Below are 72,089 nucleotides of genomic sequence, written 5' to 3'. Positions count from 1 at the left end.
CTTAGAATGATTACAATATTTATTAGGGTTCATCACACTCAATGCCTTATACATTAGGCTAAATAGGATAATACTACTTATTTATCTCCTTCCCTCAAGTGCTCCAGATAAGCAGCTCCAAGTTCCCGCCTTTTTTTTCCTTATCAAGCATCATATGGTATGCTCTGGCCTTTGGATTTGGTGGTACTTTTGGCTTTGCATGTCCTTCCTTCTTTGGACGGTCTTGCTTGAAGTGTCCTTCTTTACCACACTTAAAGCAAACTTCTTTCTTGGCTGCCCATTCGTTAGCATAGTGACCAGTCTTCCCACATTTGAAACAACTCACTTCTTCAGTGCATTTCCCAGAGTGCTTCCTCCCGCACTTGTCACACCACCGTGTCTCGCTGCCCCTAGTCTTCTGATCCTTTGAATTCAAGATTTTATTCATCTTATCAGATTTTGAGAATCCTTCACTTTTCCTTTTCTCTGGTACTTCAATCTTTTCATCGTTTCTTGCCTTGATCATGCTTTCCATAAACCTTGCAGCCTAGGCGACTGCTTCGAAAGTAAGAGACTACTTAACTGGCTTAGTGTACTCTGATGGTAGTCCCTTAGGGCACCTATCTACTTTTGTAGGCTCATCTGGTACAATACACAAAGAAAACTCCACCTTGTCTGTGAAGGCGTTGGTATATTCCTCAACCGACATGTTTCCCTTCTTTAATGTTAGAAGCTGGTTCTCCACCTCTAGCATGTTTTGGGATGATCAATATTTGCGCTTGAAGTAAACCAATAACTTTTCCCATGTCAGTTGTTGTGGCTCGTTAGGGCTTAAAATCTTTCCTACCCTATTCTACCAATGAACAACCCCTCCTTTGAATTGACGTACACGGTAAGTGGTCTGTAACTTTCCCTTGCATCCACAAGCTATGAAAGCTAACTCCATCTCCGAAATCCAATCCATAATTTCGAACGATGCTTGCTTTCCATTAAAGGTTGTTGGTTTGCAAGTCGTAAAGTCCATGTACTTGCATCTATCTCCTTCAATTTCCACTTCCGGGTTACTCCCCCTACCCACTTGGGGTTCCATACGACTCACTGTTCTACTGTAATTTCCTCCTCTGACGGTTCCTCTTCTAGCTCACATTGCACGAAGAGTACAATATGTTCATCCCTAATTCCTTGTAGTAAATGCCTTGTCTCTTGCATCTGGCGATCTAACATTTCTTGTATCATTGCCATCATGATTGGTTCGGGTGCAGGCATTACCTCTGGTACATACTTGACTACACGAGGCTCAGGCTGCTGGCTTCTGTTACCGTTTCCTAGTCCACTCTGAGTTCTCACCATGATGATCTATACACCAAAACGGGCATTCAGTGTGTACCGAGAAAAGAATATCGATAATGAAGGTTTAGACGCGTAATTCTCCTTATCACTCTGAAAAGTTATATGCCAGTTCTAATACCGTACATAAACATTTAGAAACCTGAATAGATAAAATTTCCCAATTGTAGGTCGGCAACAGACCTTAAACCTAATAATATTAATTTAGATAAGCAACCATAGGCATGCTATAATACAAACCATTTAGCATATAAAATCAAATTAGGCATCTTGTCCTAAAGTAAGCTAGTGCTTGTGTCAGTTTAGGTGTATTACCTAAAATATAATGGACACACGTCTCACGATCATTGCTTAGCATTCTAAGTTTAAGTATATAAATTTTCTAAATTCCTAGTTCAATTAAACTAATACTCTGATACCAACTGTGACATCCCCATTTTTCTTGGCCAGAGTAGACCGTTTTATTTATGCTTATTTTAAAACATAGTTTATTTTAAATGCGAAATTTGTCCCATAAAAAGTATTTTTGAAGAATGGTTTTTCATTGATTTTTATAAACTTTGGGATGTCATAATCGATACAAGTAACATAAGCATAAACATAATTATTACATGCCTTACAATAACTCATTGCACTAATGGCCTATACTACTTGAATCTCTCAGTGGATTGTACTTTCGTACCACCACCTATGATACAAAGAAACTGAGTGAGTCAGAATCGGGATCCTGGTGAACACATAGGGATTTCAGCCCACAATATTATGATTATATTGTTTTAAGTTTATATAAGACACCACACAGATTAATCCTGATTACCCAACCCCGTTATTCTTACTCTTTGATCCTAAATGATAATCTCAAGGGTCCTATCCTAGAGGACCTCTTTAATAACGAGTATACAATATTGCCTCAGGGATTCCTCTACAATACCTGTTATTAAGGCAACCATGAGGGGGATAGAGTACTCGAATGAACATACAATCCATACTACCAGAAAATATGATTCATTATAACCTATAGATTGCGAGTCTGCTAGCGTTCCACTGGACTGTCTAGAAGAGTCTGTGGTTGTCATCAATACTTTACTTGATGATTGCTCTTAGTTGGGCGTGGTCTTTCACCATTATCTCTGGTTTGGTCTCTCACCACTATTCTATCTCTAGCATGGTCTCTCACCATTATACTATCTCTTCTCTCTCTCTCTCTCTCTCTCTCTCTCTCTCTTTCTCTTTCTCTCTCTCTCTCTCTCTCTACACCTTTTACCCGATCCGTTATAAATTTGATAAAATACATATATAATTTACTACGAGTAAAATTCATTTTTTCATTTGGCACAATTATCAGGAACACAGATAAACTCATAGGGCATCTAAGAAAATTAAATACTTGATATCTATGTGTAAGCTGACAGTAACTATGCACTCACTTGATAAAAGTTGATGCCTCGGGATTTGGGCAGAACTTCGTCTTGGTACTTTATCATTTCCTCTGACGTGACCTAGTATAATAATTACTAAATCTTAGTCTAATACTCATGGTGGCTAATGATAGTATAGATTCCTCACTAGTCCCAATGTCTACATCAAGATCTATCAAGTAAGGAATAACCAGGTAGGATCATATCGGTGGTAGGGTCCGTTTTGTATACAAAGTATACTATTTGGAAATCTCACTGTAAACACCTCACTAAATCCAGCCTAGACATCATCCCCGTAAGTAGATCAATCAATATAATGACTTGAAATTACTGATAAATCTTATTTATAGGTTCATAATAACGACTTATGACTATAAATATAAGTTGCACTGAAAGCGAAAGAGTGTAGCTTAACTTACAAAGGTTTTAGCGAATACCAGAAAAATGCACGGACATAATCTTGACCTGAATATTCCTTCTCGTCGGACTCCTAGATATACTAGAGCCCCGCTAAGATACTCAGAAACCCGGGAACTATTGGACTCAAATGGATAGAGAGGTTAAAGAGAGTTGAAGTGAATTATGTCACACCTAGCATTTTTTAGCTAGGAAATTCTATTCTCATGTAAACATCATCTATTGTAAGACATGTACTCTAAGTGAAACTATGATTAATCAAAATCATCCATTTGAATCGAACCTCACTCAAGAAGCCCATAACCTAATACAATACATTTCATATAGTCAACTATGGGTTGAAAACCCTAGAAATCCCGATTCAAGTTAATATGGACTAGGATCCTCTTATTGGGCCTAATGGACCAATAAACTTTCAATTTGACTATTTTGGGCCAAGGAACCCTAATTGGGCTCTAATTGAACCCACATTCATGAAACTAAAACATTTTGGGTCATGTGGGCCTAGAATAGTTCATTTTATCCCTAATGGGCCATGTTGGGCCATAAATGATTTCATTAGCCCTAATGGGCCGTAAACTACTTCATTGGGTTTCATTGGGCCGTGAACCTCCATAAAGGCCCAATAGGCCGAAAAATAATTACTTTGGGCCTCATAAACTCGAAATAAGACAAGAGAGGGCCCAAATCTTCTCATTTCCTTTCTCCTTACCCTAATCTCGGCCCAACAATAATACAAAAAAGGGGGGAAATGGAAGAAGGTTTAAGCTTGACAACACATAATTATCTATCATGTATCAAGATAATCACATACATCTAGGAACCTATTACCCACCATGCAAACTTTTCTAATCTCTCTCCTCTCTTCCTCTCTATTTACGGCCGAACACACCCCTCACCACCTTCACTTTTCTTTCAAACTCTCTCAAATATCCTCTCAAGAACTCCCCTTTCCTCCTCAAAATTTCGTGAGTTTGTGTGGGTGTTTCAAGAGAAATTCATCAAGAACTCATCCATTTTGGTAAGCTACTCTTACTCAAGAAGTTTAACTTCATGATTTTGTTAAAACTTGTTACCCATTTGTTCTTCAAACCATGATCTATGCACCATGAAGCTCTTAGAACTCGAAGAACTCATCAAGGGTGTAGACTAGGCCGAAAACAACACCATTTCCTCTTATCTCTTCATCAAAACCGAATCCAAACCCCAATGTGAGTTCATACCCCTTGTTTTTCGGTTTTACTATGTTTTGGGGGAGGATACAAGTTGCTTATGTGATAGATCTATGTAGTTGTGCATGTTTATGTGTGTTTTCTAAGTTATATGTTGTGATTATGTGAAGAAACTTCATAGATCTCGAAAACTCTATCAAGTCTTGACAATATTTGTAAACTAAAACACTTTATACAACTTACCATAAGGATGAAAGTGTTAAACATGTTAAGGATGTTGAAAAACTAAACAAAATCTTGTAAAGGGACCATTTTTGACAAATAAACAAAAAGGATGAAGCTTTTATGATACTTACGGTTTTTCAAGGACCAAAGAGTCATTTTTGTATAAAAATGGGTTTTTATGACATCATGGTTTTAAAAAGGGCCAAAAGAGTAAATTTTTCACAAAATGGGCTTAAATTGGGCCTTCACGGTTTTATGGGCCAAAAATTTGAAAAATTATGACATTTGTGGATTAAATTGTCATTTTAGACAAATTTGAGCCAAAAATGTAAATCACGGTTTTATGGGCTGAAAATGTCACTTTATTTGGATTTGGGCCTAAAATGTTATTTTCACAAAAAAGTTGGGCCGAAAATGTCATTTTTATCAAAAATGGGCTGAAAATGTAAATTATACATATAAATAGGCCAAAAATGTAAATTTTATAATTATGGGCCGAAAACATCAATCTATATATATAAATGGGCCGAAGATGTCAATTGTTATGATAATGGGCCAAAAATGTTATTTTTAACCAAAGTGGGCTAAAAATGTCATTTTATTTGAAATGAGCCCACAAAGGTAAATTTTTGGTCTTGAAGGACCTAAAGTGTCAATTTCATCAAAAATATGCCTAACTTGTAAATATTCGGCTTAATGGGCCAAAACTGTCATCATTACACAAAGTGGGCTTTTTATGCAATTTTAGAAAACAATCAAGCTAAAACAAACAATGCAATAACAAACGAACTCAATTCATCGATTACATGTTTATTGGGCCTAATACTTACATTACATGTTTATTGGGCCTTAGTGGTCCATTTACATGCTTATTGGGCCTGAATTATACATTACATGTTTATTGGGCCTTAGTGGTCCATTTACATGCTTACTGGGCCCGGATTATACATTACATGTTTATTGGGCCTTAGTGGTCCATTTACATGCTTATTGGGCCTGGACTATACATTACATGATTATTGGGCCTTAGTGGTCCTCCTACATGTCTGTTGGGCCTCGTACATTCACATACATCCTCGTTGGACTTTTCAAACATAAAACGTACACAGAAAACATTATACATAACATAATACAATATTCGCGTAAACTCAGTTAAGGATGCTAGTGAGACATGTCGGTTGACACCTCTCGAGTGTACAATCGTAGCCTGTAGTTATAACCACAGTCTCCTGGAGGGAGAGCGAGAGTTTGTGTACAGGTCTATACGGGGTGACTCCCCACACCTGAGCTGTTCGCTAGAGTTAGACTAGGTCAGTCTAGGGTGACAAACCTTACCTTAAACAAGCCGGCGCCTGAAAACGCCACGACAGGCGAATTCGTCATAATCAAGTATGGTTAAAACGACTCACATAGAGATTTCTCCATCATAATTTTACGGAATACATATAAAATCTTGTTGATACGAAAACTGACATACACTGATATTCGGTCTTAAGGTTGAGACCACGACACTTTTATAAACAGAAAATATCGGATTTTATGGGGAAATATGCAGTTAAACAATACCTTCTACTTACAACAGAAAATACATGATTTTATCCGGATTACATTTTTATATACATTCCAAAAACAGAAAACACACATGCATTAATACTTGATATTGATACATCACTTTCAAATCATTTTACAGAATATATTGGATATTCTGGTGTTTTACGAACAATACAAAACTTTTCATTCAAACATGCTTATGAACTCACCAACATTATATATGTTGACATTTTCAAAATAACTTGTATTCTCAGGGAATCGTTAAGCGGAAAGGTCTACGAGAACATGTGGAATTTGTCATATTTTGTTATCATCATACATTGAATATTTTGGCATGTAATTTATGATACTATACTTGATGTAAACAATGTTGGTTGTATTTTGATATGTATGATGATGGTGTTGTCTTGTTTCAATTATATACATTGTGATGATATTACAAGATGAAGTCACGCACAAGCCCCGGACGTTTCCGCCGTCTGGTTCGGGGTGTGACAGATTGGTATCAGAGCATTGTTTATAGTGAACTGGCATATCTAATCATACTTGATATGCAACTATAAATACAATGGGACTAAAACACTCTGAATAAAATGATACCTAAGTATACATTAAAACTATAATACTAAAAGTCTCTGGAGGAAATTGAACACTTGATTAAACCCGGACAGTTATGTAGTCATATTGGGGATAAATATAGCATGATCAACTATATTATTCAAAATATGACCAACATGTGTTTGGGAGTAGTCATGGCGGGAAATGGATCTGGAAACTTACCTCGTATCCAAAACTTCTAAGAAACTCAAACTTAAATAATTAAAATACGATAGGAGTATTTTGGAAAACTTATTTGCACATACCCCCTTTACACACTTCTCACTCCCAGTTTCTCGCGTAGTCGCCATAGACGAGGCACATCAGGGCGTCCTTTTCTTTCAGGCCCTAGTGGCCCACGGAATGATCGAGGAGGACACCGTGATGGGTCAGGAGGCAGCCCCCGGTGTTGGGCCTGAGGAGTACATGGAGACGGACTACGAGTTTGGAGAATCCGATGAGATCATGGGGGAGGATGGGGACGCTAATGAAGTCCCCAGTGAGCCTCCCACTTCAGAGATAGTACAGGATCACTCCGCAGCACCACGGGATCCCATCGATAGAACTCGCTCCTTAGAGGAGGAGGTTGCCACCCTTCGGCAACAACTATTAGCAACAGAGGCCCGAGCTTTACAGGCAGAGCACGAGAGGGACGAAGTCATCAGGGAGATGACCGAGATGGTTGATCTTGTAGCACGACATTTCGGCATTTGATTTCGCCGTCAGACCCATCTCGTCGCAGCTAGTATCCATTCACTTACTATCACCATGATTTTACTTATGCATTACCTTATGTACTATCGACTACATGATTAAGTGACCACACTACTCATGGAGTCGTTACTCTGTCGAATTTTATTTCACTGCATGTATTGTATGCCTTATATAGGCAAATTTTCATGTACTCAAAAGATTATCATTAATGAAAACGACTATATATTTTATCATGATGCTGTTATCTGCTATGTGTTCTATTACTTTTACTACATGTTGATTGTATGCATTCACTCACTTATACACAACCGAGTCACTGACATTGTGATATAACCAAGAAATCGTGAAACTAAATACATTAGATACTCCACATCTTTCCGTTCCATGACAGAAAGATGCCTCAAAGACCAAACCGCGGAAACAACACGACACTGACGCCATCAGAAATAAACTCAGTCGCATTCCAAGCGGCAGTGTCAGCTGCGGTCACTGCAGCACTGGCACAGATTCGCGACGGAAACAATGGTGGAGGTGACGGGCAGGGAACCGGAAGCACAAATCAAGGAACAAATCACGGACCCACAAGAATCTGCACCTACAAGGACTTCACAAACGCCAAGCCTTGAACCTTCAATGGGATGGGAGGCGTAATAACCGTGAAAAGATGGATAGAAAAGGTGGAATCAGTGTTTGAGATCTGCGGATGTCCGGAGGGGTGCAAGGTCAAGTTTGCGGCCTGCACATTCGTCGATCAAGCTCTCTCTTGGTGGAATGGCCACGTGGAGGCTATGACACTCCCGGTAGCGAACGCTATGCCATGGGTGGAGCTTAAGGAAATGTGGTTGGCCGAATACTGTCCAAGGGGAGAAATCCAGAAAATGGAGCAAGAGCTGTGGAACCTCACGGTTCAAAACTCTGACATCGATGCTTACATATCAAGGTTTAGTGAGCTGTCTCTCTTGTGTCCAGGAATGATCACATCTGAAGGGAAGAAGATTGAAAGATTTATTTGGGGATTGACCGCGCCAATCCAAGGGAATGTGATAGTAGCAAACCCGACCAAGTATGACAGTGCAAAAAGACTAGCCAATAAATTATACGACCATGGCAACAAAAAGGGTGCCAAAGCAGGGGAAGAAGAAGTTAAAAAGGAAGGTGATAACAAGAAGGGTAAGAGCAACAAGCGGAAGGGACGACAAAACTCAGATTCATCAAAGAAGTAAAAAACTGTAGCTGTCCATGCTGCTACTCAAGCTACCACAACACCACATGCTCCAGCCTCATCCACACCAAATGCTCCCAAACAATACTTAGGGACCCTACCCAAGTGCAGCAAATGCAATTTCCACCATCACGGAGAATGCAGGGAGATGCATTGCACAAGCTGCAACCGAAAGGGTCACACTGCAAGATACTGTAGAACTCAGCCTCAACAGAACCAACAGTCGAACCACAACAACAACAACAACAATCGCAACAACAGTAACAACAACAATAATGATGGGGCTAGTTACACCTGCTATGGGTGTGGAGGAACCGGTCACTTCAAGCGCGACTTGTGACATCCCCATTTTCACGGCCAGAAAAGACCGATATTGTTTATGCTTTATAAAAATCAGAGTACCCTTTTTAATAAAAATGTTGCGAAAATTGTTCCCAGAAAAACATGATAAATACGTTATCAAAGCATTTCCGAAGAAATGTATTTTATTCATTTTAAAACATTGGGATGTCATCGTCAATACAGAAACATAAGCATAAACAAAACTTACATTCATTATCACTAGGGATTTATATATCCTTAATCTCTCAGAGTAATGTAACTTCATATCAACACCTGTGATTCAAATAAACTGAGTGGGTCAGGTTGGGAAACCTGGTGAGTACATAGGGTTTTCAACCCACAATAATATAATTATTATGTTTAAACATCAAACAATCAACCCAATTACCCATCCCCATTATCTTCTTTACTCTTAAGGATCTACCCTAAGAATCAACTATTCCTCGTTCATTCATTCCTAAGGATCATCCTAAGGAATCGACACGAAGTCCATCGTCACCGGGCTTTAGGCACTAAGTCTGCATAGTCTCCAGGATTTATACAACAAGCACTAAGTCCGCATAGTCGCCAGGGTTTAGGCACTAAGTCTGCATAGTCGCCAGGGTTTATACAACATGCGCTAAGTCCGCATAGTCGCCAGGGTTTAGGCACTAAGTCTGCATAGTCGCCACGGTTTAGGCACCAAGTCTGCATGATCGCCAAGGTTTAGGCACCAAGTCTGCATGATCGCCAAGTTTTAGGCACTAAGTCTGCATGATCGCCAGGGTTTAGAGTACACCGGGTGAACACATTGTTCACAACACCTACAGGTTGCGAGCCTGCTAGTGTTCCACTGGACTGTCTAGAATAGTATGTGGTTGTCATCCATACTCTGCTAGATGACAGGGCCACGCTTGGGTAAAAGGTTTCTCTCATTGTTCACCTCTCACCCTTATCTCATGGTCTATATCACCTCTTATCTCAACATTCAATTCATATTTCATCTACCCATGTTTTACCCAACATATTTTGTAGATATAAAATACATATACAATTTAAATCATTTAAAACATGTATAAAATCTTTCATTCAGCATAGACAACAAGTATTCAGACGATATGCACATATATCACGTAATTTCTATAAAATACTTCATATCTATGTCTAAGATGAAAGTAACTATGCACTCACCTGATAAGGTGGTGACTCGGTACTCGGACAACACTTCGTTACTCTTAAAACAATTCCTTCGACAGAACCTAGTATCATTACCACTAAGGCTTAGTCTAATATTCACTGAGACTAATTAATAGTCTAGCTATTATTACTATTATATAAGCGTTAAGCAACACTCTTATATAACTCATAATAATAGCCCAAATAATTATTTTATGGTCCTAATAATGTTACTATAATTAATTAGAAGCTATATTAAAAATAGCGTAGGAGTAGCTCACTTACAGCGGGTTTTCTCGAAACCGGGCTTCGCTTGGAGCAGCGTTTCCGAACTGAAAGACCCCTTTTTCTCGGGACTCCGGGAGCCTCGGGGCTTCCTTCGGGTGCTAGGGGAGTTCTGTAGGGTTTAGGGGGCTTCTAGGGCTAGAGAGAGAACTTAGAGAGAGAAAGATAAGGTTGAAATGGTATGGAAATGAAGGCTGCCTCGACCTCCTATTATAGCCGTGATGCCTCGGAGTACGTTGGGCGTACTTCGGACCTACGCTGGGCGTAAGGGCTCGGCCGTACACACGTGTCGCAAAGCTGCTGGGGCGATGTGGCTACTTTCGGAACCGCACAAGGGTCGGAACGCTGGGCGTAACTCCTTCCGACGCGGGGCGTACTTTGCATGGCAAGGCCTCTGATGCGACCTTGGTTCGACCCTTAGTTCGTGCCTCCCTGTTGGACTCCGAGTAGACTCTGCAAGATCACAAGAAAGAGAGGCCGTCAGCCATTTCCCTGGAGGAGGCTCCCGGAAAGATGCTCCGACGGTCAAGTTAGATGGTATTTTAGGGTTTTCGTGGATATAGCTGGGGAAAATGGCTTACCTTGTGAGTTCTAGAGAGTACCCTTTTATACCTAGCGATCCTGCCCTATGCGTACGCGACAGGATCGCTTTAAGGAGACAGGGCCAGAGGCGTTGATTGGAGGGTCGTGCGCCTCTATCCGTTAGAGCGCCATTATTGGCTCTGACGGTAATGGTCTGATCCTGCCTCTTGTCTCCTGACCATATCTTTTGTCTTGATACTGGGAGCGTCCCTGACGGGCGCGAGCTTTTTGTCGGGACGTTGAGAGCGCCTCTGGCGGGCGCGAGCCTTTTACTGGCACGCCCTGCTCTTAGGGGCGCCGACGGGTGCTGAGCCCGCTGAGCTTGGTTCGGCTGGCGCGCCAGGTTTCTTGGCCAGGCGCGGTTCTGTCGTGCTAGCATAGGCACGTCATCAAGTCCCCCAGTCCAGTAGCCGTAGCGTTGCAACGCTAGTTGCGGCGTTCTGGACTTGATTGCTCTACGCGTGTCAATTTCTTATTTGCCTGCCGCTCCGGTTTTAATGCCGACGTGACCGCTCATGATGGCTGGCGGTTATGCCATTCTGTCAGATATTTTGAATGTCCCGCCGTTTCCGTTTCGTTATAAGAATGCTCATAGGGTTTTCTTTGGACCCATCATCTTCTTATCGTCCTAGTCCTTCTTTACACTGTTTCCTTTCTTAACCTTTTTATGGCGAATCTTCCCGATATTCTTCCTTCTGCGGCTGAGTATCAGCAGCTTGAAACCGCTTATGGCCTTTCCTCCTTGGAGGGTGTAGAATTTCCCTCACCTGGTTCTTCTATTTCATCCCCCCCCCCCCCCCCCCGGGAAAACTGGGATCTATCAAAAAACTCTAGATGCTGGTGTTCGTCTTCCATTGACAGATTTCCAGGAAGAGGTCCTTCATAGGGACGGTTGTAGCCTGCAGATGTTGACTCCCAACGCTGTTAACAAACTGGTGGCGTTTGAGATGATCTGCCACGCTAACGGTTATCTCCCAGACTACTTTGTGTTTAAGTACTTCTTCAGGTTCTGTCTTACTGGCGACAAGTGCACATTCTCTGTCCGACGGGGAGGGCATGCTTTGGTTCCTGACAGATGAACGCCCAAAAATTGGCAGGACAAATGGTTATGCGTGAACTAGGGCTTGGTTGGTAGCGGACGATATCGTGCGAATACCTTTGCTGACACCATTCCTAAACTTTTTCCCCACAATCAGAGAGTTGCTGATTTCTTGAAGGATGTCCAAGTGTCTCCTGAACACTACTCTGAAGCCCTACTATCTGGCGTAGGGATGAGTCCTTCCTGGAGGCGTCGTGGCAAGATGGCGGTTTTCTTTTGCGTCGTTGACGGTGAGTGCCTGCTTCTTCCTCTTTTCCTTTTCCTCTTGCTTTCTTCTCTTTTTTTGTGTATACTTAGTTGAGGCTAATATTTTATGTTCTCGTGCTTTCAGGAGTCGAATCTCCTCTGTCCATGGATGAAGTCCTTCGAAAACGCTATCGAGGGAAGTTGGAGCATCGGGAGGTAGACCTGGTCGAAAGCCTCCCACCGCCTCGCCGGATAGACCAGCTTGCCTTGACCGCCACTTCACCTACTTCTCCAACGACTGGGGGTGGCTTGTCGTCTGAGGCGAATCCTCTGAGTGCCCGCCCTATCTCAGCCATCATGCTATTAGGTGGTGTTCGCCCTTCTTCCGCGGATAGCAGCGAAGACAGTAAGGAGGGTATCATCTTTGACGCCCGACGCATGCAGGCTAAAAGGAATTCCGTCATGGCTATGGGCGAGCCAGCCACCGGCGTGCCGAACGTTGCCAAGCGGATTCAGACCAGGCGCAGTTTCTCTCGTCTTCTGAACTCCATACGGATTCAGACCAGACGCAGTTTCTCTCGTCTTCTGAACTCCATTGCTTCGGCTCCGACGGGTGTTGTTGTGATCCGTGATGACGACAGTCAACATTCCGAAGGGATTGCTGGGGCGTATAATCAGCCCATTGTTTCTTCTACACCTGTTCAGACCGCATCTCCTGCTCCTGCTAAGGTTTCACCTGCAAGAGACCTGGACGAGCTAGACCAGACTCCTGATTTTTCGGGTGGCACTGTTGGTGGGGACTCTTCTAGGCCCCCTAGTTTTGTTCCCTTCTGGAACCTTCACAACGAGTTGTGCCTTTTTGTTCGTGCTAATGCCATCGAGTTCGCCCGACACGCCTTTCCCCCGGCTGCCGTTACGGACATGGATGCTATGGGTAGTCCTGCCCTTTCTCATAACATGTTCTATGCTGCCGCACAGGCGATGTTCTATCTTGTTGCCGGTGCGCGACGTATCCAGTCCCTATGAGAAATGGAAGCTACGCATGCCAGATGTGGTGCCCGTACTTCTGAATTGGAGCATCGTGTTCTCAAGCTTGGGGACGATCTTCAACGATCTGAAGAGAAGTGTCAGCTTCTTGCTTTGGAGAAAACTGTCGCGGAGGATGCCAGATCTGCCTTGGAAGTGAAAGTTGACTCTCTCACCCAGGTTAACGAGGGTTTGATGATCCAAGTTGAAAGCCTCGAACGCGATGCTGCTGGTCATGACCGAGTAGCCACTGCTCTGCAAGCGCGTGCCGATGCTGCGCCCCGTGACCTGGACTGGTTGGTGCGAGTGGGTCTTGTGCGAATTGTTGACAAGTTGATTGAACATCCGGGCTTCACGAATGTCGTGAGTCTCATTCGACACTCTGCCTTTGTTGCTGGGACGGAATCTGTTCGTAATGCCTCACCGAGTGTTGGGCTTGGAGATATGGCTATTGGTGCCTCTTCCTCTGGTCCTACTGTGAGTATGAATGAAGCTCTCCTATCGTTTGCCAGTATGGATCATGCGACACTCTTGGGGTTAGGAGATTTAGACATCCAAGGAATTCGTGAATTGTGCATCTTTTCTGGTTCTGAGGGTACTCCTGAAGTTGTGGCAGGTAATGAAGAGGAGGTTGTGCAGTTAGGTGAAGATACTGTTGGAGCGGACAAGCGTGGGGCTGAAGGTGCTGGCGGTGGTATTGGTAACGTTGATGCGGGCAGCGAGGATCTGGAAGGTGATGTGATTGTTTCTGTGGGTGATGGTGGCGATGAAGATGGTGATGGCGGTGGAGATGGTGATGGTGAAGATGCAAATGTTCTTGCATCGTGTGCTACCCCTCTTGGGGCGTGAAGACTTTCTTTTTCTGTTTGACATGTTTGTGTTTGTTGCTTCGCTACAGCCTTGGATGTATACTTGTTTTTTTTGTGTTGGCGATGTAAGACTTGGGCTTTTGTTTAATCGTTACTTAGTATGTGGATTTAATGTTAACCCTGATTGTGTATTTTGGGCGTGGCGGCTAATACACTAAGTACTAGGGCCAGATGCATTAAGCATTTGATTTAAACTTGATACGCATATCGTTTTGATGCACTAAGCATCTAGATTTGTCAATGTGACATTTGATACACTAAGTATTATGATTGAATGCCCTAAGCATCTGATTGCATCGTTGAGTTTGGCACTTTGAATAGTTCGATGCACTAAGCAGTCGATTGCATTATTATGAAGTTTAATACTCTAAGTATTAGAATTCGATGCATTAAATATTCAATTACATATGTCAATTACAAGCTCTAATACACTGAGTATTAGGATTGCGATGCGCTAAGCATGGAGTCCTGTACGCTAAGTACCGGGACTTGGTATGCTAAGTACAATATCCCATTGGTGCTAAGCAGCTGGGTCTGCCCCTTTTTGCAATACATTGTGCTCCTCCTAAAAGAAAAACTTTTTTAGGTTCCTGGCATTTCAGGTTCTTGGTATTTGCCTTCCTTCCATTGTCTCCAAGATATACGCCCCATTTTGGTTTGCTTCCACAATCTTGTATGGGCCTTCCCATGTTGGTCCTAGCTTGCCATGAGGTTGGGCTCGACTCGCCTCATTTCTTCTCAACACGTACTCTCCCACTTTAAATGCTTTCTCTTTGACCCTCTGGTTGTAATATCTCTCTGTTACGCGCTTATAAGCAGCCTGGCGCATCTCTGCCCTTTCTCACCGTTCTTCTAGGATATCTAGATTCAACCTTAGGTCTTGAGAGTTGACCACCTCGTTAGTATCGATTGTTCTCAACGTGCCTATCGTTATCTCCAAGGGGAGCATCGCCTCTGCTCCATATGTTAGACTAAACGGGGTTTCCTGTGTGCTTGTTCGCGGAGTGGTTCTATATGACCATAGTACCATTGGAATTTCCTCAGCCCAATTCCCTTTAGCTTTTCCTAACCGCTTTTTGATCCAATTGACAATGGTACGGTTAGATACCTCCGTCTGCCCATTCGCCTGTGGATGCGCCACTGATGTGAATCGTTGGCTGATTCCTTTGCTAGCGCACCATTCCCTGAATGGGTTCTCAGCAAATTGCAGGGCGTTATCGCTGACCAATATTTTGGGCGTACCGAATCTAGTCATGATGTTTTTCCATACAAACTTTATCATCTGTCTTCCGGATATGCATGCTAAAGCTTCCGCTTCGATCCACTTTGTGAAATAGTCCACCGCGACCACCATGTACTTCAGCTTTCCGGATGCCTCCGGGAACGGCCCCACTATATCTATTCCCCATTGAAAAAACGGCCAGGGGCTAGATATGTTAGACAATGGTACTGGAGGATTTTCTTGAATCGGCGCGAATGCTTGACACTCTCCAAATTTCCTGGTTAGTTCTGCAGCATCCTGATATGCGGTGGGCCAGTAAATTCCCATTCGGAGCACCTTCCCTGTCAAGGCGCGCACGCCCTCATGCGCGCCCGCTTGGCCCGCGTGTGCCTCCTGAAGCGCGTCCTTTCCTTTGGAATTATCTACGCACTTCAGCCATGGCGCCGTGAACCCTTTTCGATATAGCTCCCCGTTTATTAGCGCATATGAGGGTGCTTTTATGCGTATCTTCCTGGCCTCGTTGTGATCATCCGACAAAACGCCCCGTTGCAAGTATTCGACAAATAGGGTCATCCACGTGGGTCCGTCGGTTGAGAGGGTGCTCACCTGTCGTTCATCTATGCTCCTTTCTTTGAGTACCTCTACCAGGACCTTCTTTGACAAGTGATCAAAACATGTCGACGATAATTTGCTTTGCGCATCCGCCCTTTTATTCTCACTTCGCGATATTTTTTTAATCACGAACCCCTTGAAAGATTGGACAAGTTGCTTCACTATCTTTACATATCACTCCATCCTTGGGTCCCGTGTTTCGAACCTCCCATTGATCTGGTTCGCGGCCAACCTCGAGTCTGTTAAGGCCGTTACAACTTCTGCTCCCATTTGTTTTGCGAGACGCAACCCTACAAGCAAAGCTTCGTATTCTGCCTCGTTGTTCGAGGTGTGGAAGTCGAAACAAAGGGCGTATGCGATCTCTTCTCCGTCTGGGCTAATCAAGATTAGGCCCGCGCCCGAGCCCTCTCTACTGGATGCTCCGTCAGTGTACAATGTCCATCCTCGGCTACTATCTGGCACTTCCCTTACCACCCAGATTCCTTCTTCAAACGCGCCTCCCTCGCCCGGGATCTCGAGCAAGAAATTTGCTAACGCCTGTCCCTTAATGCTCGTCCTCGGGCGATAGCTGATGTCATGTTCTCCCAACTCGATCGTCCATTTCGCTAACCGGCCCGACGTTTCCGGTTTGAGTAATATTTGCTTAATAGGACAATTCGTGAGGACTTCAATCTGGTGTGCTTGGAAATAGCGCCTCAGACGACGCGCATCATAGACAAGCGCCAGTACTAGCTTCTCCAACGCAGGGTAATTGAGTTCGGGGCCTTGCAGCGCCCGGCTGACAAAATACACTGGTTTTTGCTCCCCCTCCCTTTCTACCACCAACACGGAGGATATTGCCTCATTAGAGGTAGAAAGGTACACCTGCAGTGTTTCGCTTGGGACGGGGCTAGCCAATGTGGGTAATCTGTGCAGGGCTTCCTTGATCTTCTGGAGTGCTGACTCCACCGCCGCAGTCCACTGGAAATTGCTTTTCTCGATGCAGCCTTTTAGCGTGTGGAATAGCGGCATGGCTTTGTCAGCTGACTTCGAGATGAACCTACCGAGGGCTGTAAGTTTCCCATTCAAGCGTTGTGCTTCCCTGAGGGTGCTTGGAGGTGGTGTTTCCATGAACTCGTCTACCTTAGTTGGGTTGGGCTGGATGCCTTGTCTGGTGACATAGTACCCCAAGAATTGTCCTTCTTCTACTCCAAACGTACATTTGGCCGGGTTCAGCTTTATCTTGACCTTTTCTAGCGTGCTGAAGGTTTCTTCAACATCCCACAACATTCTTTCCTCGTCTGGGCTCTTAATTACAATATCATCGACATATACATCGATGTTTCTCCCAATCTGGTTGGAGAATATCGAGTCAACTAGCCGCTGGTACGTGGCCCCCGTATTTTTTAATCCAAATGGCATTTTGGTATAACAAAAGGTCTCGTGGTATGTATAGAAGGCTGTCTTTTCCTCATCTTCCTTGCTCATCAGAATTTGATGGTACCCTTTATACGCGTCTAAGAAGCACTTGAGCTTGAACCCTTGTAACGAGTCCACTTTTTGGTCAATTTCTAGGAGGGGATAACAGTCTTTGGGGCATGCCTTGTTTAGGTCAGAAAAGTCAATGCACATGTGACATGATCCGTCATGCTTTCGTACCATGACAGGGTTAGCGATCCAGGTTGGGAAAACCGCTTCTCTCACAATTCCGGCTTCCGTCAGCATGGCTACCTCTGCATTGATCGCCCTGTTATGGTCCCCTCCTTGGACCCTCTTTTTGTGTTTGACCTCCTTCGCGCCCGGCCTGGTCATGAGCTTATGCTTGATTACTTTCCTATATACCCCTATCATGTCTGTAGGGGTCCATGCGAACACATGTTTGTACCACCTGAGCAAGTCAATCAGCGCTTGCCTGGTACGATCTGGGAGACCGTGACCGATACTGATTGGCTGATCAGGATATTCTTCATTGATCACCTCCTTTTCTTTCATGGCTTCAGCCCACGCTTTCTTGGTTTCCCTCGCGATTTCTGCTGGTTGCATGACCGTAAAATATTGCAATTCTTTTGGCGGTGTAGCAAGAATCATGGCCGGGGTGTCCGCGGTGCTAGACTTCACGATCCCATGCATTGTTGACGGGACCGCCCCTAGTTTAAGCATGGTCGTCCTTCCCAAAATGATATTATGCTCTGCTGAGTGTCGGATTACCACAAAGTCAATCAAGACCGTTTTCTTTCGCTGCTTGTCATGGCTGGTTAGCGTGAGAGGTAGGTGCATTGTGCCGAGAGGCCATAAACTTTGTCCAGTGAATGCCACTAACCTCCCCGCTGTGGGTCTCAGGTTTTCCTTCTAACTGTCCGGAAGGAGACGAAACCAGTGCTCGTAAATTATATCTGCCGAGCTCCCCGTGTCGATTTACACTCTATGTATGACCACATTCTTAATGGAGGCTTGAATGATGAGTGGATTATCGCCCCTCCATCCTTCCAGACTAGGATCCTGTGCTGAGAACGTAAGCGACCGTGTTGGAATTGCAGGGCCTCCCTGGTCGGCCGGGCGTGCCTCTCTACCTCTTTTGCCTTGTATCATGAATATCTCTTTGGGCTGGGTGCCTTCTCGTGGTGTGCTCTTGGTGTTCTCAGCGTCGAACTTAGCTCGTAAACTTCATGCTATTTCTATTAGATCTCCCTTGAGATGTTTCTCCTCAATTTCTTTCTTGAGAATGGAGCAGTTGGCAGTACCATGCGTTTTGCTCTTGTGATGTTCGCAATACCGACTCCTGGGCGCTTTCGCTTGTTGTTGCTTCTCTCTGACCACACATACGTCTGGCCTGCGACTCCGCCTATCATCCCTGACGAACGGCCTGAAACGCCCTTGGGATCTTCTCCCTCGCCCAAAATGCCTATGTCCCACTTGAGTCTCCGTGTGGGTTGGGCTATGACGTTTTGTCATCATGACATTCAGGTATGCTTGTTTCGTCGCTTCGCCTTCCTCCTGCCTCAAGTATCGTTCCACCTTTTCTTTTAGTTCAGCTCGTGTCTGAGGTTTCTTGCCCATCAGCTTCTGGGACAGGGGACCTGGTAAGAGTCCCCACGTGAAGGCTCCGGCTATGAGGCCTTCGGACTACGCGAGGCGTTCTCGGATTACGCTGGGCGTAGTCCTCGCACCAGCTTCGCATTTTAGACACTCGACGTCTAAATTTCGTAACATTTGCATACGAGCTATGTTTTCTACGTTCTTTATATCCACGCGTATACGGGAACGTACTCTACAACTTTCGTTTAGAGTCCGTCGGCTAATTTTGATTTTATTTTAAAAGTTATATTTTTTAACAGGCCGGGACAGGATTGGCCCGTTAAAATTCATAACTTATTCATCCGACATCCGTTTTCGTCTGTCTTTTTATCGTCACGCTACTATTAACAAGATCTTCGATTCTCGTTTAGGTTGTGTCGGCTAAATATCGCTTGATCTAATATTCGAACTTCGGGCTGTATACTGCTAAGCCGAAACTTCGAAAAATCATAACTTCCTCATACGAAGTCGGATTTGGGCGTTCTTTTCATGCACACTCTCGGTTTAATGTATTCTACGACTTTCGTTTAGATCGCTAAGGCTAAAAGTCGCTCTATCGTAAATTCACAATTTACGTCTCCCGGTGTCGTGCAGGTTCTGTCGCGAAACTTCGACATGCCATAACTCCTTCGTTATAACTCGGATTTCGGCGTTCTTTATATGTACGGAACCCTTGTGACATATTATACAACTTGGTTAAGATTACTCCTTCTAAATAATCTTCCATGAAAACTCATTTTTTGATGCTCATTGTCTCTAAATTGACTAGCCCGAATCTGCGGCGTTACACGACTGCCCCAAAGCAAACAACCAGGGGTCAGGAACATCAGGAAGGGTACTCGCATTGGGTCAAGGTGAAGCAGTTTAGGACCCAACAGTTGTTACTGGTACGTTCCTACTTAACAACACATACGCATGTATCTTACTCGATAGTGGGGCGGAGCGAAGCTTCGTTAGTAATAAATTCAAATACTTACTAAATCAACAACCCCAGAAGCTCAACGAAGCCTTCACGGTTGAAATGGCTAATGGGAAAACTGAAACAACCAAAGATGTCTATGTAGGGTGGACATTAACACTAAACAATTACTCTTTTCAAATAGATTTGATGCCAGTAAATATTAGGAGTTTTGATGTGATAATCGGCATGGATTGGTTAAGCCCCCACCATGCTGATATTATGTGTTGCGAGAAGGCCGTTCGCCTTCATCTCCCCAATCACGAAACCCTAATAATCTATGGTGATAAAACTGGCGCTAATCTTCGCCTTATCTCGTGCATCAAGGCACAAAAGTTCCTACACAAGAAGAACTACGTATTTCTCGCTCATGTTGTGGACAAGACCAAAGAAGAAGTAAACATTCAAGACATTCCATTGGCATGTGACTTCCCGGTTGTATTTCCAGAAGATCTTCCGGGAATACCCCTAGAAAGACAGGTCGAATCCGAATCGACCTAATACCAGGAGCCACATCAATTGCCAAATCACCCTACAGATTAGCTCCCGCCGAAATGCAAGAGTTATCTAGCCAACTAAGCGAGCTGATGAGCAAGGGATTCATCCGACCAAGCTTCTCACCTTGGGGAGCTCCGGTCTTGTTTGTCAAGAAAAAGGACGAATCCTTCAGAATGTGCATCGACTATAGGGAATTAAACAAGCTCACTGTCAAAAACCGATACCCACTTCCTCGAATTGACAATCTATTTGACCAACTTCAAGGAGCTAGTTATTTTTCAAAATAGATCTGAGACCCGATTATCATCAACTCCGAGTGCGGGAAGAGGACATTCCAAAAACTTCCTTTCGAACTCGATACGGTCATTACAAATTTCTCGTGATGCCCTTCGGTCTAACAAATGCCCCCACTACATTTATGGACCTCATGAATCGAGTCTTCCGCCCATTCCTTGATAAATTCGTTATTATCTTCATCGACGATATTCTTATCTGCTCTCGAAGCAAAGAAGACCATGATCAACATCTCCGTCAAATCGTGGAAACCCTAAGAGCTGAAAGATTATATGCGAAGCTCTCCAAATGCGAGTTTTGGATCCGCAGTGTAAAATTTTTGGGTCATGTAGTCAGCAAGGAGGGGATTCACGTAGATCCTTCCAAGATAAAGGCCATTGAAGGTTGGGCGATCCCGAGAACCCCAACGAAATCTGACAATTCCTGGGTCTCGCAGGCTACTACCGAAGGTTTATCCAGAATTTTTCTAAGATAGCCAAACCCCTTACCACATTGACACAAAAGGGTGTGCCTTTCAACTGGATGGAAAAGAAAGAAGCCGCCTTCCAAACGTTGAAGCAAGCCTTTTGTAGTGCACCAGTGCTATCCTTACCGGAGGGAACCGAAGATTTCGTAGTCTACTACGATGCTTCGAATCAAGGATTAGGCTGTGTCCTCATGCAGCGTGGAAAGGTGATAGCTTAAGCATCTAGGCAACTAAAGACGCATGAAGTAAATTACACCACACATGATCTCGAGCTAGGAGCTGTGGTCTTCGCCCTAAAGATTTGGAGGCATTACCTCTATGGTACAAAGTGCACCATCTTCACCGATCACAAAAGCCTCCAGCACATTCTAAACCAAAAGGAGTTAAACATGAGGCAGCGAAGATGGGTTGAGCTGCTAAATGATTATGAGTGCGAGATCAAGTACCACCCAGGCAAGGCTAACGTGGTAGCTGATGCCCTGAGCAGAAAAGAATACTCAGGTCGCCGAGTGAAAACCCTATCAATAACCATCCAATCCCACCTAAACTCACAAATCAAGGAAGCCCAAACAGATGCATTGAAACCGGAGAACGTCGCGAATGAGACACTGCGTGGGATGGATAAAAATTTTGAAGCCAAAGAGCACGGAGCTTATTATTTCATGAACAGAATCTGGGTCCCTAAATTTGGGGGATTCAGAGAAAAGATTATGAACGAAGCCCACAAGACGCGATATTCCATCCATCCGGGTTCGGATAAGGTGTACCTGGACAGGAAGCAACATTATTGGTGGCCACATATGAAGGCAGAGATCGCCACTTACGTGGGAAAGTGTCTCACTTGCGCCAAGGTGAAAGTGGAATACCAAAAGCCCTCAGGATTATTACAACAGCCAATAATACCCGAGTGGAAATGGGAAAGGATTACTATGGACTTCATGACCAAATTACCTAAGACGACAGACGGAGTGGATGCTATCTGGGTAATCGTCGATAGGTTAACTAAATCCGCTCATTTCCTGCCAATAAAAGAATCTTACAAGATGGAAAGGCTGACACAAATCTACATCAAAGAGATCGTAAGACTTCATGGGGTGTCAGTGTCTATTATCTCGGATCGAGATAGTAGATTTACCTCACGATTTTGGCAGTCACTTCAGAAGGCAATGGGAACGCAACTAGACATGAGCACTGCTTACCACCCTTAGACCGATGGCCAAAGCGAACGAACCATCCAAACACTCGAAGACATGCTCCGAGCCTGTGTGATTGATTTTGGCAAGTCATGGGATACCCACTTGCCTTTGGTTGAATTCTCATACAACAACAGTTATCACACGAGCATCAAGGTTGCTCCTTTTGAGGCTTTAAATGGTCGCAAATGCAGATCGCCTCTATGCTGGGCTGAGGTGGGTGACACCCAACTAGCAAAAGGACAATCACCAGACAACACTCTCACAGGGCCAAAAATCATTCGGAAAACGACCGAAAAGATCATCCAAATCAAAGCCCGACTTCAAGCATCACGAGACCGACAAAAGAGCTATGCTGACCAACGACGAAAGCCTCTGGAATTCCAAGTCGGAGATCGGGTGCTATTGAAAGTCTCTCCTTGGAAAGGAATGATCTGTTTTGGGAAACGGGGAAAACTGAACCCACGATACATCAGACCGTTCGAGATCCTTGCCCGAATTGGTCTGGTAGCTTATAAGTTGCAGCTACCTTCATAGCTCAGCAACGTACACCCCGTGTTCCACGTCTCGAATTTGAAAAATTGCTTATCAGATGAAACTCTTGTCATTCCTTTAGAGGAGATCGAAATAAACGAGAATCTCCTGTTCGTCGAAGAACCAGTCGAAATAATGGATAAGGAAGTAAAGCGTACGAAGCAGAGTCGCATTCCGATTGTGAAGGTGCGATGGAATGCCAAGCGTGGACCGGAATTCACATGGGAACGCGAAGACCAGATGAAGCAGAAGTACCCTCACTTATTCTCTCATTCATGATCCTACCTTTCGAAAGAATTTCGGGACGAAATTCCCTCTAACGGGGGGATGATGTCACAACTAGCATTTTTTAGCTAGGAAATTCTATTCTCATGTAAACATCATCTATTGTAAGGCATGTACTCTAAGTGAAAATCATACTCTATGCTTAATCAAAATCATCCGTTTGAATCGAACCTCACTCAAGAAGCCCATAACCTAATACAATACATTTCATATAGTCAACTATGGGTTGAAAACCCTAGAAATCCCGGTTCAAGTTAATATGGACTAGGATCCTTCTATTGGGCCTAATGGACCAATAAACTTTCAATTTGACTATTTTGGGCCAAGGAACCCTAATTGGGCTCTAATTGAACCCACATTCATGAAACTAAAACATTTTGGGTCATGTGGGCCTAGAATAGTTCATTTTATCCCTAATGGCCCATGTTGGGCCATCAATGATTTCATTAGCCATAATGGGCCGTAAACTACTTCCTTGGGTTTCATTGGGCCGTGAACCTCCATAAAGGCCCAATGGAGGAAATGGAAGAAGGTTTAAGCTTGACAACACATAATTATCTATCATGTATCAAGATAATCACATACATCTAGGAACCTATTACCCACCATGCAAACTTTTCTAATCTCTCTCCTCTCTTCCTCTCTATTTACGGCCGAACACACCCCCTCACCACCTTCACTTTTCTTTCAAACTCTCTCAAATATCCTCTCAAGAACTCCCCTTTCCTCCTCAAAATTTCGTGAGTTTGTGTGGGTGTTTCAAGAGAACTTCATCAAGAACTCATCCATTTTGGTAAGCTACTCTTACTCAAGAAGTTTAACTTCATGATTTTGTTAAAACTTGTTACACATTTGCTCTTCAAACCATGATTTATGCACCATGAAGCTCTTAGAACTCGAAGAAATCATCAAGGGGGTAGACTAGGCCAAAAACAACATCATTTCCTCTCATCTTTTCATCAAAACCGAATCCAAACCCCAATTTGAGTTCATACCCCTTTTTTTTTCGGTTTTACTATGTTTTGGGGGAGGATACAATGTAACATCCCAAATTTTCAAGCCAAAAAGTTTATTTTTAATTAAGTAACTTATAAAATCATTTATCAAAACGTAGTCGAGAATATAATAATCCATAACACCATAGTATTCGTGTCTCAGAAATCATATCATCAAGTAGTAATAAAATCAGAGTACAATCCCATGAATCACAAAATATGGAAAACTGATTTGTGTGTGATGTACGGCTACCGCGCCGGCTCCTTCCCCTTTGCTGAGGAGGTACCTGAAACAAAACTAAAACTGTAAGCACAAAGGTTAGTGAGTTCCCCCATCATACCACATACCATACAACCACATAGCATACATACTGTCAGGCAATTCTGGGGTGCCCGACCTACCCGGTCTGGCCATTCTGGGGTGCCGACCTACCCGTGTCAAGCCATTCTGGGGTGCTGACCTACCCGTGTCTAGCCATTCTGGGGTGCTGACCTACCCGTCGGTCCTAACAACTGAACTCCAAGGACTATTTCACCCCTACTACTACTACTACCACACATATCATAACATAATCATATTGCCAAGCATATCTGGGGTGCCCGACCTACCCTTCGGTCCTAACAACCGAACTTGGGGACTATTCCCCTCCTACCACTATCACATGTAACATATAATGCTAACACATAAACATTCCAGGTAGTAGCAAACCAGACAATTATCACAAAGACAATTATCTCAACTATAATCAACTACTAGTGGGCTTGCCTTGGTGCCTTAGACCCATTTCTACTGGAAGGTAACTCACCTTGATGTCGTGTAGTATCTGCACAGTCCTCGGCACGGAAATCAATTCATCTCTACCCCTCAATCCCTACACAACTACCTTTCTTGATTACTATTAGACACTCATAACCCTTACAAGGGTCAACCCAAATCCAAGTCAAAGTGAAGGTCAAACCCTGGTCAAAGTCCACTTCTGATTGACTCGAATCGCCGAGTTCGTCCACTAAATCGCCGAGTCCCAATGTCCACCTACGGCCATATTCCCGTCCTTACTCGTCGAGTCTATAAAGAGTTCGACGAGTTCTCTTTCAACAACACATATGACTATCTTCAACCCACTCGTCGAGTTCGTTCTTGAACTCGTCGAGTTCATCTTCATCCGGGTGAATGAGTCTCGTCCATGACTCGCCGAGTTCTCCTTGAACTCGTCGAGTCCGTCTTCATGAGGTTGGGACATTGCCTTGAACTCGCCGAGTCTGTTCATCCACTCACCGAGTCCCATGATCTCCAGGTCCAAAACAAACCCCTAACAGGCAGAGTGTTCCTTCCACTCAACCACAACCATTTCCAGAAGACGTTTGGGGAAAAATGCGTCCCGACTCGCCGATTCACCCAAGCGACTCGCCGAGTCCCTCCTTACCCAAAACTATACAGTTGATTATAATGGGTCTTAATGCATCAAAACCATATATTTGAACTCATAGGGTCCGTTTCATACGTAAAGCTACAAACTTGATGTCCATGCATGAGGTTTTTGGCTCCAAAATCCATAAAAAAGGGGTTTATAAGATGCATGGGCTTCCCATGGCACATAAAGTTGGCACCTTTATGCCATGGGAACCCTCAATGGTTCAAGATCTGAAGTGTAACTCCATGATACACACTTAAACCGAAAATGTCCTTAGAAATGCCCCAAAATGATAAGATCTAAGCCCTAGACAAGATCTATCAAATGAGAAGTCAAGGTTGAAGCTTTTTACCTTGAATGAGATGGAAATAACTCAGAACCTCTGGATCTACTAGTCCTATCTTGATCTTCCAAGCTTCCTTCTCTTCTTCAAACTTCAAATCACCACAAAACACACAAAAATGGCTCAAGATCACTCAAACAAGATTAGGGTTTCAATCTAGGGCTTCTTTGAGTTGGGAGGGGTGATGGAGGCTGGTTTGGGACGAGATAAAATGTTTAAATAGGGTGCAAACCCTACATATTAGGGTTTTGCCCAGACAGCTCCTACTCGTCGAGTCGGTCCCCCGACTCATCGAGTAGATCACTAAAACCCCCGCATAATGTCGAGTCTACTCGACGAGTTGGGCCCCCCAACTCGCTGAGTCCCAGAGTATAATACCAAAATACTTGAATTTAAATACGTACCAGGAACCAGGTGTTACATACAAGTTGCTTATGTGATAGATCTATGTATTTGTGCATGTTTATGTGTGTTTTCTAAGTTATATGTTGTGATTATGTGAAGAAACTTCATAGTTCTCCAAAACTCTATCAAGTTTTGACAATATTTGTAAACTAAAACACTTTATACAACTTACCATAAGGATGAAAGTGTTAAACATGTTAAGGATCTTGAAAAATTAAACAAAATCTTGTAAAGGGACCATTTTTGACAAATAAACAAAAAGGATGAAGCTTTTATGATACTTACGGGTTTTCAAGGACCAAAGAGTCATTTTTGTATAAAAATGGGTTTTTATGACATTATGCTTTTAAAAAGGTCCAAAAGAGTAAATTTTTCACAAAATGGGCTTAAATTGGGCCTTCATGGTTTTATGGGCCAAAAATTTGAAAAATTATGACTTGTGTGGATTAAATTGTCATTTTAGACAAATTTGAGCCAAAAATGTAAATTTACGGTTTTATGGGCTGAAAATGTCACTTTATTTGGATTTGGGCCTAAAATGTTATTTTCACAAAAAAATTGGGCTGAAAATGTCATTTTTAACAAAAATGTGCTGAAAATGTAAATTATACATATAAATAGGCCAAACATGTAAATTTTTATAATGATGGGCCGAAAACATCAATTTATATATATAAATGGGCCGAAGATGTCAATTGTTATGATAATGGGCCAAAAATGTTATTTTTAACCAAACTGGGCTAAAAATGTCATTTTATTTGAAATGAGCCCATAAAGGTAAATTTTTGGTCTTGAAGGACCTAAAGTGTCAATTTCATCAAAAATATGCCTAACTTGTAAATTTTCGGCTTAATGGGCTAAAACTATCAACATTACACAAAGTGGGCTTTTTATGCCGTTTTAGAAAACAATCAAGCTAAAACAAACAATGAAATAACAAACAAACTAAATTAATCAATTACATGTTTATTGGGCCTAATACTTACATTACATGTTTATTGGGCCTTAGTGGTCCATTTACATGCTTATTGGGCCTGGATTATACATTACATGTTTATTGGGCCTTAGTAGTCCATTTACATGCTTATTGGGCTTGCATTATACATTACATGTTTATTGGGCCTTAGTGGTCCTCCTACATGTCTATTGGGCCTCGTACATTCACATACATATTCGTTGGACTTTTCAAACATAAAACGTACACGGAAAACATTATACATAACATAATACAATATTCGCGTAAACTCAGTTAAAGATGCTAGTGAGACATGTCGGTTGACACCTCTCGAGTGTACAATCGTATCCTGTAGTTATAACTAGAGTCTCCTGGAGGGAGAGCGAGAGTTTGTGTATAGATCTATACGGGGTGACTCCCCACACATGAGCTGTTCGCTACAGTTAGATTAGGCAAGTGTAGGGTGACAAACCTTACCTTGAACAAGCCGGCGCCTGAAAACGCCACGACAGACGAATTCGTCATAATCAAGTATGGTTAAAACGGCTCACATAGAGATTCTCTCCATCATAATTTTATGGAATACATATAAAATCTTGTTGATACGAAAACATACATACACTGATATTCAGTCTTAGGGTTGAGACCACGACACTTTTATAAACAGAAAATATCGGATTTTCTGGGGAAATATACAGTTAAACAATACCTTCTACTTACAACAGAAAATATAGGATTTTATACCGGATTACATTTTTATATACATTCCAAAAACAGAAAACACACATGCATTAATACTTGATTTTGATACATCACTTTCAAACCATTTTACAGAAAATATTGGATTTTCTGGTGTTTTACGAACAATACAAAACTTTTCATTCAAACATGCTTATGAACTCACCAACATTATATATGTTGACATTTTCAAAAAAACTTGTATTCTCAGGGAATCGTTAAGCGGAAAGGTCTACAAGAACATGTGGAATTTGTCATATTTTGTTATCATCATACATTGAATATTTTTGCATGTAATTTATGATACTATACTTGATGTAAAAAATTATGGTTGTATTTTGATATGTATGATGATGGTGTTGTCTTGTTTCAATTATATACATTGTGATGATATTACAAGATGAAGTCACACACAAGCCCCCAGACGTTTCCGCCGTCTGGTTCGGGGGTGTGACAAATTATGAGGAAAATGAGCAAGAATTGAAGGGTATTTATAAGACCAGGGGCGATCATTTCGCAGGGGCAAGAGGCGCGTTGTGCTCTTTTGCCTTGTTGGCCCCTCTGGTCTTTTGCCACGTGTCGACGCCAGATCTGCCCACCTCATCGATTCTAGAACCTCGCCACGTGTCACAATATTAGTGAGCCATGTGTAACATCCGGACTTCCAGGTATATTGTTATTTATTTATTTTTGTGGGCTATTGAGCAACTCGACGAGTTGGTGCTACAAATCGTCAAGTGGAGTCACGATACGCCACGTGGGATTAATGATCTACTCGACGAGTCAGAGAGTCGACTCGCCGAATAGACGCTGTGAGGTGAAACCCTAAATCCCCGGGTTTGGGGCCTATTTAAAGCCACTTATAGCCTCATTTGCGGCTCATCACCTGCTTACCTTCACTAAGAGAAACCCTAATCGCCCTTTGAGCTAATAGAGAGAGTGTGAGCTAATATTGAGTATCTTGGTGCATCTTTGGAAGAGAATAGAAGGATTTCAAGCAAGGAACAAGAGGAGGCTGTTAGATCTGTTTCTATTCATCCAAGAGCTTTTGTAAAAGGTATCAAGTTTATACCTTTCTCATTTTGTTGGGTAGATCTCATATTATTGGAGTTTAGGGCTTTTTCCATCTTATTTTGGGACTTTGAGTGTGTTGAGTTCATATAGAGATTTGGACATCAGATCTGGACCTTGAGAGGTCCCTAGAGTCAAAAGGTCCTTGCTTTATTCAGCTAAATAGAGCTTTTGAGTGAAAAACCCATGATAAAGCATGTTCTTAGCATTTCAAGCCCTAAGTGCCATGCATGGACGTAAAGCTTGTGACTTTACGTGATAATCGAACCTTGAGAGTGTAGATCTAGAGTTTGGGAAGGTTTTCTGCCTTGAAATCGTCTGAATGAGAAGTGAGTCTGAATGGACTCGCCGAGTCGATGAGCCGACTCGACGAGTCGGCTAGGGTTGTCCCGATAAGCTTGATCATACAATAGCTTGGCGAGTTGGGGGTTAACTCGACGAGCTGAGTTGGACCTTCACGAGACTTCTGAGGAAACGAGTGGAATCGAGTTTGACTTCTGAGTGCACTCGGCGAGTCAGGTCAAACATGGACTGTTGACTCGAGTTTGACTTCTGTTTACTTTAGGGTTTGGTCAACATGAGTAATGGAGACCATAGAGGGGTAAAATGGTCTTTTACCCATTCCAAGAGTTAGAGAAAAAGAGAGAGTGAAAGAGAGCAACCTTTGGTATATTTTGAGTTTGAGTAGAGTATTAATTAGAGGTAATTGTTCTATGTGTTAGGCGGAGGCTAGTTCGAGATTCCGTGTACGTGGTTGTTACTTGATAGCTTACGAGGTGAGTCTTCTCACTATACATACCTTGAGTGGTAATCTATGTGTGACTGGAGGGTCTTATGTGCATATATGTGTATTGAGATATCCTGCTTATTGTTTATGTGATATATATGTTGTGTATTATATTGAGTTACTGAGTTAGGACCAGAGGGTCCACCCGAGTTGTGGGACTGGAGGGTCCCACTGAGACACATTGACCGGAGGGTCTTATCTGAGGATAGCCATGAGAGGCTAATGAGATATGAGTGGTATTTTGGGGAACTCACTAAGCTTTGTGCTTACCGTGTTATGTGTTATGTGTTTCAGGTACATCTCAGGATCACGGGAAGGCGCCGGCTTGATTGTACACACATCAGAGATTTGAGTTATGTTTTGAGAGGATCCTCGAGTTGTTATATATACAGTTTTTGGATATGTGTTTGATGATTTGATATTATGACACTTTTGAGATGTTCGGATTGAGAAAAATGTGTTTTAAATTGAAAATTTTGGTTTGAAAATTTACGTTGTTACACCATGTGTCAGCTTTTCGTGGTGCCACGTCACCATGTCATGAAGGGTTCGGCCGCCGAGAATTCCACGTGGCGCTCTCTCGTGGTGCCACGTCATCTCGTGCGCCGCGCACTACGAGCGTGCGAGTTTCCAGATTTTCAAAAGTTTATAACTTCTTCCTACGAGCTCTGTTTTTAACGTTCTTTATATCCATGTAATCCTCTCGACGAGATCTACAAATTTGATTAAGGTACCAACATCTAATTATTTCTCTAACTAAAATTCATTTTTAGGCCGGTTTAGACTGTTAAAGTCCGTGTTAAATTCATATCTCCTTCATATGAACTCCTTGTTCAAGTGTATTTATGTTGACAAGTTCATATTCACGAGATCTTCAATTCTCATTTAGATTGTTTCGGCTAACAATGAACCGATTAGAATTTCGATTTCTATGCCCACACTACTGTGCTGAAACTTCGAAAAATCATAACTTCCTCTCTTGAAGTCAGATTTGGACGTTATCTATATGCACGCTCTCATTTTAATGATTACTATGACTTTCATTTAGATCACATAGGCTAAAAAACAATTTATCAAAATTTCACGTTTTACGATATGAAGAGTCGTGTCGGTTTAATCGCGAAACTTCGAAGGAACATATCTTCTTCATACGAAGTCATATTTCAGTGTTCCTTATATGTACGAAATCCTTTTCACACATACTATAACTTTGTTTAAGATTATTTATCCAAAATAATATTATATCAAAAAGTCATTTTTGAACGCTTATTATATCTTAATTGACTAGCCTGAATCTGTGGGTGTTACACACGTTATGAATTTTCTCAGATTTACATTGTGAATATGTTCAGATTCATAGTGTGTATAATAGTAAGTCAGAGTCTACATTTTACCTTTGTTTGCTTATTATGGTTATGATATGAATTTGGTAACACCCGTAATATTTTGTTGGGAATACTTTTAAAAGCTTTTGAAGCTCTGGTTTTTTGTATCGAATTATGTAAACTCTGATATTATTCCTAATATTCGAAATGGTAAATGTTTATGAAAAGTACGGGTTGTTACATGCTGTCGTATGTATCAAGTCTCATGATCTGCTGATTCACTAAGCACAACCATGTCGCTCACCCTGATAGCATTGTCTATAGGCTGAGAGATACCCGTCTGGTCCTTAATGACAAAGGGTTCATTGTTTCCTTGAGCCTGTCTCTTATAACCATATACAGGATATGACACACCCTGCACTTGATGTAACGTCTCAAAAATAATGACAAAAAATTTTCGTTTTTAGATTAATAAATCGTTAATACCTAACATTTCCATAAAACCAAGGTAATTAAGATTTAGCAAAACATCATCGAATCAGAGTAAATCACAGAATGCGGAAACATGTGGTGTGTGCTCTGCAATCATCCCGAACTCTTCCATTTGAAAGTCAAAGTACCTGAAACATAAACTGAAAACCATAAGCATAAATCGTAGTGAGTTCCCAAATATACCGCATACCATACATATATAAATTACATACTTGGCCCCCGCCCTCCATCGGGCCTCGCCCGGTCTCGAGTCCCACTCGACGTCGGGCCCCTCCCGACATCGAGCCCCGCTCGGATTACGGATCTTTCAATCACCAAGCCCCGCCTGACATTGGGCCCCGCTCGATACACACATAATCATATAACTATATAATCATATAAACATATAACCTTACTAACACATTCAATAATCACAGAGACTATAGCATACCATACAGTCATCAGCCCCGCCCGGCATCGGGCCTCGCCCGGTAAGCATAAAAACAGGTACTCATAACCAGCATACACCATAATCATCAGGCCCCGCCTAGCATCGAGCCTTGCCCGGTAAGCATACCATCCCATAACGCACGCAAGAGTTATGCATACATCTATCATTCTAAAATAAAAACCATGGGCCGACATTGGTGCCTTCGCCCCGCTAAACCCAGTGAGGAGACACACCTCACACTGCCGATTCACACAGACGATTCCTAGCTGCTGGCTGACAGATTCCCCAAACTATCAAAATCAAAACAACACCCAATTAACATTTGGGTTCCGAACATTAACCATAAATCCATACTCGGGGTAAAAAGATCGTTCTACCCCTACCCCATCTTGGTCCAAGACTAAGGCCCAAAATCACAACCTGAAATGCCCAAAAGACAAATAACCAATCAAGGCCCAAATATGGCCTAATTTTCCAAATTAGGACCAAACCCCTTACATGGGCCTTACCCTAAAGCCCAACCAATTTCCTAGTCCAAAACACTTATACTCAGATGGACCATTAAGAACTCAAACACCCAAGACCAAAAAGGAAGCCCAACATGAAGCCCAAAAGCAAAAACCCTCTTGACTGAGTACGTGGGATGTACTCAGCTGTATGCTAAACGTACATGCAATTTGGCTTGTATGTTAAGTGTACAAATTTGTAAGTCCAGCTTACTCATCCATTAAGACAATTTCAACATTAAGCTCTTAATGCTAAAGTCCAGAAGTCCAAAACACGTATCTGATTCCACACAAGTGTCTAGAACCATTAAGTCACTGACTTGGTGACTTTGCATGCCCCAAAAGATCCCAACATCAAAATAAAGCATTATACTTTCACCAAATGGACACCATCTCATGCATGGGGAATTCCAAACCCTAAAGGAGGAAACTTTATGAATTTAGAACCTTAGAAACACAAAGAGTGGCAACTCATAGCTCCTGGAGTTGTACCAAACCACTAGATCTCAATATTGGGGCCAAAAAGGGACCAAAACTATTATTACATAGATCTAAGCCAACAATGAATAAGATCAAAGCTTTTTATCTCAAACAAGCTGGAAATGAAGCACATAATCAGGATCCACAATATCGTCCTTGACCTACAACCTTGCACCAAACTCCATCTTTTTGGAAATGACCCAAAAACACCAAAATGCACACCATGAGCTCAAAATCACAACCATGGAGGCTTAGAGACGATTTCTAGGATTTTGGGGACTTGGAGGCTAGTAAAGAGGCCAACCAAAAAGACTTAATGTGTTTAAATAGGGTATCACTTCCAAATTAGGGTTTTTCCTTTAACCCTCGTACGCCTCGCGTACTCCTCGTACGCCCAGCATACGAGGTCTCACATCCCCATTTCCACCATTGCAGTACGCTAAGCGTACATGATATGTGCATAATTACTCATATATTTTGTGTTAAATCTTAATACTTTTTGGTTAATTTATTGCAATTTATGGAAAAAAGGTACTTAAATATGTTTAAAATGTATTTGTAGCCTAAAAGAAGAGATCGGAAGCAAAAAGAAGCAGAAAAAGCGATAAGAAGCTCGGGAATTGAAGAAAGAAAGAAAAGAAAGAAAAACCCTGAAGAACTCGGTGAGTTGGGTGCCTACTGAGTTTTTTCAACAAGTTTGCATCAAGTATCAAATAAACAAGCCTAGGCTCTGATACCACAGAAGGGTTTTGAGCATTCTAACACTCCTATGATGTACATGCAACCCTAGAAACCTTGGATCTATGTTTTACTATGATACATGCAAAATTGTTTTTCCAAGGTTCATAACCTATCTAGCATACATGGGGAACTTTTAAACATAAAAGTAAGTAAGAAAACATACCTTGTAGTAGTTTGGATTCCTTGAGAACCTTGTGAGCCTAGCACCTCAAGTGTGATGCCTCAAATGTCTCACACAACACCAAATGCACTTGGAATAACTTAGAGAGAAATGAAGAACACTTAGAAATAGGCTAGCCCTCACAACTCTTACTTAGTGGCCGATTTTGGTGAGCAAAGTGATGCTTATATAGTGTGTTACAATTAGGGTTACACCATGTAAACCCTAATTGTCATGGCTTTTCATTTCTTGGATCCATGGGTTCAAAAACACCATGGAGCATCCTATAGGTTTTAGCCCAACTTGATAATCCATGGAGCATTAGCCCACTATACAAGTATGGATGATTTACACAATCAACCCATATATTTAATTAGTCTCCTTTTGATCACTTAATTAATTCCAAATTAATTCTTGATCAATACTAATTAAATAATATTATTAATATATTAGAACTTATAATATATTAATAAACCATAAGTGTTATTTCTCTCATTTTAGTATATCCAAATGCATGATGCCATGCAACCCAAATGGACCATGCCAAACCGGTTCAAGTAAATACCAGAAATAGTTATGGACTTAGACACCTTATCCAACAGTCTCCCACTTGGATAAGTCTAATAACTATAACTGCAAGTATTACTTCAGGAACCGATCAGCAATCGTAGCTCTTTCAAGGTCTCTCGGAACTGAGATGATGATGATACACCATTTAATATAAGTGATCATATAATCCTCTGTTCTAGATATCAGCCGGACAAATACATGGAACAATGTCTTACTTATTGTCCAACAGTTTTTTTCCCGATTTCCGATTTGTTTGACATAGAACTTAATTGAACACATCAACTTAGTTCTGACCGGGCCTGGTACATAGGTCAACACAAAATCATCGAGGGGCCCAGATATCGCTTCTAATCCAAGAAGGAATAGATAAACTTCGACTCATATGCTTGTTCTACTACTTGTTGAATTATACACAAAGGCACGTTTTATAACATCGAGTTACCAATGCGTTTTCGTACAATCAATGTATAACCAACTCATAGGCAACAATTCATATCTCTAGGTTTGAAGACTTATATGATATTACCGTCTCGCGATCACTCGAGATAAATTCCATGAAGTGATACCAGCGAGCGTGGGTTGAATCCAATACTAAGAACTTATGAGCACTCATGAGTATTGTAGCAACACTTTTCTATGTCCAACATCTTAGACATCTACAAGCCAACTCATGACAGTCTTGATTCATATCTACTTCCAACATATGACTGACTGTGGAGAATTTGAATAATATGATATACCATAACATAATTATTCTGGAAGTCAAAACATGCAAAATGAAACGATAGTAAACGTTTGACAAAAGATAGCAACACTTTACTCATAAATAAACACAACTTTTATTCATCATCAAATGTCAATTACACTTTACACATTTCAAAGCTATCTAACTACTAAAACTAATATCATCCTTCAGTCCTATGCTCCTCGCATTTTGGAGATGCTTAACCCTGTTCAGTCCCTTCGTGAGGGGATCTGCTAGGTTCTCATCCGATGATACCCTCTTTGCCACGAGGAGTCCTTCTTCTATTCGATGTCTGATGAAATGGTATTTTCTGTCGATGTGTCTGGATCTCCCGTGATCCTTTGGTTCCTTGGCTAAGGCAACTGCACTTTCACTATCACAGAAAATCTGTATAGGCTCCTTTATAGCTGGTACAACTCCAAGGTCTCCAATGAAGTTCTTTAGCCATATAGCCTCATTTGCTGCCTCACTTGCCGCTATATACTCTGATTCGCAAGTTGAATCAGCCACTGTCTCCTGCTTGGAACTTTTCCCTATCCGTTTAAGGTAAAGACCCAACTTGACTGAGAGCGGAAATTATCCCTATCAGTCTGAAAGCTAGCATCACTATACCCTAATACTCTTAAGTCATCACTCCCACCGAGGGTAAGGACCCAGTCCTTAGTCCTCCGCAGATACTTGAGAATGTTCTTTATCGCAGTCCAGTGAGCCTTTCCAGGGTTCCCCTGATATCTGCTAACCTTGCTCAATGCAAAGGCCACATCAGGACGAGTACAAGTCATAGCATACATGATCGAGCCTACAGTGGAAGCATAAGGTACTCGACTCATTTCTGCTATCTCAGCCTCTGTACTCGGGCTCTGAGTCTTACTCAGTCTGGCGTTACTCTGGATCGGTAACTCTCCTTTCTTGGAATTCTGCATGTTGAACCTATTCAGCACCTTATTCAAGTAGGTACTCTGACTAAGTCCAATTAGTCTTTTACTCCTGTCTCTCAAAATCTTTATCCCTAGGATATAGGCAGCTTCTCCAAGGTCCTTCATAGCAAAACACTTCCCAAGCCAGGACTTCACTTCCTACAGAGTTGGGATGTCATTTCCTATGAGTAGTATGTCATCCACATACAATACCAAAAAGCTGACTATACTCCCACTAGCCTTGACATATACACATGACTCATCTTCACTCCTCGAAAAGCCAAACTCTTTGACTTTCTCATCGAAACAAAGATTCCATCTGCGAGGGGCTTGTTTCAATCCATAGATGGATTTCTCAAGCTTACACACTCTATTAGGGTACTCTGCACTGACTAAACCCTCTGGCTGACTCATGTAAACATCCTCAGCTAGCTTTCCATTAAGGAAAGCGGTTTTGACATCCATTTGCCATATTTCATAGTCATGAAATGCAGCAATGGCTAGCATAACCCTAATAGACTTAATCTTTGCTACTGGTGAAAAGGTCTCATCATAATCAACTCCCAGAGTTTGAGAAAAGCCCTTTGCAACCAGTCACGCCTTATAAGTGTGTACATTACCATCCATGTCGGTCTTCTTCTTGAAGATCCATTTGCACCCGATTGTCTTACGACCTGGTACATTGTCAACCAAGTTCCAAACTTGATTGTCATATATGGATTGTATCTCGCTGTCCAAAGCTTCTTTCCATTTAGCAGCCTCAGGGCCTGCCATGGCTTCCGTGTAGCTGTTAGGTTCATCCAGACATACCAGTGTGCTATCACTGATAAGTGTATCACCTGCCGCAGTAATATGGAAACCATAGTAATGCTCAGGTGCATTCCTAACTCTCGTGGAACGCCTCAGAGGTACAGAATCTTTTGTCAGATCAACAGGAGTTTCCTCCTCAGGTTGATTGCTAGGGTTTGAGGTTCCTTCACCACTTGACTCTTGAATTTTTTCAAGGTCAATTTGCCTCCCACTGTTTCCTTGGCTTATGAACTCTCTCTCTCTCGAAAGACTCCTCTCCTTGCTACAAAGACCACATTATCACTAGGTCTGTAGAAGAGGTAACCAAAGGATCTCTGTGGGCAGCCGATGAAAATACACCTCTCACTTTGAGGTTCGAGCTTATCGTGAGACTCAAGCCTCACAAAAGCCTCGCAACCCCAAATCTTGATGTGGTCCATATTGGGAACTTTTCCGGTCCACATCTCGTGAGGTGTTTTGGCAACCTTTTTGGTAGGGACTAGATTAAGGATATGGGGGGCAGTCTCTAAGGCATACCCCCCGAATGAGATTGGTAGCGAAGCTCGAATCATCATGGAACGAACCATATCCAACAAGGTTCGATTGCGCCTCTCAGCCACACCATTAAGCTGTGGTATCCTGGGAGGTGTCAATTGTGAGACAATCCCACATTCTTTAATATAGTCAAGGAACTCTATACTAAGATACTCACCACCTCGATCGGATCGAAGCATCTTAATGTTCCTGCCCAACTGATTCTCCACTTCCTTTTTAAACTCTTTGAATTTTTCAAAGGTCTCTGACTTATTCTTGATTAAGTAGACATATCCATATCTACTAAAATCATCAGTAAAAGTCACATAGAAGCGGTTAGCATCCCTTGTGGCGGTTCTGAAGGGTCCACACACATCAGTGTGTACAAGATCCAACAAACCTTCACCCCTAGCACAAGTACCAGTGAAGGGTGACTTTGTCATTTTCCCAAGCAAACAAGATTCACAACTATCATCTCACTTTAGATCAAATGACTCCAAGACTCCATCCTTTTGGAGTTGGCCTATGCGTTTCTTGCTTACATGTCCAAGACGACAATGCCATAATGATGCTTTATCCAAACTAGAGGAAGAATCAATACAAAATACATTATTTCCTAGGTTATCTACAACCGACATAGTTTCATACACACCATCACAAGGTAATGCTTTAAATAAAAAACATTATTAAAGAAAGCATTAATACCACCACTATCATTATCAAATGAAAAGGTAAAACACTGTTTGTACAAACCATGAAAGGAAATAATATTTCTTGCCATTTCAAGCGAATAACAACATTTATTCAAATCTAATGTTAACCCACTACTTAGCAATAAAGAATAAACTCCAATCTTGGTGACAGGTGTAACTTTCCTATTTCCCATGATCAAGTTTATCTTCCCATGCTCCATATTATCACTTCTTATTAGTCCCTGCAAATCACAACATATGTGAATACCACAACCTGTATCAAGGACCCAAGAATTAGAATAGGGTGAGTTATTAGACAATATAGTGTAAATACCTGCATGGTTAGGTTTTACTTTCCCATTCTTAACATCTTGCTGGTACTTTGGGCAGTTTTGCTTCCAGTGCGACTTTTCATGGCAATAGAAGCATTCAGCCTCTTTAGGGTTAGCATAAGGAGTGACGAAACCTTTGTTGGTTCCACTTGAAGAGGAGCCATCAAGAGACTTTCCCTTGGTACCCTTCGAAGGGCTCTTCCTATTCTTTCCTTTTCCTTGCCCGATTGCCAAGACAGGTGTCGCGGTAGGAGTTGGAGTAGTAACAACCGACTTACCTTTAAGACCACTTTCTGCGATCTTCAAAAGTCCTTGAAGTTTGCTGAGTGTAACTTCCTCCTTGTTCATGTGGTATGTCATGCGGAATTGATCATAACACAAAGGTAAGGAGTGCAAAATGATATCAATTGCCAACTCCTCTGGGAAGTTCACATTCAGTTTCAGCAAACGGTCCACATACCTTTGCATTTTCTGCATGTGGCCCGTGATGGGTTCACCATCCTTCATCCTGGTTGTTATCATAGAGGAGATGATTTCATATCGCTCTTGATGAGCACTCTGATGGTAGCGGTCCATCAAATCCTGGTGCATCTCAAAAGGATAGAAGTCCTCATACTACTTTTGGAGCTCGGCTGTCATTGTGGCCAACATGATACAAGCCACTTTGGTAGCATCTATTTCATGTGCCTGATATTCAGCAATCTCCTCAGGAGTAGCAGACGACTCAAGTTCCTTAAGCTCCTTGTCGAGGACATATTCTTTGTCCTCATACCGAGTGACCATCCAGATGTTCCTGATCCAATCCATAAAGTTGGATCCATCAAAGTGTTGGGTTTTGAGCATTCTAACACTCCTATGGTGTACATGCAACCCTATAAATATTGGATCTATGTTTTCTCTATTATACATGTAAATATTAACTATTCCAAGGTTTCATCCTAACTAGCATATTATGAAGCACCTATACTACAAAGTTCTAGTTAGATGACATACCTTTTGATGTAGCTTGATGTCTTCAAGCTTTAAGAGCTTAGCCCCAATAGTGTGGAAGCCTCAAATGGAATCACAAATCACCAAAACACCTTGGAAGAACTTGAGAGAATATGTATGCACACTAAAATCGGCTCACTCTTATTTTCACACACTTGTGCCAATTTTGTGAGCCAAGGACCCCTTTAAATATTAAGGAGGATTAGGGTTACATCCATGTAAACACTAATACCCATGACCTTTCATTTACATAGGATCCATGGGTTAAAAGCTCCATGGACCATCCATGAAAGCTTAGCCCAACCTAAATGAACTTGGCCCATTCCATATATATAAGAGTCCATATTTAATTAGTTCTTTTTGATCACTTAATTAATTCTAAATTAATTCTTGATCAATACTAATTAAATAATATGATTCCATATTAATATATTAGAACTTATAATATATTAATATAAATCATAAATATACTATTCTCAAAAGACTATCCATATAAATTGTGTCGGTGAAGTGCAACCCAAATGGACCATGCCGGGTCGGGTCAAGTACATACCAAATATAGTTATGGACTTAGACATTAATCCAACAGTCTCCCACTTGGATAAGTCTAAAACTATTATTGAGTATGACTTCAAAACCTAACTGGCAATCGTAGCTCTTAAAGCCGCTGTCGAACTCTGACCTTGTCAATGACTTGTCCATTAGATAAGGGATCATATATTCCTCCATTCTAGATATCATATGGACTGAGACATGGATTGAAATCATTCTCTCTGTCCATTTTTTGTTTCCCGATTTTCGATTTATGATGACTGACTGATTGAACAAATCAAATCAGTCCTGGCTTGGCCAAGCACTCACATGTGTCATCGCTAAATCATCGAGGGGCCCACAGATATCGCTTTTATCCCGAAGGTAAAAGGAATGGATAAACTTCGACTCATATGGCTTGTTCTACTACTTGTTGAATCATACACAAAGGCACATTTTATAACATCGAGTTACCAATGCGTTTTCGTGCAATCAATGTATAACCAACTCATAGTAACAACTCATATCTCTAGGTTTTAAGAATATAAGATATTATCGTCTCATGATCACTCGTGATAAAATCCATGAAGTGATTCAAATGAGCGTGGGTTGAATCCAATACTCAGAACTTATGAGCACTCATGAGTGTTGTAGCACCACTTTGTCCACCAACTTGGACCTCTACAAACCAACCCATGACAGTCTTGATTCATATTACTTCCAACATATGACCGACTGTGGATGGTTTGAATAACTTAATCATTCAGGAAGAGCGACTTAGTTATTCTGGAAGTCAAAACATGCAAAGTGAAACACAAGAATAAATGAATCAAATATGGTATCAAACCCTATGAATATAAATAAACACTTTTATTTATCACCATACTGATTACTCATTATTCATTGTTTCGGTTTTATCAACTTTATACTTGAATTAAAAACACTAGTTGTCCCATGCTCCAAGCATGTACACTATGTTTTTCTTAAACAATAGCTTTGCCATACACCAAGTATGCACTCTATGTTTGTCTATGATCCTTACTTTGTGAAATAAACCAATTGAACATAATTTCAATGATTCTAATTTCACACTCCCAAATCTTTTTCGAAAAATGTGAGAATTTCAAATTCCTATCATTTATCGAAATCTGTTTAGATTTTAAACTTATATGCACTGACCCTCCTGTAATGAATATGTACAAAGTCACAAAGACTTGTCAACAGTCATTATCAGGTATTCCAATGGAGATCAACTCCATGGAAACTAAGTCTCATATTCAAAGTACATTGCTTTGGACATGCTTCTTGCATTAAGTTTTCTAATCTTACACAGATAACTTTCACCTATGGAGACAACTCCATATTCTCATTTTGACTATCACTTCTGAATAAGAGATGCCTCTTTTCAGAATATGTCAATATGGTCCTTCCAAAATTAGCACTATACTTCCAACTGTCCCTGGGCATTTGGAAAAATTTCGAAATGACAAATATTATAGCACATGCAATCGATCTTGTACCCAAAGCAAATGGTACACGATTCATGATGTCTCACATAAAGACATGATTCTAGACCAGTCTTTTGCTACAATATTTTTATTTGCCATGTTTTCAAAATTTTGACTATGAAGAGGGATGCCGTAATCATAATCAAATTTTGAGAACGCAATATATAGAATTTCCTTAAGTTGAACCAATCCAACATGAAATTCATATATATATTCTTGACTAAAGATGATTAAGGTCTCAATCTAAGCCTTTAGAACTAAAATGAAGTATATCCTCTCCCTTAATTATAGCAAAACAACTTTTTCAATCCCTGCAGCCTCACGAATTGAAACTTTTGTTTTCTATAATTAACATTGCTAACTTGCAACACTAACAATAATTATCATGCTCCCACTAACATGATGATTATTAGCATAACACTTATGCTCCCACTAGCTTTGACATGTACTCAGAAATCAGCTGGACTTCTAGAAATCAATACTTTATTGACTTTCTTACCAAAGTTCAGATTTCTGATACGAGATGATTTGATAAAACTTTATCAAAATCATACACCTTTCCTTAGATAGCATGCATGTGTGTCTAAACAATTTCAGAACTATGAAAAAGGATGTCGTAATCATAGTCTCAATTGTTTAGACCTTTTGCCATCTGCTTCAAATCTACTTGGTGGAAGTGTTTCCTCACCATCATTTTCATGAATCGGAGAGAAACCTTATGACCCTTAGATTTGATGGTGTATGTGTTCTTATCCATGTGAATCGTCAAAACCATAGTCACAAGACAAGGATAATGACAAATCCAAACTCATATGGACTGAACTTATGCAATCTTAACTTCTTGCCACCTGGCAGTACAGGGCCTGCCATTGCTTCCAAGTTGTTATGCAACCAATTGAGAACTTTCAGAACTCCTATGCAAAGCCAACTTTAACTGGAATGGGCACAGAATATGTCAACACGATAGGTTATAAACCTCAAGTCGTGTGCTAGTGAAGAACCTCAGGTTTTATTCTTGATTAGTTCTTGAAATTCTTTTTAGGATCTTTAAGACTCCCACTATCCTCTTGACATATAAGACTATCTTGCCAAATATTCAAGAGATAGTGCGGATTCTTTATCAAGACAAACACTTCACACAATTGGCCTTAGTTGGTCTTTGTTTTATCCAAAACATCACAACTTACCAATTTCAAATGTACAAGAGTAGGACACTTTTACTCTTACATTTGACAAGTGTTTTAAACCTTTCTTTAAGATATGTCACTCAAGTTACAATCTTGGAGTATGACTCTAAGAATTGTTTTGGAACGAAGTATGACTCATCTTCCTGATCTAACCATTTCAACAATTCATGACTCCTCTTCTTAGTCATAAGAATGCACTAAGATGACCTTTAGAGGACTAATTGTGATATGATTTCTAAATCATTAAGATGATCACAAACATGATACTAAAGTACTCTCCCATCTTTTCAGATTTGAGAAACTTTTATCTTTCTGCCTAATTTGATTCTTCCCATTCGTTCTGCCATACATTGAGACTTTTCCAATGTTTCAGAATTATACTTAAACTTGTAAGTATAACCATATTTACTAAACTTTAGTAAATCAAATAGTCTTAACGAGCTTTGTGGTGGACATGACCAGTGCACAAGAATGTGTACTCGATCCCTTTAGTCCTTCACTTGACTCACACATCCATGTGAACAAGTAATTAGTCTTGATTTTCCAATGCTTGAAAGTTCTCATTCATCATACTATTCAACTTGCATGATTCCAAGTTTCGGTCCAATTGAAACTTGGGTGATGAGGAACTTTCCTGATTTGGTAAATTTAGACACTACCACAAATGAAAGAATCAAATCCATTTTCCAATATTGCTGTTAGTGGAATCATATAAGCAACAATTTTCCACAAATGCCATTGTAAGGATACTTCAAATAAAAAAAATTAAACAATTTTCTTTTATTTTAAAACTTTGCGGAAAAACTTATCCTTACAATCCACATGGAAAATTGTTGTTATCTATTCCTTAGCAATATATCATAACTTCTTAAGCAACAGCTCAAAATTCTGATGCGATCGAAATCCACCTTCGCGATCAGAATCAGCATATACTTCCTTTAAGATTTCTCTCTATTCTTTGATTCTTAAAACATCAACATGTGACCCAGTCACATCATGTAATGAGGATCTGAGAATAGAACTTAACAGAGTTAGATAATGGGCTCTACCTGATGTAGAGTCAAACTTATTGACTTTAACATCCTTAGGTAAATTTGGCAGCTTTGCAATCAACGCCCCTTCCTTTGGCAAAATAAACATATGGACCCTTTGGTAATGGGACTATCTCAGACTTAGCCTTTCTCTTTACCATTTGGTCAACCGGGTTGACTATGACCAATCCCTTTCCATTGGGAAGAGAATGCTTTTTCTGGATTTCCAGTGTCACCATAGTCACTGTCCATAAAGTTTTTGGGAAATTGATCTTCTAATTAAATTTGCTTCACTATCGTTCCAAATCATTGCTGATTCAGCAGCACCAAGCAAATAGATATGATCATTAAGGTTCATGTCATAGTCTGTATCATAGTAGTCCCAAAGGAACTCACTATATGACTTAGAAAGTGATTGAACATCCAACTTTCTCAAGACTTTGAAACCCAACTCTCCCGGCTTGTCAATATGTGACTTCATCTCTAAGATGTGATCACACATAGACCTTGCTTGCCATTAGGGCTTGAGTGACCTTGAACTTGTGGGTTAGGGAGAATAATCGGAGGAGGTGGAGGAAGTAAAGTTCCAAGAGATTTGGGAAGATCATAGATGTCTGAACTCGACATATTTTGGGAGATATTCAAGATAGTTGATCTAAAGTCCTTAATATAACACCCAATATGAAATATTAAGGCTAGGATCCAACAACCTATTTATAACTGGAAGAGGGATGCCGTAATCCGAGTTATAAAATAGTTGAAGGTAGGTAAATGACGATTTACCAATTTCCACCATGAAAAACGAAATAATTTAATTAGGTTTTTTACTTGGATTTGAAACTCCTAGATCTTTTGAGATTCATTGAACTTTTCAATGGCATGTTTCAATCTCGAGTATGCCCTTCAGGTTTTGTGACTGGGATGCCGAGGATCACAAAACAAGGTGTGAAGTAACCATGCAAATATACTTGGTACCCTTAATATTTACCCCTCAATAAATGTGCCGGTTAACCACACGAGCTCCACCGATACTATGATAAATATTAAGTTACCCTTTGCCTACTTTGTTAAATCCAGGTTAGTGTGCCGGTTAACCACACACGCTCCACTAACGGTTTAAACAAAGTGCAAAGTGTAATTTCATGGATTAGCACCTTATTCACATTTTCCTAAGTAACTAAGATTAGGAATTAATAAAAGGTTTAGTTACTTAGTATTTATCATTAATACTTTTAATGAAGGGATAATTATAGTCCTTGTCCTACCTATTCGGCTAACGACCCTCCACCAGTCAAGGAAGCGGTGGGTGAGAGTGGACACCCATTAAACTGCCATTTTATAGGCAACAACCTTATACCCCCCTTATAGACCGGCTTCGTGAATGAGGCCTACTAATGGTAAGACGACTTGCTCTTATACATATAATATATTAAACTTTTAATATTATAATAGTATAAGGGTGTATTTTAGACATTTAAAATACTTGATGGTTTAATCTATTAATTAAACTAGACTTTTAATTTAATTAAACTCAAACCATATATTTATGGATTTAATAATACTCTTTTAATTAAACGCTTTAATTAACTATTAATAAAGTCCATAAGAGTTAATTTGAACTATTCAACAAAACATCATAATTCCAATTATTAAACTCAAAATTAAAACCATTTAATTAATTGTTTAAGTTATGAACCCAAGAGTTTTAGAATTCAATTCTTTTTTTCCATAAAAAACTTTTCTCAAATTCCAAAACTTGAGGGCAAGTTTTGTAATTCTTGAAAACCTTTGGATTCCATAACTTATGGAATTAATGGTGTTTTATGATGAAACTTTCCATGTTCCATAACTTAAGAACAAGTTATGGAATTCTTTAAAACATTAACACCAAATTTTGTAACTCCATAAAAACTTTCAATCAAAATTTTTTTTTTTTTTAAAAGAAACTTTCATATCCATAACTTATGGAAGTTTCAAAAACCCTTAAGATCACAACTTTAAATAAACTTTTGAGCTCCAAAATTTTATGACAAAATATGTAACTCCTTAAAACATTTAGATCAAACTTTTAAAACTAATAAAATAATCATATCATTTTATCTTTTATTAAATTTGACCTAATTCAACTCATATAACAAATGATTCAAATTTTACAAATAATTCGTTTTTCACAAAACAAGTAATTATCTTAAAATTTGACAAACGTCATGTTTTTTTTCTTCCTTTTTTTTTCCAACTTGAAAATAAAACATTTGCATCAATATAACAGAAAACAACCCATGGCTCTGATACCACTGTTGGGTTTTGAACATTCTAACACTCCTATTATGTACATGCAACTCTATAAACCTTGGATCTATGTTTTCTCTATTATACATGCAAATATTAACTATTCCAAAGTTTCATCCTAACTAGCATATTATGAAGCACCTATACTACAAAGTTCTAGTTAGATGACATACCTTTTGATGTAGCTTGATGTCTTCAAGCTTTAAGAGCTTAGCCCCAATAGTGTGGAAGCCTCAAATGGAATCACAAATCACCAAAACACCTTGGAAGAACTTGAGATAATATGTATGCACACTAAAATCGGCCCACTCTTATTTTCACACACTTGTGCCAATTTTGTGAGCCAAGGACCCCTTTATATATTATGGAGGATTAGGGTTACATCCATGTAAACCCTAATATCCATGACCTTTCATTTACATTGGATCCATGGGTTAAAAGCTCCATGGACCATCCATGAAAGCTTAGCCCAACCTAAATGAACTTGGCCCATTCCATATATATAAGAGTCCATATTTAATTAGTTCTTTTTGATCACTTAATTAATTCTAAATTAATTCTTGATCAATACTAATTAAATAATATGATTCCATATTAATATATTAGAACTTATAATATATTAATATAAATCACAAATATACTATTCTCAAAAGACTATCCATATAAATTGTGCCGTGAAGTGCAACCCAAATGGACCATGCCGGGTCGGGTTAAGTACATACCAAATATAGTTATGGACTTAGACATTAATCCAACACAAAGATGACTCTCCCACAAAGGTTCATGAGAGAAAAGGAGCTGGTAGGGTTTAAGCCAAAAGCAACATTGTTGGAAGACATCTGAAAAAGAAGAAAAGACAAGTTTAGATTAGATATAAAGATAGTCCTTAATAAGACACCCAAATGTAATATTAAGGCTAGTACCCAACACAATATTATATAACTTAGAAGAGGGATGTCGTAATCCAAGCTATAAAATATTTGAAGGTAGGTGAATGACGATTCACCAATTTCCACCATGAAAAACGAAATAAATTATTAGGTTTTAATTGGTTTTGAAACTCCTAGATTCTTTGAGATTCATTGAACTTTTCAATGGCATGTTTCAATCTCGAGTGTGCCCTTCAGGTTTTGTGACTAGGATGTCGAGGATCACAAAACAAGGTGTGAAGTAACCATGCAAACTACTTGGTACCCTTAATATTTACCCCTCAATCGATGTGCCGGTTAACCACACGTGCTCCATCGATACTATGATAAACATTAAGTTTCCCTTTAACTACCTTGTTAAGTCCAGGTTAGTGTGTCAGTTAACCACACACGCTCCACTAACGACTTAATCAAAGTGCAAAGTGTAATATCATGGGATAGCACCTTATTCACATTTTCCTAAAGTAACTAAGATTGGGAATTTTATAAAATATTTAGTTACTTTATATTCCATCATACTTTTAATGATGATTTAAAGTCCTTGTCCTACCTGTTCGGCTAACGACCCTCCACCAGTCAAGGAAGCGGTGAGCGAGAGTGGACACCCATTAAGCTGCCATTTTATAGGCAACAAGCTTATACCCCCCTTATTGACCGGCTTCGTGAATGAGGCCTACTAACGGTAAAACGACTTGTTCTTATACATATATATATATATATATATATATATATATATATATATATATATATATATATATATATATATATATATTATTAACTTATAATATTATAAAGTATAAGGGTTGAATTTTAACTTTTAAAATTCTAGGGGTTGGAACTAAAGTTTTTAAAGTGACTTTAGATGTTCCAAAACTTGAGGGCAAGTTTTGTAGCTTTCAAAACTTTTCATCTTTCATAACTTATGAGTTAATGGATTAATAAAATGAGAGACTTTTCATTTTATGTAACCTATGTGTTTAATAATGGACTTTAAAAGAGTGACTTTTGGTAATCCATAACTTGAGGACAAATTATGGATTCCATTAAAACACATCAAGATCAAGAATTAAACTAACAAGCAAGTTACAAATAATTCCTATGATCTTCTAAATTCATAAGTTCATGAATGTTCATATCAACAATTTCAAGAATCATAAACAAACCATATAAAACATGAAATTTTGATAATAGCCATTGAAAATGGATTAGCATAACCATTACACCATCTAAAACAAGTTTTATAACACCAAAACAGTTTAGGGTAATGTTTCTAGTCCACTTCCAGCAGCAAAACTCGAAAATATGCATTCAGGGGCAGGTACTCGTCGAGTTCCCCCATTGACTCGGCGAGTTCATGTTGCAGAATGCAGAAAACTGAGTTTTTTCAACAAGTTTGCATCAAGTATCAAATAAACAAGCCTAGGCTCTGATACCACAGAAGGGTTTTGAGCATTCTAACACTCCTATGGTGTACATGCAACCCTAGAAACCTTGGATCTATGTTTTACTATGATACATGCAAAATTGTTTTTCCAAGGTTCATAACCTATCTAGCATACATGGGGAACTTTTAAACATAAAAGTAAGTAAGAAAACATACCTTGCAGTAGTTTTGATTCCTTGAGAACCTTGTGAGCCTAGCACCTCAAGTGTGATGCCTCAAATGTCTCACACAACACCAAATGCACTTGGAATAACTTAGAGAGAAATGAAGAACACTTAGAAATCGGCTAGCCCTCACAACTCTTACTTAGTGGCCGATTTTGGTGAGCAAAGTGATGCTTATATAGTGTGTTACAATTAGGGTTACACCATGTAAGCCCTAATTGTCATGACTTTTCATTTCTTGGATCCATGGGTTCAAAAACACCATGGAGCATCCATGGAGCATCCTATGGGTTTTAGCCCAACTTGATAATCCATGGAGAATTAGCCCACTATACAAGTATGGATGATTTGTACAATCAACCCATATATTTAATTAGTCTCCTTTTGATCACTTAATTAATTCCAAATTAATTCTTGATCAATACTAATGAAATAATATTATTAATATATTAGAACTTATAATATATTAATAAACCATAAGTGTTATTTCTCTCATTTTAGTCTATCCAAATGCATGATGCCATGCAACCCAAATGGACCATGCCAAACCGGGTCAAGTACATACCAGAAATAGTTATGGACTTAGACACCTTATCCAACAATTTTCTGCTTTAATTATGAGCTAAAAACTCATAACTTCTGTTTAGGATAGATGACTTTATGAATATGGTTTGATTTTATGATTGGATTAATTTAATTTGGTGATTTTATTTTGTTAAGCTTGTTAATGAACCTTATGTGTTAATTACAACTATTTTCGGTTAATTAACAAGCATATTAAGTTGCATGAACATCTCTTAATTGCTAATCTCATATGATTTGTGTGAAAACATTGTTATATGCCTAGGAATAGCGAACGTGAAACTAGGGTTAACTAGAAAATAGGAAAATTAATGTGTGAGCTTGTGTGACGAACCATAAACAATATGTTAATTGAATTAGCAATTTGATTAGCTACTACAAGTCTTACTTAACCCGAATCAATAAACTAGAAAATCTATTAGTTTAATCACCTGATCACTGCTTAAATTGATTTGTTTTCTAAGGATTAGTAATAGCGAACGTGAACCTAATCACACTAATCGGTAGCCAATGCTAATTAATCCATTGTACTTGTCATAAAATCAACCATAGGAATAAACGATTGAAAACCTAAACAGAAGTCTTTCCCATTATTGAATTTAATTGATTTTCATTTGCTTAGCTGTTAGTTGCTTAGTTGAGTATTAGTTAAGTACTTAAGTTTCTAGTCTTGCAAAGCTAGAGAAAACCATTTATTTTATTGCTTATTTTTAGATAATATTAGTAATTAGCTTAATTGCCGTTCCCTGTGTTCGATACCCTGCTTGCTAAACTATACCATCAATCGACAGGTTCACTGCTTTTTGTGTGTCTAATTTATATTAAAAAGTAGGATTAAAACTAGTGCATTCAACACACATCTAGTTTTTGGCACTGTTGTCGGGGAACGGTTCTAAAATTAATTTTAATTGCTAGTGTTATCGATCATTTGTGTAAGATTTTTTTGCACAAAGTTACTGCTTTAGGAAAAGTTTTAATTAGATTTAAGTTTTAGTTTCTTTTCTTTTAGAAATTTCGTTTTAACTTTTTTCTGTTTTACCCTTGAACTCGCCGAGTCCATTCGCACCGAATCGACGAGTCCAAGAAAAATTTCCAGTTTCGTTTTTCAGTTTGTTTTGTTCTTTTTACGTGTTTTTCTGTCTTTTTGCATATTGTTTATGACCCGTGGATCAAATTCCTATTTGATTCCACCACTTGAAAACCTGGAATCATCGTTTCGCAAGAACAAGGACAAGACTGACGATCATACTCCGAAGAAGTCGCCTTTTAAGAGTCTTAAATCGGTTTTTGGAAAGAAGAAGTGAAAGAAAGTGGGGGAATCCAGCAACACGAAAGAAGACACCGAGTACGAGACCGATAAGGAGGAAAGTATTACCGATTTTGAAGAAAGTGATCACGAAGAAGAACCCGACAACACCATGGCCAACATTGCCGACCTCTCGATGGAGTCATACAAAAAGAGGATTCGAGACAATACCGTTCCGGGGCTTGTGCAACCCGCCATACCCGCCACTGTCACATTTGAACTTAAGGGGCACATCCTTACTGCATTGAAGGAGATTCCTTTCACCGGAAAGGATTATGAAGATGCATACAAGCATCTTGATGAAGTTAATGACATCGCCGACTACTTCAACATTCCAAATGTACCTAGAGAGACAGTGTTTTTGAGGATGCTCCCTGTTACTTTTAAAGGGGCTGCAAAGGATTGGCTAAAAGCACTACCACCGGGAGAGATTACTACATGGGCTAAGATGCGTCAGGAGTTTCTGGAACAATTTTTCCCACCATCTAAAATTGCTAAACTCAAGAAGGCCATTGCCAATTTTGAGTAACAAGCAGGAGAGTCTTTATTCGAAGCATGGGAGCGCTATAAAGGTCTACTAAGGAATTGCCCACAAAATGACCTTAATGTGCAACAAGAAGTGTCAACCTTCTATGATGGAGTAAATGTCACCACTAGACAACTGCTTGACTCTCAAGGCCCATTAACGAAGAAAAATACGGCTGAAGTTAAAAAACTCATTGAAGAATTCTCTAAGCACTCTAGAGAATATCATAATCCAAGACATGACTCGACTCGACGGGTGGTGAACTCTGTGAATGATAGCATAGCAGTTGTGATGGCCAAATTGGAGAATATGGAGCGAAGGATGACTAAGATGGACCAATCCATCCATGCCATTAGAGTGGGGTGTGAAAATTGTAGTCGGCCTCACCTTACAAAGGATTGCGATCTTGATGAAATGGGAACTGGAAAGCGCAAGTATGTTACTCAAGTGGCGATAGATACGATGAAATTGGCAAAAACCAAGGAAAGAATGGTTACCTTATGATGAGTACAAAAAGGCTAAGGAGGAGAAATATAAAATGAAGACAATAGGTTTCTTCCAAAAAGAGGAACCAGCGGAAGAGAAGAAGCTAGACTTTGAAGATATGCTCACAAGACTTGCAGCTGTGTCCGACAAAAGACACAACGAAACCGATGCTGAAATAAGAGAACAACAACTCATGATGAAAGAGAAACAAGCGTTAATGAGAAACCAACAAGCCTCCATTCTAAATATTGAGAAACAATTAAGCCAACTTGCACAACAAGTCAACCAAAGAGCAACGGGTGAACTTCCAAGTAATCCAGAAAAGAACCCGAGAATAGCACATGTGAATGTGATAACAACAAGCTATGAAAATAATTTTTCTCCTTTGAAGCCAATCCAGGAAGTGGAAGAAAAAGTGGAGCTTGAAAATGAAGAAACAAGTACGGAATTGCAAACTGTGACATCGACTCGACGAGTACATAACATGGACTCGACGAGTCTGCAGCCTGCCAGCAAAAATACTTCTTATTTAAAGCCATATCAGCCATGATTACCATTCCCAGGCCGAGCCATTCAGAATAAGCAGATTCTAGAGTGTAGGAATATCATGGATCATCTAAGGACACTTCAAGTGAACAATCCATTTGTTGAAACACTCCTTCACACGCCAAAATATGCATCCTTGCTTAAAGAGCTCCTCAAAAATAGAAAGAACATGGAAGAAGTATCAGAAATAGTGTTGGATGAACTACCAGAAAAGATGGGTGATCCGGGAAGAATCACTATGCCCTGCCAATTTGGGAATTTGGTTACTACTCAAGCATTAGCTGATTCAGGGGCTATTATCAATATTATTCCCTACTCTTTCTTCAAAAAGTTGAACCTTCCAGAACCTAAACCTATCCACATGACCATTCATTTAGCTGATAAAACGGTGATCCATCCGAAAGGAGTTTGTGAAGACCTTCTAATAAAGGTGGATAAGTTGGTGTTCCCTGCTGACTTCATAGTCAAATGTAAGAGTAAAAAAAAGGCGTATAAGAGAAAAATCCATGCTTACAAAAAAAAATATAAAGCGCAAAGGATTAAGCAGGAATTCCCGATGGAGGATAACGCTGAAACGTAGAGCGGGAAGGAGTCTAGCTAACGACTCCTCAAAAAAGAAGCGCTTACGGGAGGCAAACCGATCTTATAGTTTGCTTTCTTTTTACTTTTCTTTTTATTTTTCGATTTTTATTGGTTTTTCTTAGGATTTGTCAATCTCAATCTTCTTCTTTGTTTAAAATGATTGCTTGACGACAAACAAAGCTTGAGTGTGGGGTATGGTGGCATAAAATTTAAAGGTCACAAAATTTTTCAAAATTTTTACACAGATTCGAACACTCGACGAGTCCGAACTCTTACTCGGCGAGTCCATTTGAAAAATCCCAACTATTTTGCAGAATCGCGCATCTATTCGGCGAGTAGGTATCCCTATTCGGCAAGTCCACATTTTTAACCAGAAAAAAAAATTATTTTTTTACAATCTGTAAATTAGGGTTTTTAACCCTAAAAGTGAAACACTCTTTCATTCACAACCACCATAGCACTCGACGAGCAAATCGCCTCTCAAGCATCCATCTTCAATTTCTTGCATTCTTTTAAAAATTCCCATCAAAAGGTAACATCTTTCACTTCTAATCTTGTTAAAGTTCCAATCTTTGAAAGAATAAAGACCCTAATTTGTGGAAATCCCGATTTTGAACTTGACTTAAATTTCTAGGGTTTCGATTTTGGATGAATTCGGTTGTTATAGTTAAAATTCCTTATGAATTAATACTTGATAGACATCCCTGAACAAACCCCTGGAAAAAAATTTGGATTTTTGATGAATGATGTGATCCAACTCAGAACTGAGAATCACGATGAACTGTAAATGCTACTCGCCTAGTCGGTTCGTGGACTCGACGAGTCCATGTTGCAGTGACACATGATTTTTACAGTTTTAATCTTTCTGTGTTCTGTTTGTATTTTTTGGGTTTAGTTTTGCAGAGAGATATGTCAATGAGGGGCCAAGGCTCTCATGGAAGCGGACATGGGGATATCCTGTGGTTAAGTTTTCCTCAAATCACAGCCAAATCATCACTAGTCCGAGCCAAGAAGAAATTGGATATATTAATGAAGAAATAGATCTATGTGCCAAATGAGATTGATTGGCATTGGATTGGCCAGGCAGGATTGGAGGAGGAATTGACCCCGTACTTGGTCAAGACATTCATTCATAATGAGGTGACGGTTAAATGTGATGGGTGGAACCGACTTTTCAGAATCCAGGAACCAGTATACCAAGAGTTTTGTTGGGAATTTTTCTCAACCGTCTCCTTCCGAGGTGGTAGCGATTACTACAATCCCAGGGTCCTTACTTTCTGTCTTGGCGGGGAAATTCGCCAATGTAGCATAGCCGAGCTTGGTTGGAGGCTAGGAATATATGACCAATCCGTGGTAATGTCCGAAGCTTTTGGGGTATTTTTGGAGAACTGCCATAGAGATCTACCCGAGGAAGTGGTTGCTTCTACTTGGTGAAACACTATTGCTAACCGGGTTTATATACCATCTTCCGCTCAAGAAGGGAGTATTCGTTCTCCCATCCACTGTTTGATCCACCGCCTTGTTGCAAGCAACATCAACATGCGTAAGGATAATGACAAGGTTCCGACCCTCGACATCTTCTATTTGTGGAGCATTATCACTCCCAACACATTTTGCAACCTTCCTTATTGCTTGGCTAGATACTTGGGGGACGGGGCGGTCAAGGAAAGGATCACTTCTAAAATCAATGGAGGGATGTTCGTAACTCGATTGGCGAGGACATTTGGTATATTGGAGCAAGGGGCTGGTAACCATTTGACAATGGTACCCACACCTTCTTTTAGAATCACGTTGTATAAGAGGGAACGGATCATAAAGGATTATGGTGGTGGCCACATTGCCATCCCTAATGATGATGCGGTATTAGTGCCCCAGGAACCAGGTCGGTGGGTCCGACCAAGGCATGAGCCGGTTCGAGAAGATCCACCGGTAATTCCGGTGGATGATGAACTACCAATGGACTAGTACAACGTGGAATTGAGGAGGTACCAAGATGATCTTGGTCGGAGCATGAACTATTATCATGGTTCATTTGTTCATTTGTTTGATCAATTGCATCTTGCACCAAGACCCGGGCCTGAGTATCCATATGTACGGAGTTGGGACGAGAGATTGAGCCAAAGACGAAGCGAAGTCGGAGGAAGCGGTTGTTGAATCATGAAAGTGACCTTCTTGAACTTCAGCTACCGCAACCATTTCTACTACCGCAACGGTTCAGCACCCGTAGTCATATTGTTCATCAGCAACCACAACCGCACCCGGTGTCAATCTACAGTAGTCACTTAGCTAGATTACTTTACTTGTCTTTATTGTAATACACTCTATTGTCCAGTATGCCTTGCATGGCTACTTATAGAGATGTAATCTAGTGCTCTTCATGAGACTCTATAAATAAGAGCTCATTCTCTTGTATTCCATACGGATAACTTATGCATTCTATCTGAATACACATTTCTGAAGTTATCTTTTCTATCTCTCCATTACTCATCTCTTTCTACTTACCAGAATTCATCTGAATATAATCTCTCTTCGGAGCAAGTCTTCTGTGACTTAATCACTAAGTTTGATCTTCCTTATTAACTTGGTTTGAATGCATTCCTCGTTATGAATCAACTTAAGTGTATACTTGATATAACAATTGTTGTCATTTCTATTTCTTTACTTTTTCGCAACTACTCTCTAACTATCTAACTATAACTTATTTATATTATTGTTGAGCTTTTAGATCCTTTGAGATTAACTATTCCGCAATCTACTTGTTCTAACATTTGTTCAAGTGTGTCTCTAAGTTTTTCTCTCAAAAATTGGTATCAGAGCCATACCTTGAAGATCTCACGATTATTTCAAGGGAAAGCCTCCCGTTCGGTGATTATCTTGTGATTTTTCCGTGTTTCTGCAAGAAAATTTTTTCGGGTTTCTTACCGGAATTTTTTTATGAGTTCGTTCTTAGTTTTATCTTCCGGGTTGACTCAAATCTTATTCTTAAATAAATTGTTGCTGCTACTGCTCGTTCTATTTATTGCTGGATGAAGATGTTCTTAAAAAGTTATTATTTTTGCTGTTGAAGAAATGAAGAAAAATGGGAGAAGAAATTATCTTTGTGGTCTCCATATTGTTGAAGATATTGTTCCAGGGAGTTCTTTTTCTTGGATGAGAAGACACAAAAATTATGGGCTTATTATATTCTTGAAGATAGTGGAGGAAAGCACTTTTTCTAGAAGGTTTTTTTTTCTACAGCATGTTTATTATGATCATAAAAAATGTATGATATTCATACATTCTAACTTGTTGCTGTGAATCTTCAAATTAGTGCATATGGACGTGTTTAAGTGTTTGCATAAAGCACCTTGTCCTTGTTACTCTTTTGGGTAAAGAGTATTCCACTATTTGCTTCCTCAAAAAGACAAAAACCATGTGACGTTGTCCAATCCCATCACCTTTTGTCCCTAAAAACCCCCTGCACACTCTTCTTTTTGCCTTCCCAAGACCCACCTTTGACTTAGAATGCTTTATAAAAAGATTCCATTATTAAAATATGAATAAATGGCCTTTGCGGTACCATTTTTCATGGAAAAATAGCATTTTTCGTCATCTGTTCAGTCCCTCTCAGCCCCCCCGGACCGCAGCCAAAAACTGCCTACCGGAGTCCCCTTAGAAGCCTACCCGCAGCCACTTCTTAGCCTTGATCCGAGTTCCTCTCAGGTCCTATCCGCAGCATCGGATTACTGCTGATGGACCGCATCCACCTCCCTTGCTGATGAACCGCAGTCAGACCGCAGCCATCCTTCCCAGCTCGGACCGCAGCCTCGGACGCAGGCTCCCTTCTCGGTTCGGACCGCAGGCGTTCCACTGCAGTCTTGCACCGCAACCGATTTGCTCACTTGAACAGCATCGCAGCTACCGCACCTTCAACCTATCCGAAGTCAGACCACTCCATCCGTAACCAACCCTTCCCACCGCAACCACCTCCCACCCTAGCCACCCTCTTCCATCCGCACCCAAGAACCCCACCTTCCCCTCTGATCCGCAATCACCTCCTACCGCAACTACCTCCCACCCTAGCCACCCTCTCTCATCCGCAGCCCTTCTTTCTTCAGCCTCCCTCCCCTCCTCATTCCTTCTTTCTTCAGCCCCTCCCTCCTCCTCCTCCCCCCTTTCCTTCCCTCCTTTTTTTTCCTCCCCTCCCCTCCTTTTTTCCCTTCTTTTTTTTAAAACCCTCTTTTTTTTTCTAGACTTTATTTTTTTTATTCACATTTTTTTTCTGCATTATTTTTTTTAATTAAAATTTTTTTTCAGCCAATTTTTTTTATTTAGCAATTTATTTTTTTTAACACCAATTTTTTTTTCAGCCAATTTTTTTTATTTAGCCATTTATTTTTTTTAACACCAATTTTTTTATTTTAGCCAATTTTTTTATTTAGCCATTTATTTTTTTTAACACCATTTTTTTATTTAGCCAATTTTTTTTATTAAAACCAATTTATTTTTATTAAAACCAATTATTATTTTTTTTACACCAATTTTTGCCACAACCGAACCTTGGATTGTCACATTGGTTCATTTAATGCCCGTTATTATTATTGGCAGAATATTCCTACCGCAGTCGGACTTCATATTTTTTTTTTTTGTGATGCTTGCACCGCAACGGCGATTGATCAACAAAGTTGTTTCGCATTCTTCACTTTATGGGATATTATGACTTGGCGCTCTTGATTTTTGGTTGACGAATCATGTATCTTAAGCATGTGGACTTTACTTTCTATTGAAGACCACTTCAAGTGTTCCGGCACCGCAGTTTGGATATTTGGATATATTTTTGGCACAACAGATTATTCTCAGCACAGCTTCAGCAACTATGTCACCCGCTTCCTCATGACCGCAAGAGTATCTCTTTTACTCTGTCTCGTTTCTTATCCAGACCCTTCATACATCTATTGAGTTATGAGCATTCTAACACTCCTAAGTGTACATGCAACCCTAAATACCTTGGATCTATGTTTTCTCTATTATACATACAATTATGAACATCCAAGGTATTATCCTAATCTAGCATACAAAATAATAAATATAACAACATAGAATACATACCTCTTTGATGTAGAATGTCTTCATGATGCTTAAGTGCCTAGTGCCCCAAGTGTGACACCTCAAATGGTTCACACAACACCAAATACACTTGGAATAACTTGAGAGAAACTTGAACACTCCTTGAAATCGTCTAGCCCTCACACTCACACATTAGTGCACGATTTCTTGAGGCATGGGATTCTTTTATATGGTGGCTATTAGGGTTACACCATGTAACTCATAACTTTACCCATTCCTTATGCTCCATGGATTTTAACCTCCATGGAGTATCCATGGGTCACCCCATGGACTTAGTCCAAGATAAGGAATCTTGGATCACAAGCCCACATATATAAGAATGAATGATTTACACAATCAACCAATATATTTAATTAGTCTCCTTTTGATCACTTAATTAATTCCAAATTAATTCTTGATCAATACTAATTAAATAACCTTATTAATATATTAGAACTTATAATATATTAACCAACCTTAAGTGTTATTTCTCTCATTATAGTCTATCCAAATCCATGATGCCATGCAACCCAAATGGACCATGCCGGGTCGGGTCAAGTCTTACCAATTATAGTTATGGACTTAGACATTAATCCAACAGTCTCCCACTTGGATAAGTCTAAAACTATTATTGCGTATGACTTAAGGAACTGATCGGCAATCGTAGCTCTCAAAAGCTTCTGTCGAACTCTGACCTTGTCGATGAACTCTGACCTTTGTCAATGACTTGTCCATTAGATAAGGGATCATATATTCCTCCATTCTAGATATCATATGGACTGAGACATGGATTATCAATCATTCTCTCTGTCCATTTGTTGTTTCCCGATCTCCGATTCATGATGACTGACTGATTGAACAAATCAAATCAGTCCTGGCTTGGCCAAGCACTCACATGTATCATCTTTAAATCATCGAGGGGCCCACAAATATCGCTTTTATCCCGAAGGTAAAAGGAATGGATAAACTTCGACTCATATGGCTTGTTCTACTACTTGTTGAATCATACACAAAGGCATGTTTTATAACATCGAGTTACCAATGCGTTTTCGTGCAATCAATGTATAACCAACTCATAGTAACAACTCATATCTCTAGGTTTGAAGAATATAAGATATTATCGTCTCATGATCACTCGTGATAAAATCCATGAAGTGATTCAAATGAGCGCGGGTTGAATCCAATACTCAGAACTTATGAGCACTCATGAGTGTTGTAGCACCACTTTGTCCACCAACTTGGACCTCTACAAACCAACCCATGACAGTCTTGATTCATATCTACTTCCAACATATGACCGACTGTGGATGGTTTGAATAACTTAATCATTCAGGAAGAGCGACTTAGTTATTCTGGAAGTCAAAACATGCAAAGTGAAACACAAGAATAAATGAATCAAATATGGTATCAAACCCTATGAATATAAATAAACACTTTTATTTATCACCATACTGATTACTCATTATTCATTGTTTCGGTTTTATCAACTTTATACTTGAATTTAAAACAATAGTTGTCCCATGCTCCAAGCATGTACACTATGTTTTTTAAACACTAGTCATGCCATACACCAAGTATGCATACTATGTTTGTCTATGATCTTTACATTGTAAAATAGATCAATTGAACATCACTCCAATGATCCTCTTTTCACAGTCCCAAATCCTTACTGCAAATGCAAGAATTCCAAATTCATGCCATTTATTGAAATCTGTTAGATTCTAAACTTATATGCATTGATCCTCTTAATGATTATGCACGAAGTCAGAAAGACTTGACAACAATCATTACAGAGCATTCCAAAGGAGATCAGCTCCTTGGAAACATCCTTCTTTCATTAAGTTTCCTAATCTTACACAGATTGAATAATTTCTAACTTTGAAACATTTCCATATTCCATTTTGACTATCACTTCTGAACAAGAGTTGCCTCCTTACAGATTATGTCAATATGGTCCTTCCAGAATTAACATTATACTTCCAACTGTCCTTGAGCAACCAATCTTTGGTAAACCTTAGATTGTCCTCGACAATTGCTTAATCATTTTAGTCATATCCAATTCTAGACCTTTTCCCTTCATAATGCCCCAGACATTTGGAAAATTTTAGAAAGGATGAATATAGCACATGTAATCGATCCTATATCTGAAGCATATGGGACACGATTCATGATGTCTCACATAAAGACTAAACCAATCTTTTGCTATAATATTTCCATTTCAATTTGCCAAGTTCTCAAAATTCAGATTATGAAAAGGGATACCGTAATCATAATCGAATTTTAGAACGCAAATAATGGACCCATATATAGAATTTCCTTATGTTGAGCCATTCCAACATGAAATTCATATATATATATATATATATATATATATATATATATATATATATATATATATATATATATATATATATATATATATATATATATCCTTGATTAAATACGATTAAAATCTCAATCTAAGCTTTTAGAATTGAAATGAAGTATAATTTCCTCTCCCTTAATTATAGCAAAACAACTTTTTCAACCCCTGCAACCTCACGAATTCAAACTTTTGTTTTCTATAATTAACATTGCTAACTTGCAACCTTTGTCATAATTATTATGCTCCCACTAACATGATGATTATTAGCATAACACTTATGCTCCCACTAGCTTTGACATGTAATCAGAAATCAGCTGACTTTCTTACCAAAGTTCAGATTTCTGATACTAGATTGTTTTGATAAAACTTTATCAAAATCATACACCTCTCTTAGATAGCTCACATGTGTGTCTAAACAATTTTAGAACTATGAAAAGGGATGCCGTAATCATAGTCTCAATTGTTTAGACCTTTGCCACTTCTCACAAGTCCATGTTAGTGTGCCGGTAAACCACACACGCTCCACTAACGACTTTGAGAATGTAAATATCACAATTGCAATCTAGCTAAAATCTACTTAGTGAAAGTGTTTCCTCACCATCATTTTCATGAATCGGAGAGAAACCTTATGACACTTAGATTTAATAGTGTATGTGTTCTTATCCATGTGGATTTGTCAAAACCATAATCACAAGACAAGGTTAGTGACAAATCCAAACTCATATTGACTAAACTTGTGCAATCTTAAATTCTTGCCATTTGGCAGCTCAGGTGCCTGCCATTGCTTCCAAGTAGTTGTGCAACCAATTGAGAACTCTCAGAACTCCTATGCAATGCCAACTTGAATAGGCACAAAAATTTCAACACGATAGGTTATAAACCTCAAGTCGTGTGCTAGTGAAGGACTTTAGGTTTTATTCTTGATTAAGTCTTGAAACTTTCAAGAGCTTTAAGACTCCCACTGTCCTCTCGACATATAAGACTCCCTTGTCAAATATTCAAGAGATAGTGCGGATTCTTTATCAAGACTAACACTTTACACAATTGGCCTAAGTTGGTCTCTGTTTTATCCAAAACATCACAACTTACCAATTTCAAATGTACAAGAGTAGATAACCTTTTTACTCTTACATTTGACTAGTGTTAACAAACCCTCTTTAAGATATGTCACTCAAGTTACAATCTTGGAGTATGACTCTAAGAATTGTTTTGGAACGAAGTATGACTCATCTTTTTGATTTAACCATTTCAACAATTCATGACTCCTCTTCTTAGTCATAAGAATGCACTAAGATGACTTTAGAGGACCAATTGTGATATAGTATCTTAATCATTAAGATGATCATAAACATGATACTAAAGTACTCTCCCATCTTTTCAGATTTGAGAAACTTTTATCTTTCTGCCATTCTTTGATTCTTCTTATTCATTCTGTCTCACATTGAAACTTATCCAATGCTATAGACTTATACTTAAACTTATAAGTATAACCATATTTACTGAACTTAAGTAAATCATGACGAATAGTCTTCTTGATCTTTTGTGGTGGACTTGACCAGTGCACAAGAATGTGTACTCGATCCCTTAGTCCTTTCCTTATTCACATAAGGAATTAGTCTTAATTTTCCAAGCTGAAAGTTCTCATTCATCATACTATACAACTTGCATGATTCCAAGTTTCGGTCCAATTGAACCTTGGGTGATGAGAATCTTTCCTTATTTGGTAATATTAGACACTACCACAACCGAAAGAATCAAATCCATTTTTCCAATATTGCTATCAATGGAATCTTATAAGCAACAACTTTTCACAAATGCCATTGTAAGGATACTTAAAATAAATAAAATCAAAACCTTTTTCTTTTATTTTAAAACTTTGCGGAAAAACTTATCCTTACAATCCATATGAAAACCTTGTTGTTATCTATTCCTAAGCAATATAAATATCATAACTCTTAAGTAATAGCCCAAAATTCTGATCACCGAACCATGCGATTGAAATCCATCTTCGCGATCAGAATCAGCATGTACTTAATAGAGTTAGACAATGGACTTTACCTGAAGTAGAGCCAAACTTATTGACTTTAACATCCTTAGGTAAATTTGGCAGCTTCGTAACCAATGCCCCTTCCTTTGGCAATAGTTACCTATGGACCCTTGATAATGGGACTATCTCAGACTTCGCCTCTCTCTTTACCATTGGGTCAACCGAGTTGACTATGGCCGATCCCTTTCCATTGGGAAGAGAGAGCTTTACTGGATATCCAATGTCATCATTGTCAATGTCCATAGCGTTTTAGGAAGTTGATCTTAGCAAATAGATAAGATCATTAAGGGTCTTGTCTTAGTCTGTTTCATACGATTCCCAAAAGAACTCACTATGTGACTTAGAAAGTAGTTGAGCCACCAACTTTCTCAAGACTTTGACACCCAACTCTCCCGGCTTGTCAATATGTGACTACATCTCCAAGATGTGATCACACCTAGACCTTGCCTTGCCAATAGGGCTTGAGTGACCTTAAACTTTTTAGGAACTTGTGGGTTAGGGAGAATAATTGAAGGAGGTGAAAGAAGTAAGATATCCATGGGACATCATCTTCATTTAGGAAAGCTTGTTTCAAGAGATTTGGGAAGATCATAAATGTCTAGACCAGACATCTTTTTGGGAGATATTCAAGATAGTTGATTTAAAGTCCTTAATATGACACCCAATATGAAATATTAAGGCTAGGACCCAACAAACTATTTTATAACTTAGAAGAGGGATGCCGTAATCCAAGCTATAAAATATTTGAAGGTAGGTGAATGACGATTCACCAATTTCCACCATGAAAAACGAAATAATTTATTAGGTTTTAATTGGATTTGAAAGTCCTAGATCTTTGAGATTCATTGAACTGTTCAAAGGCATGTTTCAATCTCGAGTGTGCCCTTCAGGTTTTGTGACTGGGATGCCGAGGATCACAAAACAAGGTGTGAATAACCATGCAAATATACTTGGTACCCTTAATATTTACCCCTTAATCAATGTGCCGGTTAACTACACACGCTCCACCGATACTATGATAAATATTAAGTTACCCTTTGCCTACCTTGTTAAGTCCAGGTTAGTGTGCCGGTTAACCACACACGCTCCAATAACGACTTAAGCAAAGTGCAAAGTGTAATTTCATGGGTTAGCACCAAATTCACATTTTCCTAAGTAACTAAGATTGGGTATTAATAAGAGTTTAGTTACTTAGTATTTATCATTAATACTTTTAATGAAAGGAGAATTATAGTCCTTGTCCTACCCGTTCGGCTAACGACCCACCACCAGTCAAGGAAGCGGTGGGTGAGAGTGGACACTCATTAAACTGCCATTTTATAGGCAGTAACCTTATACCCCCCTTATAGACCGGCTTCGTGAATGAGGCCTACTAACGGTAAGACTGACTTTACTCTTATACATATATATAAATATTATTAACTTATAATATTATAAAGTATAAGGGTTGAATTTTAACTTTTAAAATTCTAAGGGCTAACTTGGAATTAAAGTATTTATAAGTGAAAACTTTTCAAATTCCAAAACTTGAGGGCAAGTTTTGAAACTATTCAAAACTAATTAATTTCATAACTTATGAGTTTAAAGTAGTTTTAATTAAAAAAAAAACTCTTCAAGTTCCATAACTTGAGGACAAGTTATGGAAGACTTTAAACTAATTAATAAAAAAAATAACTTTTTTTATTGTAACTTATGGAACTAATTAAGGTTACACTTTTTTTTTTTAATTTAATGAAGAGACTCTTGAACCTCCATAACTTGAGGACAAGTTATGGAGTCATAAAACCATTTAATTAGAACTAGACTCTTCATTTTGTAACCTTTGCCAACTTTTATGAGTTTTATGATTCTTAAATGTGACTTTTCATACAACTTGAGGACAAGTTACAAAAACACACTTTGGAATCAACTCTTAGATTAAAATGGATTGAAAACAACTATTTCACACAACTTTTCTATTAATCTAAGAACCTCATAAGAACAAGATAATTCAAATCATCAATCTTCAAGAAATTAGCATGAACATACAAACTAATACAAATCTTGAAATTCTGACAATTATCTTAGAAATTGGATTAGCATGAACATTACCACATCAAAAACAAGTTTATAAGTCCAAAAACATCTTAGGGTAATGTTCCTAGTCCAATTCCAGCCAAAACAATCGAATATATGCATCCAACTCGATTTTTCAGCTACTTTTGCAAGTATAACAAGAAAACAAGCCTAGGCTCTGATACCACTATTGGGTTATGAGCATTCTAACACTCCTAAGTGTACATGCAACCCTAAATACCTTGGATCTATGTTTTCTCTATTATACATACAATTATGAACATCCAAGGTATTATCCTAATCTAGCATACAAAATAATAAATATAACAAGATAGAATACATACCTCTTTGATGTAGAATGTCTTCATGAAGCTTGAGTGCCTAGTGCCCCAAGTGTGACACCTCAAATGGTTCACACAACACCAAATACACTTGGAATAACTTGAGAGAAACTTGAACACTCCTTGAAATCGTCTAGCCCTCACACTCACACATTAGTGCACGATTTCTTGAGCCATGGGATTCTTTTATATGGTGGCTATTAGGGTTACACCATGTAACTCATAACTTTACCCATTCCTTATGCTCCATGGATTTTAACCTCCATGGAGTATCCATGGGTCACCCCATGGACTTAGTCCAACATAAGGAATCTTGGATCACAAGCCCACATATATAAGAATGAATGATTTACACAATCAACCTATATATTTAATTAGTCTCCTTTTGATCACTTAATTAATTCCAAATTAATTCTTGATCAATACTAATTAAATAACCTTATTAATATATTAGAACTTATAATATATTAACCAACCTTAAGTGTTATTTCTCTCATTATAGTCTATCCAAATGCATGATGCCATGCAACCCAAATGGACCATGCCGGGTCGGGTCAAGTCTTACCAATTATAGTTATGGACTTAGATATTAATCCAACAACATCTAGGGAGAGCTTCTCTATTAGCTCTTGGTATCAGACACTTTCCATCCGATGATTTGTTGATTTTTGATATCCGGTCATTGGTTATCAAAAATAGGGAGAGAATATCATCCGGATTTGGTTATTATGATTGTTTGAGTTTGGACTTTTGAAGACTTCTGAAGACGATTATTTATTTAGTGATGCGATGTGACACTTATTTTTGGTCTTTACAGATCAAATTTTTGGCATTACTAGATGTTTACCGGCTCCAAAGAATTTATTATTCGGACTCTACCACAGGATGATTTTGTGTTTGCATCCGGTTCAGATTCTATGATTTCTTGAGTTTGGATTTGTGATATTTTGAAGACGAAGATTATTTTGGCGATGTGACGTGGCACTTATTTTTGATTCTTGGATCAAATTTTTGGCATTGCTGGACCATGTCTTTGGACTCACATTATTTTTATCCGGACTTCATTTTATGGATGCTTCACATTTTTAGCAGGTTATTCTTTGAAGAATTTTGGTGTATTATGATTCGAGAACTCGAGATGTTTTTCAGACATTTAAAGCCGAAGTGTTTCTTTTATTGGATCTTCTACTTGCTCATGGTGACCTCCTTCTTCGGGTGATTATGACTGGTTTGAAGATTTGGATCTTATTTTTTCTGCTTCATTGGTTGTGCTTTGAAGCTGAAGACCTTCATTGTTAGAGATTCATGGCTAGTTTCAGACTTCACAGACACTTCAGAGTTTCAGAGACATTTCAGCACTTGATTTCATTTTATTACCACACTTGCTAGTCGGATTACTGTATTATAGCCTTGTATCACTTATTGGATCTCTCATCATTTGTAAGCATTTAGGGAGAGAATGTTGGTGCATGGAAATGCTCCATAAATAATGAGTGTTTATTAGGTTGTATTTTCCCTTTATTGTATTTATGGTGTAAATACTCTCCCTCCTATATAAAGGGAGAGTTGGTCATATCTTATGAGTTAGCTAGCTCATTTTACTTTTCTTAGAGATTACTTTTCTTACAATGTAATCTCTAGAGAGAGAAGTGATGGGTTCTCCCACCCAGGGAGAGTTTCTCTCCCACCATGTTCTTCATGCAATATTATTATTATTCTCTCTTGTTCTTGGTCTTTTTTATGAACTCATAATATGTTCTTCGTGTTCATACTTACAAAAACACGATTAATCTCGAGATATCTTTCTTCCGCACTCACCGTTCGTTATAAAAATGGGTCTCAACAATTGGTATCAGAGCCATAGTGGTTGCTTTTTGAAAACGGAACTCTGATTTTCCAAAAGGCTTTCTATACCACTTAAGCTCATTTCTCAAAAAAAAAAAACAACTTCAAAATGGCACAATCGTTATCTCTGAATGTTTCCAACAGTGTTGGTGGTTCTAACCGAGCCCCAATACTGGTAGCAAATGAATATCATCACTGGTCACAAAGAATGGAAAGGTACTTGAGAAGACTTGGTAGAGATGTATGGCGATCCGTAGAAGAAGGACCACATGTCCCAGTCCTTACACATGTTCAAACCGACGGCGCTACAACCAGATTAGGAGGAGGTCAACCAGTCATAAGCCGTCCCACCAAGGATGATCTCGATAAAATGGAAAATGATGCTATTGCTTTTTATGAAATCTCCTGTGGAGTTGCTCCTAACAACTTCGATATTATCATAAATTGCAAATCAGCAAAAGAGATCTGGGAAGCTCTCAAGAATTTGTACGAAGGCTCAGAACAAGCACAAGACAAGAAGCTTACAACCGCACTCAATGAGTTCAACAACTTCAAAGCTCATACTGGCGAAAGTTTGGAAGACTCCTTCAAAAGGTTCAACCTGATAGTCACCAAGTTATCCAATGCGGGCACCATCCGCAGTAACCATGAAACCAATCTTCAGTTTCTTAATGGTTTGGGAAGACATTGGACTACGGCTAAGATGATAGTCCAAGGCGATAGAAAGATTCACTCTTTGTCACTCTACAAGCTCTATGGAGAGCTGAAAGCACAAGAATCCACCGTACTCAAATACTGTGCTGACTTTGGAGGACCACTTGCTCTCATAGCACAAACTCCACCGCAGTCACCTTACTCTTCCTCGTATGACACTCCACCGCAGTCATACGAAGCTGATTCAGAGTATGATGATGAAGAAGAATTTCAGAAGGCTATTGCTCTGGTTAGCCAACAGTTCAACCGTCTACCACCTCCTTCCGTCCGCAAGAATCAACAGTTCAACAAACCTCCATTCAACCGTAACTTCGGTTCCCAGAATAACCATTCTCGATATCCCAAAAGTTCTCACCCACCACCACGATCTCAAAATAATCAACCGAAGGAGGTACCGCAGTCTTCTCAAACCACTGACTCCGGTACTCCTTCAAAAGACAAGACTGATGTTGTAATTTGTCACAAATGCAACAAAGAGAATCACTTTGCAAGAGATTGTAAGGCCAATGTAGTGAAAGACAGAGCATTCTACCTTAGAATGGCTCAAGAGTTGGAAGATAAGGAAAAAGCAAGGGCATACGTGGCCCATGTCAAAAGAGACCATCAAGTTTGGTCATCTGGAGACGAAGATGAAGCCATCAGCAATGTCAAAGGAAAAGGGAAAATTTGCATGCTGGCCACTGCGGATAATGATGGGTCTACAATGCTGAACAAGAACTACTGCTACATGGCAAAGGATGGAACTCTGAGCATCGTCGAACAGGTAAAACTCATGATCCAAACTCTAAACTATAGCATGTATGACTGTCAACCCTACATAGATGATCTTAATGACACGTGTGCTGCCGTCCTTACAGACTATAACAAAGCCTTAGATGAGAAGAACATTGCGTCCCAAGAGATGTTTCACGTAAGAGGACGACTGGATAACAAAAGACTTAAGATGGCTATGTTAGAGAAGGACCTAGAGTTAGAAAAAGATGCGAGAATGTTAAGTGAAACCCAATTAGAGATAGCTTTGAACCAGAGAGATTTAGCTCAGAGCGAAATTGTACGCTTAAATCTCTTAATTGAAAAATTGTTTAATGAAAGTGAAGCTATTGAAAATTTGGTGAACAATGGAACCGTGGACAATACATACAATTGGGGTTGGTCAAATGGATATCCTACCGCAATGGATTCCTCACCCCGGTTCAACAAAGACAGACTGTATGTCCCTCCTGACTGAGAATTTCATTTCCCAGTCAATGCCAAGACCTTTCCCGAAGATATCAAAACTCACTTCGGTAGACTGCATACTCTAAGCAATAATTGTGTCATTGAGGAAATTGTGCCTGAAGTTTCGGGTCACACATGTGATCTAATCCCTATCTGTGGCACCATCTACCCAAATTCTCAAACATCATCCGTAGTTGATGAAGAAATTGTCATTGAAGGTCCCGAAGTCTCAAAAGATTTTCCACCGCTGTCCTCAGACCACAGTGAATCTCACTGTAGCCAAAAGTTCCACAAAAGTCTCACTGCAGTCTCAACTCAGACATACTCTGCAGTAGTTAAAACGTCACTACCGCAGTCCTCAGCAAAAGGAACTGTGACTCTTCAGGCGATTCATCATGAATTACCTATAGAGAACTTTGAAGTGGGACAATGCTCTCAGATCCCAGAATCTTCAAGTTTAGATGACTCAAGCCCACGTTTTCACAATCATTCTAAGAATTCCAAGAAACCGTAGTTAAACAACAATGACTGCGGTTCACCAAAATCCTTGGCCAAAAAGGCCTTCAGAGAGGAAATTAGATCTCGAGGCACAAACAGACAAATTTTTTCAAAAATTAAGAAGCATGTCAGAATTCCAATGTCCAAGAGTCCAGAAAAATTTGTTTTCTCACACTACATGTCAAGAAACTCTCCTACCAAGAAAACAAACAATAAGGAATGTCAAGTTTCATCAGTCATTCCTAGTTCCTCTAACAAAAATCAAAAGAGTGTGAAGTCTTTTCAAAACAATGGTTTTCAAGTGTATTCCTTGGACGACCCAAAATGGAAGGGTATCTTACCCATTCCAACACTTTTAAAGTCACATCAGAATTTCAAAAGGTGGAAAGGTATTCTACCAACTCCACCACAAAGAACTCAGAGATCTACACGTGCCAAATCTTTTCAAAAACAAACTTTTTCAAAACCCAACAACACTCATGTCAGGAGTTACCCACCTCGGACCGGTAACAAGTCCAATTCATCTTTTAAACCGCCGACCAAACATAGTGTCAGATCAAAAAACAAAACCTCTTTTTGTAGATGTCAGTGTAGTTGTCAGAAGGATTTATCTTATGTCAAATCCAATCGGAATCAGAAACCTCTTACTTTTTCAAAAACTCACAACACTCCAAATCTGCTCAAACACCAAGGACTAGGACTAAAAGTTGACAAGAGACCTGTCCCTGCAACCTCGGTCCATGCATCATTCAGAAACACATCAGTTGCCCCAGGCTCCAAACTAGTTTGGATGCCTAAACTAACCGTGTAATTCTCAGGCTTTGTGCAAGGAGGAACAAGAAGATGAGTGGTTAATTGACAGTGCCTGCTCCTTGCACATGACCGGAAGGTTAGAGTACCTTCGGGATTTCAGGCCAATATGCAATGGTGGAAATGTCACATTCGGCAACAATGCGAATGGTGTCATCCCGTGGTTACGGTGTTCTCACTACGGGGAACTTTTCCATTCAGAAGGTTGCTTATGTAGAAAGCCTTAAACACAATCTCATCAGTGCTGGCCAACTATGTAAAGCAGGACATCGTGTTGAATTTGATGATCAATTTTGCTACGTAATGACAAGTGACAAAAACACATGCCTGATCAAATCCCGATGCGAAGGTACCATGTACCCTTTGGATGTCTCTCTGATCATTGGTAGACCGCAGTTGTGCTTCCTATCCAAAGCTGTATCCGAAGTCAGCTGGCTATGGCACCGCAAGCTAGCTCATCTCAACTTCAGGTACATCAACAATCTAGTCACCGGAGAACTAGTCCGCGGTCTCCCTATTCTCAAATTCAGCAACGACACTCTCTGTCCGGCTTGTGAATGTGGTAAACAATCCAAAGCAAGTCATCCTCTGATAATGGACTCTTCTATTTCTGAACCACTGGAGCTATTGCACATTGATCTCTGCGGTTCATCAACCGTACCCAGTCTCCACCACAAGAAGTACATACTGGTTATTGTTGATGACTATACACGCTTCACATGGGTCTTCTTCCTCAGACTCAAATCAGAGATACCGCAGATTTTCATCAACTTCATCAAAGAAATCGAACTTCAGATCAAGCTTCCAGTTAGACGCATCCGCAGTGATAATGGCACCGAGTTCACTAATCATCTTCTCAGCAGTTTCTTGGTGTCAAAGGGCATCACTCACAACTTCTCAGCCCCATATACACCGCAACAAAATGGAGTAGTTGAGAGAAGGAACCGCACACTAGTAGAAGCAGCCAGATCCATGCTTAACTTCGCCCATCTTCCTCTCTACTTCTAGGCTGAAGCTGTAGCAACCGCATGCTTTGTCCAAAACCGAAGCATTGTGTGAAAACGCCTCAATAAAACACCATATGAGGGCCTTAACAACCGCAAGCCAAATGTTCGCTTCTTTCATATTTTTGGGTGTAGATGTTTCGTGATCAACAACAGAGATCAGCTCAACAAGTTTGCACCGAAGTCTGATGAAGGCATATTCCTTGGTTATTCCACTAACAAGGTTGCTTATCGAGTGCTCATCAGGCGTACAAGGCTGATCATTGAAAGCTTCGATGTGAAATTTGATGATTCTCACATCCGCAACGCCCCTCCATCCACTGAAACCACTGCAATCATGGAAAGCGATATTCCTGCCTCTTCAGGTCCCTTAAATCTAGTTGAAGTCAATTATGACGATCTTTTCGACCCTATTGAAATGGCGAAACTATTCGAGGTTCTTGTGTCACCCGCAGCTCAACAACAACACGCTGATGTTTCTGGACCACCTCTATCTGAAGTAGCATCTCTCAATACTTTCACCTCTCCGGTTGAGGGGGAAAGCTCTACTCCGGATCAAGCAACAACCGTCGAGGTTCCAGTACCTGATGCTGTTCAAAGTCCCACCCGCAGAGAAGCATTACCATCAAACGTATCTTCGGATTCGGATGATGAAATCATAGAAAACATTGACACTAGAACCGATCCAAGGATTATCACTCTCCCATCCGCAGTCCAGGGGGAAACTTCTCAGGTTCCAGAGGAACTCCCATCAGCAATCCAGGGGGAACCTCTCCCAACTGTTCAAGAAAACTCCACTCTCGTTCCAACAAACCAAGATGACTCAGCAGGATGTTCTCAAATCCAGGGGGAACTGCCATCTCCAACCGCAGATTCTTCTGATATTCAAGATATTCCCTCTACCGCAGCTGCTGATCATCTGCAGCCCCGTCTACATGTATGGACAAAGAACCAACCACCAGGTCAAATCATCGGCAACCCATCCACAGGCATCCAAACTCGATCTTCCCAGGACCTATCTGACCACTGCCACTACGTAGCATTCATGTCCTCGGTAGAGCCCAGAACGATCAAAGAAGCATTGCTTGAACCTGACTGGATAGCTGAAATGCAAGAAGAGCTAGAAGAATTTCAAAGAAACAAAGTTTGGCAGCTCGTTCCGAAGCCACGTGGTCACTCCATTGTTGTCACTAGATGGGTGTTCAAAAACAAGCTGGATGAATCTGGTGCGGTAGTCAGAAACAAGGCAAGGCTAGTTGCAAAGGGGTATAATCAACTTGAAGGC

The 72,089-nt window shown here is 39.9% G+C and overlaps 1 non-coding gene across 1 annotated transcript; it reads right to left on the bottom strand.

Moving 5' to 3' along the window:
- Positions 1–51,178: 51,178 nt before the first annotated feature.
- LOC145167968 (small nucleolar RNA R71) lies at positions 51,179–51,285 on the bottom strand. Its single transcript, XR_013741567.1, has one exon. It is a non-coding gene; the product is annotated as a small nucleolar RNA R71 (small nucleolar RNA).
- Positions 51,286–72,089: the final 20,804 nt, after the last annotated feature.

The sequence above is a fragment of the Lactuca virosa genome, chromosome 3 (genome assembly GCF_052849685.1).
Source record: "Lactuca virosa cultivar CGN04683 chromosome 3, Lactuca_virosa_CGN04683_v6, whole genome shotgun sequence".
In the NCBI taxonomy this organism is placed as follows: Eukaryota; Viridiplantae; Streptophyta; class Magnoliopsida; order Asterales; family Asteraceae; genus Lactuca; species Lactuca virosa.
This window is presented reverse-complemented; position numbering and strand designations above follow the sequence as displayed.